The sequence below is a fragment of the Mesoplodon densirostris genome, chromosome 12 (assembly GCF_025265405.1).
Source record: "Mesoplodon densirostris isolate mMesDen1 chromosome 12, mMesDen1 primary haplotype, whole genome shotgun sequence".
Classification (NCBI taxonomy): Eukaryota; Metazoa; Chordata; class Mammalia; order Artiodactyla; family Ziphiidae; genus Mesoplodon; species Mesoplodon densirostris.
In genome coordinates this window covers 25417821-25489909 of record NC_082672.1, presented here as the reverse complement: position 1 = coordinate 25489909, position 72089 = coordinate 25417821, and the positions used below count along the sequence as shown (strand labels likewise).

The 72089-nt window shown below is 41.9% G+C and overlaps 1 protein-coding gene across 1 annotated transcript; it reads left to right on the top strand.

Moving 5' to 3' along the window:
* The first annotated feature begins 17713 nt into the window (after positions 1-17713).
* HECA (hdc homolog, cell cycle regulator) lies at positions 17714-62275 on the top strand. Its single transcript, XM_060115229.1, has 4 exons — positions 17714-18221; positions 47337-48377; positions 55402-55556; positions 58357-62275. The coding sequence occupies exons 1-4, from the start codon at positions 17951-17953 to the stop codon at positions 58519-58521; spliced, it is 1632 nt and encodes a 543-aa protein (XP_059971212.1). The 5' UTR covers positions 17714-17950; the 3' UTR covers positions 58522-62275.
* The last annotated feature ends 9814 nt before the right edge of the window (positions 62276-72089 follow it).

Sequence of the window (72089 nt, the reverse complement as noted above, 5' to 3'; positions counted from 1 at the left end):
GCTGTCTCAGCTCTTCCTTCCTCAGCCTGTTTCCTTATTTGCAAACATGTGTAAAGTACTGCCTCTGGCTTGTTTTTTAAGACTAAACTGGATAAATATTTATGAAAGTAGATGTTATATAGTTTAATGTTTTTTAACAGCTGTAAAATTGTGAGAACTTTCACTGACCTTAAAAAGGTAAAGAGAAAAAGAATTATTTTGCATTTAAATAGGTATTTCTTTATTCTGTCAATTCTAATGATTTTTAAATATCTCAGATTCCCAGCATAATCTGGCTTAATTTGGCCATTTGGTTTAAAAAATGTATCCATTTCTAGAAAGCACTCCTGCTTTCTAGAACTCAGTCTGCTATATTCTTTGAAGCATATGATGGAAATATATGCTCCGTTGTGGTTCAAAAGGAATTCAGCATATTAGTAACCTATGAGAGAACTAATCTACAGTGTTGAAAATATATCCCTTTTGAAATTTGTTTAGAGGAAGAAAAAGTTAATTACTTGAAGTGAACAAATCTCTTTTATGAAGTTATGGTTATAAAAACCCAAAGCAGAGGACATGGTGATTTATCCATCACAAATGAGGAAGGAAAGTTAGAAATGCATAGACTAATGCTGTGTGCGCGCGTGCGTGTGTATGTGTGAGTGCGAGTGTATTTTCCAGATGGTCTTCTTTTAGTTTGAGCCTGGAGGAAAGCAAATATCAAAGCACTTTTCTACTGTGCCCAGGGCAGCCTATCAGAGGAAGAAAAACTACAGAAGATAAGATCTTAACTAGAGTAATGAGGGCAAGCACTTGCTTTTAACCTCAGAAGCAGGGGAAGTGGTAGAGTTTCAAGGTGTTGTTTGCAAAGACTGTAGATTTGCCTGAGTCTGGAGTGATGCAGATGTCTCCCAAGGCCTCTCTGTTTATATGTCACAAATTTTAACATCAAGTTTATTGGGCTAAAAATTAAACAAAAAGAAATGCCATTCCCTAATATTTTCAGGGAAAAAATTCTTGGAAAAATTATTTTCCTATGTCTCTTATTCCCAAAGCCTTCCACCTGCTTGATTTTAGGCTAGGGAGATCACAGAAATTGGAACAATATAAGAAACTGAGGGATGACGGCTGAGTTTAGTTAGAGAAGGTATCACATCGTACTTGGGGGTGACATACCTTTAAATCTTAACTGTATACACTACATATTGTGAATGTAAGTTGGAATAATGAGATATGCTATTTACTTTGATCCAAAGGCATTGTTGGATATATAAGTATGTATCTTATTTCACCTCTCTTAATTCTCTACACTTCAGACCTAGGATATCTTAAATGGTCACTCTATCTACTCAAGGGTTTCTCCACAAATTATAACATAGAATCTTCCAGAGAGCAAAACTATGATCAATCAAGAGAAATTATAAGGAAGCAAGATTCACCTTAACATACAGAGGAACTTTCTGGGAAACAAAAATCTCCAATAATGTAGTAGCCTGCCTTAGCTCACTGTCATGGGAAGAGTTCAAGTTAAGGCTAAATGATGAAGCAAGTTTGGAGTCAGTCTAAGGCTAAATGATCATCTGCTTCAGGACTTGGTAGAAGGAATTCCAGGGCTCAACAGGAGTTCAGATTGCAAGGTCTCTTCCCAATGTAAGATTGTATGACTTTGGATAAAATAAATCTGACACAGAATACTTTGGTTTCTGCCGCTTCTCTGATTTTAGATGATAAGTATTTATGAATGATGATGATCAAGTATTTATGAATAAGGCACAAACTTAAAAGGGACAGAATGGAGAGCATGGCCTATTTGCAAGCTGAGCCCCTCTCGCTATTTGGGGGGTTCCTTAGAGAACTTTGTTAGTAGTTTTAAAAACTGAAATACCACCTATATTGTCTTGTCTCCCTTTTACGAGTATTCCCTTGGTCCTCTTACATATTACCTGCCAATGTGTTCTTCTGTTTCATGTTTTACCTGTTCATTATGTTCAATTATACCCGATTATAGGGTTCTTTCATGGAGGATTGATTTCCATGGCAGACTCGAGTGAAATCACATACATCATTTCACCAATCATTTCACAGCAGACATTAGGGTTTATCATTGGTGCTTTGGGTGAAAAATATATTGCATAAAACAAAATTTATTTATTTTAACTTATTAGAAGCAATTTCAAAACTGATAGCAAAGTTTATTCCTTACCCAAAAAGGGGAGGCTGCAGATAAAATAGAGTCCTCCTCCCCAGGGCCTGGGCATTGCACATGTTAAGACAACAGCTGGCCTGGGGTATATTAATAAACAGCCATTGTCTTTGCACCTGGCTGGGGATCAGTCTGAGACTATAACCAGTGCAGCTGCAGAGGTTCTTGTCAGATTTCTCTGAGCCAGAGAAATGAGAAAAAATAATAATTTTAGAAATATATAACATACTGGCCCTCATGAAATACCTCTGATACTCAGGAAGGATAAATAAAGTATGTAGTAGAATAAAATTATTTAGAACAGCCTCCAAACTTTTGAGTCTATTTTTCTACTATCTTAAGAATAAAGAACATTGATTGTAAAGAAAATCAAAGTAGAAGAGGTATTAGGGTAAGAGGGAAATGTGGGGCTAAACACTGGTATTTGAATATGTATCAATGCTGTGTGAGTCACCTATTCCAAATAAAATAAGGATGCGGTTACGAAAAAAGAAAAAGTACAGAAAAGATTATTTTGAGAAGAGACAAAATTAAACTTGTACGGAAGACCTATTACATACCCCGGATAAAAAGATGCTACTTAATTTCTTCCACTCCCTTCTTTCTCTCCCCTTTCATTTTATTCCATCCCTTTCTACTTCCCTTTTCATTCCCTTTTCCTTCTCTTCCTTTGCTTCCACAAAGATTTCCTAAACGCTATTTGTCAAATCTATAAAGTTGAGGAGAACGCAGCTCTCATATAGCTGCCGGTGTACTCAGAGAGTCAGTGTCTGCGTAAATATCAATAGTTCAAAATATAAGTTAGAACAGATCCAAGGGGGAAGTGAATTACAGAAAAGGGTGGCGGGTCTTGAGGGCTGGGAGAGATTGAGCCCTGCCAGAAGTCAGGGGAGGTCATACAGGGGAAATGGTGGTGGGAATAGAAAGGAAGGAGGTCTACTTGTGAGAGACTGGGGAGGCGGAATCTACAGGATCTGGACACGCAGTGGATGAAGTGGGAAGAGTGATGTGGAGACAAAGATGGCTGCAGGCTTTCAATGATTTTTATTGGCTCGTCACAGAGTTAGGAAAATACACTGGATGGATGTGCCTGTCCTCTCAGGGCCGCCTCTATTCTCGCCCCACTCCAGCTGTGAAGTAGGATCAAACACGACTTTTGGCTCCCCCAAAGAAAATCCATCCCGGAAGCCAGTGGTATTTTACACGAGGTTTTTTATTGTGATATATTTACTGGTATTTTACACAAGGTTTTATATTGTGATATACGCGTATATGGAGACTGGGGCAGTTGGTTACAGGGCAAAACATCTCCTCGAAGAGGCGAGTCTCCTTCCTCAAATCTCTTTTCTCCCCCAGATCTCTCCCTCTCCCTCCCACCAGTTGATGCGTCGCTAGCTCCCTGTGTTTCCTCTTCCCTCCCCTTTCATAACACCTCCAGCTTCCTCCCCTTCTAGGTTCCTTCCCGCCCACCTTTCCCCTCTCTCTGCTTAGAAATAGATCTCACGCCCACGCCTCCTCACCCATCACTTAATACCGTCTCCAAGTGTCTGGAGTACCAAGGATGACTTCATTTGTGCTCAGCAGACAAAAGGTTCTTAAGCTGAATGCTCCACCCTCTTTACAGGGTGGCAGATGGATTTGAAATACTCGGTTTTTATTTCTGTCACGCACAAAATGTTGTCAACCTTAGTATCTAAAGCACGGCTGGGTGCTTTAGATCTTAACTATTGTTTTGTAATCTCAGCAGCTAATCACAGGTACTGGGAGACAGAGAATCAATGCGAATGGTTCTCGGTGCTCTTTGACTGGTGCTGGGCAAGTGGATTTCTCATCTGTGCCAATCATTCTCGTTTTGTGCATTTTTATCTGTGGAGATTTAACATTATCCTTTGTTATCGGGTGTTAATCTCAGTCACCGTGCTATGGAGACCCTTCTGTCACTCACTTGGCTGGTTCACCCAGGCTGCCCTGTACCTGTTGATGAGGAAGCTGGTCGTGGTACAAAGAGCTGGAAAATGCCACTTCCGTTTCACACCTGTTTGAATACTGAAGAATAATACTTCCTTCATAAAACCAACCATAGAAGCATTTACATTCTTTTTGCTTTTCTTTCCCTTCAAGACAAATCTTGTCACCCCTTTTCATTGAATGGATTAGCAATGTAAGACTCTTTGATACCAGATGTGTGAATTATGTCGACAACCTCTTTTTCTGTTTGCTCTTTCTTTTTCTATTATCAGGTAGAAATCTAACTCCTGACCATATCATTTTTTTTAATGCAGTTTAACATGGAATCAGAACTCATCTCCCAAGAACTCCCTTTGTTTTGTGGTCTTGGGTTTGCAGGGGAGCCTACTATAAACTTGATATAACTCTAACCTCTCATCGATTCTATGGGTACCCACCCCTCAGGTTAGTAGACTCTTTTTTTCCCTCAATTTATTATTCATCATATTTAATATTAAAGGTGAGCTGAGATATATACCCTGTAGAGAAAATGAGAATCTTTCAATTGATAGTGTCTTTTAATTTTTTAATGTGAATTTTGCCATGGTGAGAATGCCCTTTTAAAACAATATTGCATCCATAATAAAAATTCGAGTTTTAAGAAGGTTAGGTGTTTGCAGCAAAACTTGCATATTTCCTTTGGAAATTGAATAGAAGTTCCCAGGATCTCTCCTCAATGATGACATCTGCTCCAGCAGTGTTTTTGGTTTTTTTTTATTTGGTTGCACCAGGTCTTAGTTTTGGCAGCCGGACTCCTTAGGAGCGGCATGCGGCCTCCTTAGTTGTGGCGTGAGGGCTCCTTAGTTGTGGCATGCTAACTCTTAGTTGCGGCATGCATGTAGCATCTAGTTTCCTGACCAGGGAGCTAGATGCATTGGGAGCACGGAGTCTTATCCACTGCACCACCAGGGAAGTCCCATGCTCCAACAGTTTGAACAATGAAATTGCAGTTGTGTCCCCTCTGTTCTCCCATAGAACTTTATGCATATTTCTATCACATTATAATGAATTTTTCTGCTTAGGCAAAACCATGTAAAATTGCTTTTACTGAACTGGACTTTGATGATAAGACATCAGCTCACACTGAGATGTGCTATAAGAAATAGCTCCACTCCTTCGCTATAAGGATATTATTGAGGATGCTTTTCAGGATATCAATAGTATTGCATTTATAGGATCCTTGGGGGTTGGTTTGTTTGGCCTTATATCAGGACTAGCTATATTTTTCTTGAGTAGTTGGTCCGCTTTTATCTGGTGGAACCTGTGGATTGTGTAACTGACCATGTTTCTTCTTTTACAGAGATTGCTAAAAAGCTTAGAGGCAAATTCCTAGTGGATCCTTAGCAAATACATGTAGGCCTTCATTGTATTTATTTTGTGTATTAGTCCACCTCTATTGTATGATCCCATCATTGCTTTCCCTTTGCCTTATCTTTCTCATTTCTTCTAATATACTTCATTTTCTTATGTTGCACATCTCTTTGTTCTCTGTAAGTCCTTTTGAAGAAAGACATGAGAATAAGGACATTATCTGTGGCTTTCTCTCACCAGGCTCTGAACTCCATGAGAGTGGACTGGGTTTGTTTCTTCATCACTGCAGTTGGATCTGGCACAGACCTTCATTATATGCTCAGTAAATATTTTGAAAAAAAACCAAATGCAGTTGTCATTATAAAATAGAAAAGAATCAGCTGGTAATCTGATCCATGCCTGTTTTCTCTTCTGTGGTAAGACAAAGGGAAAAGACTGTGAATCAAATTGTCACCTATAGACAAGAAGTCAGAAGATATCCCATACGTGAGTTAAAGGTAAATAGATGGAGCAAATCTAAAGTTCCTTCTGTTTAACCTGTTCATGCTATGGTCATGACACCTTTGTGACTTATAAATGAACGGTGCTTGCTATCCATCTATTACAGAGCTTTGCATAAAATTGGTACCAGAAAAATACATGTTGAGTAGTTAAATCTACTTCTTTGGATACTAGGTTAGGAAATAGAGTCACCTAGAAGGCTGGGCAGGAAATGTCTGGCACTTCTTTCATCTCAGACTGAAACTTAAAATTGTCTTGAGAAACCATTGAACCCAGGATTGTTGGCTTAATCCAGAGTTGGTACAAAAGACATCTAGCTCACTGGGCAACATCTTTAATGGCAAAATGCCCAGTGTTAACTAGAGCTTTCAAATCTTGATTAATAGTAAATTAATTTTGTTCTTTAAAAGCAAACAGACCAATAGGGTAAATATTGGGTTCTTTTTTACCCTTATGGGCTTTCCCAGAATGGAATGTGCTACCAATTTATTTGTGGGTATTGAAATTCATGGTATCCATCTAAACCAAATAAGATATTGATGAGATTGCCTTTCTTTTTTTTTTTTTACATCTTTATTGGAGTATAATTGCTTTATAATGGTGTGTTAGTTTCTGCTTTATAACAAAGTGAATCAGTTATACAGATACATATGTTCCCATATCTCCTCCCTCTTGCATCTCCCTCCCTCCCACCCTCCCTACCCCACCCCTCTAGGTGGTCACAAAGCACCAAGCTGATCTCCCTGTGCTATGCAGCTGCTTCCCACTAGCTATCTATTTTACATTTGGTAGTGTATATATGTCCATGCCACTCTCTCACTTTGTCACAGCTTACCCTTCCCTCTCCCCATATCCTCAAGTCCATTCTCTAGTAGGTCTGTGTCTTTATTCCCGTCTTACCCTTGGGTTCTTCATGACATTTTTTTCTCTTATATTCCATATATATGTGTTAGCATATGGGAGATTGCCTTTCTTTAAGGTCAAAGATTTTTGTCTTTAGGGCCTATGATTTCTTCCTTCAAAATGTCTGTCATGTACATCCCTTCCTCTGGTTCCCCCGTTGACTTCCTACTCCCAAACTCTCACGATCTCATCCCCAAAATGATACAGTAGATTTTCTGCTGGCTTCTGAGTCACCACCTTTTCTATCCTGTCAGTCCTGAATGTTACTGTCAGACCATTCTTCCAAAAATACTGTTTTCATTGCATTATTTTTTAATCTAGTAACTTGCAAAAACTTCTTATACCCACACAAATCAACTTCAAACTCTTGGGCAAAGAAAGCATTGCTTCTTATAATCTTCTCCCATTCTGGCTGCCAGCTGTGTACACCAGAGTGCACTCTGTTGCAATCTTCGCATCTGTGTGTGTCCCTGGTTTTGACTGTCTCTTTAAGGTACCCGTATTTGCACACAACAGGAAGTAGTGTGTGGTTTGTTCTTGGACGAGACTAAAGTTGTCTGCTGAAAACAGTTTATCCTTGACCTAAAACCAGCACTGCTTTTAGAAAAAAAAACTTGTTTACAGTTAAAAAAGTAGAATGTTAAATAGCATTTACAGTAAAAAGGAGGGCCTTTGAGTAGCAACAGTGAATATAAACTTCAAATGCTCCTGCTAATAAAAACAATAGCTATTGTTTATTGAGAGCTTACTATGTGCTAGGCACTACACAAAAATTATCTGTCTTGGGCTTCCCTGGTGGCGCAGTGGTTGAGAGTCTGCCTGCTAATGCAGGGGACACGGGTTTGAGCCCTGGTATGGGAAGATCCCACGTGCTGCGGAGCAACTGGGCCCGTGAGCCACAACTACTGAGCCTGCGCGTCTGGAGCCTGTGCTCCGCAACAGGAGAGGCCGCAATGGTGAGAGGCCCGCGCACCGCGATGAGGAGTGGCCTCCGCTTGCCACAACTAGAGAAAGCCCTCACAAAGAAATGAAGACCCAACACAGACAAGAATAAATAAATAAATTAAAAAAAAAAATTATCTGTCTTAACTCTGAAATAGATACCATTATTATCCCTGTTTCACAAATAAGTTGCCGAAGGTCACACAGCTAGTAAGCCAAGCCTGAAACCCGGGAAGTGTGGCTCTGTGCATAGTCTCCTAACCACACAGCTTTAATAACACTTAATAGAACCTAAATCCAGTGTCCACCCTGAAACCTGATGAATGGGTGCTCTAGGAAATAACAAAGAATGTTTTGGGCTTATGTGCTAGAAGAAATTCCATCTATCTGGAAAAAAAATTTTTTTTCTGGGGAGTTCCCCAGTGGTCCAGTGGTTAGGTCTCTGCTCTTTGACTACCAGGGGCCAGGGTTCGATCCCTGGTCAGGGAACTAAGATCCTGCAAGCCAAGTGGCCAAAAAAAAAATTTTTTTTTTCTGAACAAAAGCATGCCTTAGCATGGGCCCAAAACCGTCCTAGGTGGTTGTCTCCCCACCCCTGCTTCCACTTTAGCCTGGATCCTCTAGTTATTGTTCAGAAGTTACATTTCTCAAAGAAAACCCACAGTTTAGGGAGAGCAATATTTTATTCCAAATCAGACCATTTGCCTCAGGACTTCAGATTTGAGAGTGCTGTGGCATTACTTTGGAGTGGAGTCCATGCTGTGATCCTCTGTGGGAGCCTCTTGACTAAACCCAATTTGACAGTTTTAATGGTGTCAAAAATTGTGCAAGGCAGAAATACTGGAATCAATGTCTCGGCATTTAAAGAAGCTTCTGATAGAAATGTGATCACAGACAGTATATAAGTAGAGACCCCTGACTAGGTGGTCAACGGAACATGGGAAAGCCCCTGCCTAGAATTCAGATATAAAAAGACGTTTTACATATGTTGCCTCAGTTGCCTAGGACAGTATAACCAAGTCCTACTGATTCACAGAGCCAACTGTCACACCTCTTTATAGCCTTGTGTTCTGTGGCTTATGTTGGTAACCTAAACTTGGCCATGGTAGGAGCATTTATACCTTGGGCAGGTGCAAACACTACAAGTCAGGACTCCTTCCCTTCCCCTCCTCAGTGATTAAACAAGAGCAAAGCATTGAAACTATTCTGAGAGCTGCTTAGAACAGCAGCTAGGTACTATTTCTCACAATCCTGTGGCTTGAATGGGCTCATCTGGACAATCTGCTCTATATGGTGAAGCTGTGGTGACTCATATGGCTGCATTCAGCTAGGACAGGATTTCTCAACCTTGGCACTACATTTGGGGCTGGGATAATTCTTTGTTGTGGAGGCTCTCCTGTGCATTGCAGGATTAACCACATCCTTGGCCTCTACCTACCAGATGCTAGAAGTGACAACCAAAAATGCCCCCGGGGGCAAAACTGCTCAGGCTGAGAACCATTGAGCTAGGAGCTTGGCTGAGGCTGGAAGACAGCTTCTTATCTTCCAGCTGTCCAAGATCCTTTGTTAAGGAAAAATGTATTCCTGAAACTTGTTTAAGATGGTTAGGCGGACTTTATTCAGGGGGAGAGAGATTTTTAACAAGGGGAGAGAGATTGGGCTCAACTCCAAACACAACAAGAAACACTAGGAATTTACAGCCGCAGAGCTGGGTGGGGGTCAGTGGATGGAAAAATACTGAGAGAAAACATCAGGGGTAGGGAGAGTCTGGCTAAACCAACTTGATAGGATTCTTGCTGAGGGCAGGCCAGGGCAATAAGATACCAAGGGTGGGATATTTTTGATAAACTGGCCTAATCAACAAGAGGACCCTGAGGAGTCTGATTCAAGTTTGGTCAAAAGCAAAGAGTCTTTTGTCACCTCCTCCACTGGACTCTCTTCATTCCACAGTCTAGCTCAAGCTCCTTCACAGCATAATGTCTGGCTTTAAGAGAGTATGAGTGAACGCTGGGATGGGAACTGGAGCAACGTCAGTTTTGCTACATTTTTAATTGGTCAAAGCAAGTCACAAGGCCAAGTCAGACTCAAGGGGAGGGGAAATAGACTTCACCACTTGAAGAGAGGAGTAGCAAACTTGTGGTTATCTTCAATACATGCAGTACCATATTTACATTCAGGTACTCAGAATGAATATTCTGCAGAAGGAAAGGAAATTTTGAGAGAGAATTCTATTCACTATCAAGCAAAACTAATTCCAGAAACATACATAACAACCCTTATAACTGGATTAAAGGTGAAACTGATTCTTCATGTGAAGGCAAAGAAAAGAACTGTTATCATACTCAGAGGGTACAGGAGATTTATTTTCAGATTCTAGAGTATTTATTATAGCAAAAGTTCTGAACAAAAGTTGGATGCTACTTCTGGTTGTAATATTGGTAAAGATGTCTTCCCATTGGAAAAAAAAGTAGTCCTTAGTAGGTTGTGGACACTAATTTTTTTGTTCTTCAATGGAATAATGATAGCATAAATACGTTTCTGAAAATGGAAGCAGTATCGTGAATGTTCAGCTGTTTTACATAATTTAGAATTAGTACTTAATGCATCCTTATTATAACAGCTGGAGTTTATAGAGTTTTTAAAGATCTTTCTCAAGACATTTTCCAAAGAACTGGTTGCCTACAAGAGGGATCCACTGTCTACCTTTCATTTGAATTTTCACCATTGTATCTATTCACTTGAACACTAATGCTAGAAGTAGTTATTTTTTGCTCAAAGGCACTATTTTCCCAAAAAACTATTTAGCAGAACTCTAGTTTTACAGGATGTTAATGGTATTACATGTAAAGGAATTTATAGGTTGTATAAACTTGGGAAATTCTAAGTTAGGAGTAAGCAGGTTTCTTTACTGCTGGACTTCTTAGGGTCTTTACTATAGTAATGTATATCATGACTCATAAAATATGCAGTGTTTCTTAGACTTATTTAACCATAGAAATAGAGGCACATCTTTTGTAAGCAGTGTTCCTCAGGATACCCTTGGTAGAAATTGTTCTAAGTAGAAATAAAAGAGGAAGAGGAATCTTGAGAGAGAATTCTATTTAAGATCAATCAAAATTAACTCCGGAAAAAGGCACGCAGTAACCTTAGCACTTAAAAAAGTTATGTCCTTGAAGCAGGCATTCGGATCCAATAATGTACTATACTGTGTGTTTGTTCTAAACATCAGTAGTGGACTTTTTTGTTTGTTTGTTTGTTTGTTTGTTTTTGCGGTACGCGGGCCTCTCACTGCTGTGGCCTCTCCCATTGCGGAGCACAGGCTCCGGACGCGCAGGCTCAGTGGCCATGGCTCATGGGCCCAGCCGCTCTGCGGCATGTGAGATCTTCCCGGACTGGGACACGAACCCGTGTCCCCTGCATCGGCAGGCGGACTCTCAACCACTGCGCCACCAGGGAAGCCCCATCAGTAGTGTTTTGAATAAGATGATTGAAAAAGTTTAAGCAAAAGTCATTTTGCAAAAGTTTTAAATGCGTGAAATTTAGTCATCAAAGATTGATTAGTTGAAACAGTAATTTAAAAAGAAAGAACCAGAACAAGTCAGTACCTTTTCTCACTCTTTTTGTCAGATTGCCAATAAAAATTGTTTATATTTACAGTGTACAGAGACCGATGTTTTGATACATGTATACATTATGAAGTGATTACCACAATCTACCCCTCTTGTCTTATAAACTAAACCTGAAGCCCTTAGGAATTAGAATTTGGATTGCAAGCAATATATTAACATACTTGTGGGCAACGTCTCAGATGGTTTTCAATGATCCCCATCTCCTGGTATTCATGTCCTTGTGTGATCCTCTCCCCTGAGTGTGGGCTGAACCAGGGACTTGCTTTTAAGGAACGGAGTGCAGCAAAGATGATGGATGTTACTTGTGAAATTAAGTTGCAAGAGACTGGCTTGTGTCTTGTTTACTCTCTTCTGCTATCTCACTTGCTCACGCCGGTGAAGCTGCTGCCCTCTGTGGGGACTCACATGACAAGGAAATGAGGGAGGCCTCGGGCCAGCGGCCCTGAGGAACTGAATCCTGCCAACAACCTCAGGAGCGATCCTCCCCCCAGATAAGCTTTGACTTGACAGGACTGCATCCCTGCTGACACCTGGACTGGAGCCTTGCGAGACACTCTGAGCCTGAGGACCCAGCTAAGCCATGCCTAGATTCCTGATGCAGAAACTGTGAAATAGTGCATGTTTGTTGTTCTGAGCTGCGAAATTGTGGGGTAATTTGGTAGGCAGCAATAGAACTAGTGCAGTATTAAAAGAGGTATTTAGAGAAGACCAATGCTGTATTATTTAAATCAAACCTTGTAGACAGTTGAAGGAGAGACGAAAGCATAGTGGTGAAATCGTGCTTTAGAGTGGCAATGTAGAAGAATACTGATTTAATTGGAAAGAAACAAAGAAGATCTTGAAGATGAAATCTAGGTGACAAAAGAGTCTTGGAATTTTCAGTGCCAGTTTGGGAGGAGATATAAGGTGTAGAAAGTGATATTAGCATGGTCACTGCAATTGCTGAAGAAGATATGGCTGTCATAGGGCTCCTTGTTATACAAAGCTAGTCTCCTTTGGATTAAATATTACACTGGCTATGGGAGAAGGATGTTATGACTACCAAGAACATAGTAATATGGTTTTAGAGGCTCTTTCTTCCCCCCCCCTTGACCTCTGGTTTGAACTATTCTTTTCTGGTGTTCTTCTATATGTTCTTTTATTCCACAAATATGTGTCGAACACTTACTATCTGCAGGGCACTGTTTTAAGCACCGAGGATTCAACAGAGAAATCCTCACCCTCTTGAAATCTACATTCTAGTGAGGAAAGACAGTAAACAAAGTAAATAAACATTAAAATATATCATATAGTAATAAAAACTATGTAGTATAGTAATTAACTACTATTGGGGAAAAAGAAAGCAAGGAAAGGAAAGAGGGAGGGTGAGTTCTAGCTTTCTTAGCAGTTATCAAGGTTTGGACTGTAACCAGCTGTGTGTCCACTGCTGCACTGGGCCCATTGTGATCTGATTGTTCCAGCTCCACCTGACAAACACTAGAGTGTCTACAGCTTCCTCTCTCCCCTTTGTATGCTCCATACTTATTCTTGCTTTCATGCCTTTTTAAAAGGCTGATCTTCAACGCTTTCCAATGAAGCCTCCTTTGACAATGCTAGCCTCTGCTAACCTATCTCCTGGGGACCTGAGGGGACCACTGTATGAGAAAAGAAGTGTTTCCATTCAGGTTAATAGGTGATTAATTTTTTTGTTTGTTTCATATGTGTTTGTTGTACTTGTAAGCAAAACACTCTTTTTGTGTGTGTGTGTGTGTGGTACGCGGGCCTCTCACTGTTGTGGCCTCTCTCGTTGTGGAGCACAGGCTCCAGACACGCAGGCTCAGCGGCCATGGCTCACAGGCCCAGCCACTCCGCGGCATGTGGGATCCTCCTGGACCGGGGCACGAACCTGTGTCCCCTGCATCGGCAGGCAGACTCTCAACCACTGCGCCACCAGGGAAGCCCAAAGCACTCTTGATGGTAGGCTCATCGGAGGAAATGGTGCTTATCTTCAGAGAATTTAAAATATAATGGGAGAGAGAAAATGCTCTCCCTGTGGTGAGAAGACCTTGGAAAGAAAGCCTGTATAAAATCAGATACTTCATGGTATGGTATAGCAAGTGACTTTCAGACTTTTTTGTTGTCATTGTTCATTTGTCTGCACCCACAATGAGAAATGGACTTTACATCATGACTCAGTATATATATATATATTATATATATTTGTTTGGGTTTGTGTGTGTGTAAAACTAACTTTTACAAAATAATATGTATGTTTTACAAAACAATACTTAATTTCTATATGCAATGCATTCTGATATTTTCTATTCTATTCCAATTTACAAAAAATCCTGAGAGAAACCCTCTGAATTAATTTTAAAACCTGTCAGGAGAATATGACCCATAGTTTGGAAAACATTGGTGGAGCCAGGTGGTAGGCACACAGAGGTGGAAAATGAGAGTATGGGGTGGTATGAGTCCAGGGAAATCTGTCTTGCAAAAGATTATACTTGATCTATTCCTTGAAAGGAGCATCCTGTTTAGATTATTGGGGTCCAAGACAGTGTTAATGCTGAGTTGGGACAACAGTATGAGCAAAGAAGTCACTGACGTGGAGTAAGCAACCAGTACAGGGGCCACTGAGAGCAGAATTCTGATCTTTTATGTGACTGCTTTTGTATATTATGGAAATAATGTAAAAGTCAAACTAAAGGCCTGAACAGAGATTTTGAGGGTACATATTTGAGACAAAATTACTGTTGATAATTGGGAATGATCTAATAGGAGAGCAGATCTATGGCATTTAATAATCCATATTATTATTTATATTAGTATTCCATTTTTGTCAAAGTTCTTTGTCATCACAATTATCATTATTCCTCAAAGTAAACCTGTGGGCAAAGGAGAAGCTATTTCCAGAGGAAGAAACTGGTGCAAAGAGATAATATACATTGTTCAAGGTATATTTACTTAAAGTGATGTTAGCAGATCAAGCTAACTCTGGCCCAGATGAGTTAGTTCACTCTGAGAGTTCAGAAGACAGGGACAAGTTTCAAACGAAAAACCCAAACAGAACAAGGACATTGAAACAATGACCACTTATTCTCATCCAGCCCTGAAGATTAGCTTGTTCCTTTTCTCCAGGGTGTAAATTGTTTACTTTCGGTGACCTTAATTTGTTGCTGTGTTTTATTGAATTTTGCAAAGACCTGGGTGATGGAGCAAGTAATGATGTTTGGAGAAAGGAAACCTTGGGTAGAAGTACGATTTTTCTGAAGTTTATTTCAGAGCACATGAGTTGATCAGGGAAATTAAAGAAAGAGAAGCCAAGTGTGGCTCTCCAGAGCTCAGTGGCTTCCTCAGTTTTCCTAGAGTTCTTCCCCCGGAAGCATCTGAGGGGAGGGCTTTGTGTCATCTCTTCCATCTTGTGCTTTTTAGCCTGGTTCTCTCTTTCTTTTCTTTCTTTCCTTCCTCCGTCCCTCCCTCCCTCCTCCCTCTCTTTCTCCTTCAGAAACGGTGGGGAAAAGGGAAAGATAAAAGGACTAGAACAGTAGGATTCCTGTGAAATTCCACATGTTGTATGTAAAGTAGAAAATGGAATCCTTTAACTGTACCTAAGTTTTGTTTTTAACATCTTGAATTTAGTACATTTTTTGTTGTTGTTGCAATAAAATCAGAACTATTGCCCGTGTGTCAAATTTGACTAAGGCCAAAAATAGACTAGCAAGGTTGGGCATGGAAGAAGTGGCCCGCTTCTCCTTCCTCCTTTTCACTTTGTTTCAGTTTGAATGAGAAGGAGGTGGCTCACACAATGAACAAGAACAGCAACTGGCTGGGTGTCTGTGTGCTTTGAGCCAATTATGATATTTTTGTGGGAAAGTTTCCAACTCTGAAGTCTCAGTTATGTAGAGGTGGGAGGCAGCTGGTGGGAATGTCTGTCTGCAGGGTACATGCACGATTACTCTGATTCAATATGGCATGACAGCAACATGCTTATTCAAGAAAAGAATTATCTCAATTTTCCTGTACTTTAAAGCTTCTTCATCCTCACCATTAAAGAAAAAACCAAAACTCAAAACACTTAAAGAAAAAAAAGTCAAAGCCAAAGTTACCAAAATATTTTGAGATCTCTCAGCCATGTCTAGTGAGGGATATCAGTAATGAAATTAACCTAAGTCCAGTGGCCCACACTAACTCACTACATTCCTCCACAGCACCAATACCCTCCCCTTGAAGTCTTCCTTTCATTAACCTCCATCAACCTTTCCTCCAGTATTCAGAATTTCTTAACGCTCTCCTTCATCCCTCACGTCCAAGTGGCCACCAAATCCTGCTGCATCTACCTTCAAAGCATTTGTCCATTTACTTATTCATGTATTTGTCATGCATTTATTAAATACCTACTGTGTACCATGCACCACATTAGGTACCATGGATACAGTGACGACTAAGACAGACAGCTTCTGCCATCACAGAGCTTATAGTCTAGTGGGGTCCCAGACAAGAGACAAGTAAATAGGCAATTTCAATACTGTGTGTGCAAGCTCTTGTGGTGGGCAAGGTACAGGGAGCACATGGGGATGAATCTAACTTTGGGGTATCAGAGAAGGCTTCCTAGAGAATTGATGATTTAGCTGAGACTTTAAGGTTCAGAAAAATGTATCCAGAAGAAGAATGCTTTAGGCATCCTCCATTCAACAAAATTTTATTGAACACTAACTGTGGGTCAGGTTTTATGCTAGACTCTGCAGAATTAGTTAGAAAGATAGACAATCCCGGCTCTTCTACTGCTTAGGGGAGTTGGGTGGGGGAGAAATAGACATGAAAGTATAGGCACAAAATATCTATTACAACTATGAGGTGGCCCTCTAAAGAGTCACTTTCCTCAAACAAAATTAGGGAATTAAAAGATTCATCACTTCCCTACTGAAAAGTCCAACCACCAATTGCTCCTGAGTATCCAGTGCTCTTTCCTGTAGCTCCAGGCTCTGGAACAGACTCTGCTATAAATGCCCAGAGTTCCCAGTTAGAGTCTCCCCATTAGGTGGGCACAGGGCGGGTACCTCCCTGTCTACCTCTTTATGCTTCAGAACACAGCCTAAGGTTCTTTACTGGAGAGCTGGGTTAATTAAAGAAGATCATACTATATAGGAAGGGAGAACTGTAAATTGTCAGCTAACATAGTTTTCGCTCCATAGTTTATGGGGAAAGTACTTAATTTATACACTCAACATATATATCCTAGCTGTCCGCTGAGGTGCCCAAGACACATAAAATCTCCTACCTATGGAGCTTTCATATGAGAAGCAGATAGACAGGAAATAAGTAAACATATACTTTGACAACATAATTAGAGATGGATGAGGTGATACTTCTGATAGCTCTTCTGGGGAGGTATGTCAGTTATATCATCATGAAGGAAGTGATGTGTTTGAGCTGAGACCTGAGGGTTGGGAAAGAGCTGGTTTTCCATAAAGCAGAAAAAGAGCTGCAGAAAAAGAGGCCATGTGAAACTCTTCCCAGGGTCCCCTGCCCCTCAAGTCACTACCTTATCACAGGTGTCACCTTCTAATCTCCACCTGCTCACAACAGTGGCCACCTATCTTTCAGGACAACTCAGTCCTATCCAAGGGAATTGGGTTTCCCCTCCAGGCACTACCTGCTTCTTGGTCCCAGGCGATGTTCAGTAACATCCCGGAATGGTGGGTCCTGTTTGAGTGAGCGGTTTCACCACTAGCCTGTGACCGCCTTCCATTCACGGACTCTGCTGTGCTTTCCCATTGTCTAGGAACTCAATTCTATTTCTTTAATTTCTGAATCTACTATTGTTTCTGAATGGCAAAGCCTTTCGATGGATGATTAATTAGAAAACCTCTGCTTTCCATTCCTGTTCTGGTCGCCCGCCTATTTTTCCCAGACCATATTGTTCTAAGCCTCAATTGCATGAAGGTCAGGAGAGCCCCGACTAACTCCAGATGCCATTGAATTGGCGTTCGGGGCCATTTCAGGAAGGTCGGTCAGCAGGCACCGGGGTGCAGCAGGGGCCCGGGAGTGAGGGCGCCCCGATGACGTCACTCCAAGGTGGCCGACTCAGCGCGGGGCGTGACGTCACGCGGTGGGGCCGGGCTACCGTGAGGTCACCTGGTGGGCGCGGCCAGGCCGAATCCCCAGTGTCGTCACGGGAGGGGGCGGGGCCAGAGCGTGTCAGAGAAGCCGAATCAAAACAAGCCCGAGACCCGCCTTTTCCCTCAGGCTCGGGAGCGTCTAGCTTGCGCCCCGAGCCCGCGGCGCCCGCGCGGCTGCGAGCCTCGGGTGGCCGCGCGCCGGCCCCAGGAAGCCGGGGAGGGCGCGGCGGCCGGGATGGCGCGGCGCGGGCCGCGCGGCTAGACGGGCGCCAGAGGAGCCGCCGGCCCGCGCCCTCCGTTCTCGGCCTCCCGTACCGGGCGCCGAGCCGCTGGGAGCCGCCTTCGCCGACGCGGGGCACCTGGACACTCGCGAGATGCCCAACCCCAAAAACAGTAAAGGCGGACGCAAAAACAAGCGCGCCAACAGCAGCGGGGACGAGCAGGAAAATGGAGCCGGCGCCCTGGCAGCGGCGGGCGCGGCGGGCGCGGCGGCCGGGGGGGCCCTGGCGGCGGCGGCCGGCTGCGGAGCGGCGGCGGCGGGCGTGCCGGGCACCGGGGGCGCGGCGGGTGCGGGAGGCGCGGGGCCCGGCGCCGCGGCCGCCGCGGCCGCCGCGGGGGCTGCAGCGGCTGGCGACGCCAAGAACGGTAAGACGGGGCCGGAGGGGCGAGCGCCAACTTACTCGCCGACGGGGACGGCGCGTCGGCGGGGCCCTGGGTGGCGCGGGCGATGCGTGGACAATGCGAGAGTCAGGAAGTGCTCACCCCGCCCCTCCGCCCCGCCGCGGCTGCCCCTTCCCGGTCCCCACGCCCGGCGGCGGCGGTCGATCGGCGACCCCGGCTCGGTGTCCGCGCGGCGCACAGATCGCACTCCCCGTGCAGCCTGCGCCCCAGACTCCAAGGGACTCCTGGGTGCCCGGCTGCGGCGGCGCTCCGCTCGGGCCCTGCCCTTCGTGCCCGCGCTGGCAAAGCCGAGCGTGCGCCCCGGACCGGGGAGAGGGAGGAAGGAAGGGAGGAAGAGAGGAAGGAAGGAAGGAAGGGAGGGAGGAAGGAAGGAAGGAAAAAAAGAGCTGCCCAAGTTGAGAAGAATGGTCCGATTGAAAACTTAGGCACCAGTTCCTTCTTGCTTCTGCTCCCCTCACCCACCCGCCTTCCCCTCCCCAGAGTGAAGGAGAGCCTCAAATCCCAGAAAACCGAGGCTTGCTGTGTCGATTGCCACAGGTGAAGAGGCCCCAAGACATTTTTACTGTAGGGTGTTCGTGTTCGTGTGTGTGTGTGTGTGTGTGTGTGTGTGTGTGTGTGTGTCGCTGGGGGTGGGGGTGTGCTCTTTAATTCTCTTGCTCGCTTGAGGAAGGAAGAGAATCTGAACTTGACTTCCGTTCTCAGCCCGGAGTTTAAAAAAAGAAAAAATCATCCTCTATTTAATTCTGCTTCACATTTTTAGAAGGAAGCCTAATAATCTTAGGTAGTGCCTGAATGCACCTTTTGAGGGTGCATTTAAGGAATAGTGAAGATGTGACAGGATTGCCGTTGTCACTGCAGAGACATAATTTTAGTTATAGGGCAAACACTTTTTCGGACTCGGACTGTTCTTTGAATTCTTCTGGTCAGGCAGTTTTTCAGGACGGGGAATATAGGTGTATTTTAATGAAGGGAGATTAGGTTCTTTATATCTGGCTTTTAACTTGTAGGTTTCAGCTTTTGAAGCCATTCTTTATGTAGATCACTCACTTTTTAAACAGGTTACCTGCACTTAGAAGAACCTGACAGTGATCTGAACAGAGGAGATTAAAGGTAGCCTATTAGGAACAGAACCTTAGGCCCCATTGGCTGTGTCTCTGCAATTTTGAAATCGGAACTTGTTTTTGTTTTTTTTTTTCCTCAGAAACATCCCATTTGTGAATGTTTGAAAATACAACTTTTGGCCAGAATGTCTTCTCCATGTTCTTTTGTTTTCCTCGCTCTAAACTTCATTTTGGTATTGATGTAGCAAAAGGAAAAAGACAGACTCCTGGCTCAGCCATTTAGAGTTTTGTCATCTTGGGAAGGACAGCTTTTCTGAGCCTCAATGTCCTCACCTGTAAAGTTGGGGAAAAGAATTATGTGCTGATTGTATTGGCTTCCTCATAAGGTTATTGTGAGGCTCAGAGTGTCCCTTCCCTACCCAGTCCCCAGTACTTGTTTTAAAGGCTTGCTACATTTGTAACAAGCTTAATAAAGTTTCTCAAGAAAAGTAAGTGATCAGTGAATGATAGCTATCATTCATTCATTCAAAAGATATTAAACATTTACTGTGTTATAAGTGCTGTGTTAAGTATTAAAGGAGAGGTGGCAATCAAGAGAGGACATCTGCATGGGTCTGGTATTCCCAGGGTATTTCTGGCTTACCCTGCTGTTTTATTATCCTAGTGGAAGCTTCAGGTTGACGTTTCCTCTTCTTCTTTCTCCAGAAGATTAGGCCACTTTAAGGTGGTGTGAGGAAATGTTTTTCTCAGGACTGGTGGTATCTCCTCATTCGTAAAGATTAAGCTATGGTTATAGTGTCCCTATTACTGCTCTCCTCTGAAGTGGCAATCTAAGGTATATTTAGCAATTCTGTATATATCTGTGTGAAGGTATGTATTTCTGATTTGGAGCTTGTTTTATTAAATGAATGGGGGGGAGGAAGAAATGGGGCAAACACTGCAGTAATTACAGTTAGAGAAGGTACAAACTTGAGTTATGTTAGAGCAGTGAGTTGAATTTTATGTTGCCACATTCTTGGTTCTGACCTGGTGTGAAGTCTCAGTGAACGATGCACCTTAATTTGAAGAACCTCTCACTGCAGTTGATGATAATTGAACATAGATGCTGAGGCCTCCTGTGTGCAAAATTGGTAAATAAGGAAATTATAAATGCTTTTTTTCTGTTGTTTGTTTTTTGCCATTTAAAGCTGTGCTGTGTAATGTAGGGGTGGGAGAGATGCCATTGGTGAATTTTTAAAGGAAGGGGCAACTGATATGTGCAAACTCTCAGAATCAACTGATAAGGCCCAATTATTTTTAAATTTAAAAATGACAGTCAACTATTATGGTATTTCTAAGTATATTTCAATATTTTATTTAGCTGTGACATTAGATTTTGTGATTATAAATATTACCAATCAAACAGTTATTCCAAGGGTGTAGTAAATCTACATTCTATTAATCTTTTAAACAGTTTGTTCTCACTGTTCGAGTCAGTTGTGATCTACATCTGCAAACGTGCAAACTTAATGACTTCACCTAAAGTTAATAGTGTTTGTTTGTAGTTGTATGGAGTTTATAGAATGGTTTTATGTCTTGTGGTTCTTGGGCAGCATGGACACCAGGGTAGGATAATATTAGTTCTTAGTTTTTCACTGTTAGTCAGTAGTTATAAATAACTACTGATTCTATAAAAAAAGATTTGCTAGTTAGGGAAAGCTTGGGGAAGCCAGGGTGGGGTTGTAATTGAAGGAGTTGAACTAGTTGCAGTTGTGCTTCTTGGGTAAGTTGCATGTCAATTGTAGGGACTTTATAGCCCTAAAAAGAAATTTATTAGTATTTTTAGAAATGAAGCTTTATTTTAGATATGAAGGTGTATGAAGATTTCTGTGGGGACTGGAGTAAAAGCACTGTCCTCTTCCTATATAGTAAACATCTGTCTGCACATATTGCAACATTTTGGTTGTAGGTGGACAAGATTTGCCAGTCATTATTTTTAGGATCTAGTAATCATGCAGTGGGTTATACCCACGTAGTTTCATTCTGGAATTCTTTTTTTTTTGCGGTACGCGGGCCTCTCACCGTTGTGGCCTCTCCCGTTGTGGAGCACAGTCTCCGGACGCGCAGGCTCAGCGGCCATGGCTCACGGGCCTAGCCGCTCCGCAGCATGTGGTATCTTCCTGGACCGGGGCACGAACCCGTGTCCTCTGCATTGGCAGGTGGACTCTCAGCCACTGCGCCACCAGGGAAGCCCTCATTCTGGAATTCTGGTTCCATTAGGCCACTGGTTTTTTGCTTGAGGCCTAAAAATATATGAACCTTGGTCATAGTATCTACTTTTTAATGGGCCTGGATCCCAAGTCCTTTTATAAATTCCTGTTTTATGGATGACCATGGTTCACCACTCCACTCATTCCTGACTGCCACCAGAACCCCTGGGCTGCTGAGTTTGCCTTCATTCATTCAACAGTTCTTTGAAGTAGATGGAGTCAGTTTACCTGGTGATTGACCTTGCATTCAGTAGACCTGGCTCCTCAAATCACTCGCTCTGTAATCTGGGGCAAGTCATTTGACTTCTCTGATCCTCAGTTTCTGCATATTTAAAATGGGATTATAGTACCTACCCATACATATATAATAAGATATCTATATCTATTATGTATTATTTATTTATACATATATATACACACACACACATATATGCACACACACATATATATACATATATATACACATATATACACACACACACACACACACACACACACAGTGACTGACTTATACGATATGAGCTTGCTAAGGGTTAGCCACTTGTCTTAGATTCTGGAAATAGTGTTTGAGACAAAGATTCACCTGCCAGAGGTTTACTGAACATGCTCTTGGAATCGTTACTGGTGGGGGAGTGAGGGAAGCAGGGCCGGGCAGAGGGAGGAGCTGAACTGTGATGCAGTGATTACAGGTAGCTCTGGAGCTAGGATGGTCCTGCTGGAGTTATCTTACCTTGAGGCATGAGGGCGGGACCTCCTCCCCCTCCCCCCCCCCCATGGACTGGTGAGTGACCTGGGGGTTGGCATCTCTTAGCTGGAGAAGAGGGAGTGACCTGGGGGTTGGCGTCTCTTAGCTGGAGAGCCTCCGTGCAGAGGGAGCTGAGAGCCTTCAGCGGTGAGTGAAGGAGAGCTGCTGGTCATGTTAGATTCTTCACTCAGACCGCTAGTGCCATTCACCTAAAATGCAGGCATGGGATAAATAGTTCTCAGGAACGACTAAATCTTCGCAGAACAGGACAGGAGGTAACCATCATAATACAGTAACATTGTTTTGATGGAAAATGTGTTCTGAATTTCATACATCTGCTTACAAATAGATTTTTGGAGTGCCACCTCTTCCCCGTAAACACGAATTGTATTTTTCTCATACTTAGGCCACCAAAAACACTTTTATAGTCCTAGGTTTGTATTATATTTTAAATGAATTTATTTATTTATTTTTGGCTGTGTTGGGTCTTCATTTCTGTGCGAGGGCTTTCTCTAGTTGTGGTGAGTGGGGGCCACTCTTCATCGCGGTGCGCGGGCCTCTCACTGTCGCAGCCTTCTCTTGTTGCGGAGCACAGGCTCCAGACGCACAGGCTCAGTAGCTGTGGTGCACGGGCTTAGTTGCTCCGCAGCATGTGGGATTTCTCCAGACCAGGTCTCGAACCCGTGTCCCCTGCACCGGCAGGCAGACTCTCAACCACTGCGCCACCAGGGAAGCCCCTGTATTATATTTTAAATAGTTTCTTTTTTTAGGTGTTTACTTAAATGTTTACTACATTTATTTATTTATTTTTAAAGTTTATTTATTTTATTTATTTACTTATGGGTGCGTCGGGTCTTCGTTGCCGTGGGCTTTCTCTGGTTGCTGGGGCTACTCTTCGCTGCGGTGCATGGGCTTCTCATTGCCGTGGCTTCTCTTGTTGCAGAGCACGGGTTCTAGGCACGAGGGTTTTAGTAGTTGTGGCGCGCCCGCTCAGTAGTTGTGGCGCACGGGCTTAGGTGCTCCGCGGCATGTGGGATCATCCTGGACCAGGGCTCAAACCCGTGTCCCCTGCATTGGCAGGCGGATTCTTAACCAGGGAAGTCCCTCTTTACTACCTTTAAATGACCTATATCCATCAGAAGGAAACTGCAGAATGTTTGCCTGCTGTTTACTTTAAACTCAAGGAATATTTGTTTGAGGGTCTAAGGTATATAGAGCACCATTGTCCTCTTGGAATTTTCTTACCTTTTCTAAAGGTGAATGTTTTATGTCTTTAAAAATATCTGCTGGTTTTAGACCTTGTCTTTTGAAATCCACCTTTGTAATGGAGATTGGTAGAAAATATTCCCTCATCCGTCAAAGCTTCATGGTGTGTACTTTGTATATTATAGTAAGAACCATTCCATGCTCTGCTAATGGTGTCTTACGCACAGTCCTTACTCTTTCTCTTTTTACTTGTTACAGGACCTGAGCCTTAAATTCTAGAACCCAAACCTTCAATGTCAGCTTTCTTAGAAGTCCAAGAATATATATCATTCCATAGAGAATTGAAAACAGGAGATAAAGTGGGAAATATCTTGCAGCTTAATCCTCCTATGAACTTACTCCAGGCTGTTAGCTATGTACAATTTAAAGAGTTTGAAGGTATCAAAAGGAAGACTTTAGGAAAAAAGATCTGTCTTGATTGATTTTGATCACCAGCTCCTCGGAATTTTTAAGGAGTTGATTTAATTAAAAATATTTCGTTATTTTATTTTTTTGCCAGTAATAGAATGGGTGTAATGGAAAAAAAATTTTTTTAAATAGAGAAGGTAGGCAAAGTTCTCTTTGACTTTCTAGTCAAGCATGTAATCCTACCACTTAGATCACCATTGTGATGCATATTCTTATAGCCTTTAACATTTTTTTCTTACAGACTTTTAAAAGTACACATAGGGTTTTCAGGGAAAAAAAAGAATATCAGATCATATATTTTATAATGTGCTTTTAACATGTATAATATTTTGCAGAGCGGTAAATACAGGTGCATCACTATTTTTAATGATTGCCTAATATGCCATCTTATGTCTGCATCTTGGATAAACTGCTCATTCTGCTGTTGTTTGATCTTTAAGTTCTTATTTGTACATCTCTGGGCATTATTCAGTTACTTCTTTAAGATAAGTTCTTACCTGTAGACTTGCTATGTCAAAGAATGTGCACGTTTTTATGACTTTTAATACATACATGCTTACAGATTGCCCTATGGAAAGGCTGTGGCTAGAGTGCCCTTTCCCCACAGCCTCTTCAGTTCCTAGTTCTTACTGTTTTAAAGGCATGCTGGAGAATTGCTGATAACCCCCAAGTGTAGCAGCAGTAGGAAGGCCCCATTTGGATCAAGGGCCTGGAGCAGATGCTGCCACGCTTTTCTAAGGCCGCATTTATTTCCCCTGTGCTCCTTAGTGATTTGCTGGCTCACAAGGATTCAACAAAATACCTAATGATGGTGAATGACATTTTAGCAACTGGTGATAGTGAAGATGAAAGCATAAGCCTTTGAAATTCTGTCTGCACCATTATTCTAATCTTAAGAAGTAAGGCCTAAAAAAGAAACGAAACTGAGCTATTTGTAATGAGGTGGATAGACCTAGAGTCTGTCATACAGAGTGAAGTAAGTCAGAAAGAGAAAGACAAATACCGTATGCTAACACATATATATGGCATCTAAGAAATAAAAAAAGGTCATGAAGAACCTAGGGGCAAGACGGGAATAAAGACACAGACCTACTTGAGAATGGACTTGAGGATATGGGGAGTGGGAAGGGTAAGCTGTGACAAAGCGAAAGAGTGGCGTGGACATATATACAGTACCAAACGTAAGGTAGATAGGGAAGCAGCCGCATAGCACAGGGAGATCAGCTCGGTGCTTTGTGACCGCCTGGAGGGGTGGGATAGGGAGGGTGGGAGGGAGGGAGATGCATGAGGGAAGGGATGTGGGAACAGATGTATATGTATGACTGATTCACTTTGTTATAAAGCAGAAACTAATAAAAAAAAAAAGAAGTAAGGCCTAGAATTTTTAAAGTTTTAGTCAAAAAGCATGCTGTTTGAATAGACCTAGGTGTAACCCAAGGTGTCACAATTACTGGCAGAGTGACTTTGGGGCAAGTGACTTAACCTCTCTCAGCCTTCATTTTCTAAATGCAACCCTTTGGAATGTTTTTGCAGATTAAGAAAAACAGTGTATATGAAAGATCTTGGCATAGGGTCTGGCAGATATGGACACTATCAACAATATCTTTTATAAGTTTTGTGATTTGTTCAGCCTTATCCAATTACAAAGCTTGTTAAACTATTGTGTTGAAAACAGACACTGAGAGACAGTAAGATGGTTTCTGTATTAATATAGAAAAAGACTGTGGTATTATACAGGTTCTTATTCAGGCATTGATTTGACTATGCAGTGTTTTTTCTTCTTCCCTCATCATCTCTCTCTGATCAGAGTTTACCTTGAAAAATCAGATGATTTAGCCAAAAGAAAAAAGTTAAAAACATAGTGTGAGAACAGTTTCCTCTTCCTTTCTTCATTCATTTATTTATCCATCTCATATGTTTTGAGCGCCTGCTATTTGTCAGGCACTGTGTCAGGCTCTGGCATTACAAGGACAGAAGAATTGGGCCTGGGGGCTTACGGTCTAGTTGGGAGTCTTTATGGAAATAAGTGCAAGTAGGTTATTGCATGTACTACACAAGGGCAGCTGTGGAATAAAGAGCAGGAGCTTGTGAACTGGTCACATACTCTTTGTTTGTTTGGTTTTTTTTTTGCGGTACGCGGGCCTCTCACTGTTGGGGCCTCTCCCGTTGCGGAGCACAGGCTACGGACACGCAGGCTCAGCGGCCATGGCTCACGGGCCCAGCCGCTCCACGGCATGTGGGATCTTCCCGGACCGGGGCACGGACCCCTGTCCCCTGCATCGGCAGGTGGACTCTCAACCACCGCGCCACTAGGGAAGCCCACTGGTCATATATTGGATTAAAGCTGGAGATTGTGTCTGAGGACAGGGGCAAGTGAACTGAGCATATGGAAGTGAAGGGTAGCTCAGAGGAGGCGAGGCACTGAGGGTGTTCTTTCTGGGATGAGCCAGGGCTTAATATTATTGAGAAGTAAACAAAAGACCCTCCTCTCTCCCCAGGTAACAACTTGAAAGTTCATTCATTAGCTTTCGTTTGCTCATTCACTATGTTGTTCATCTATGCACTCATGCATTTACTAAACATTATGTGCCTACTGTCTTCTATGACTGGAAGTGTAATGTCGAATTATACTTGGAGGCCTCAGAATCTGCACCCCCCTGGGCTTATGGTGGAGCTGGGACAGAGACATAATCGGGAGACGTGATCATGTGCTATGGGTGCCCAGTGGAAGAAAGGATTCGTTTCCTGGAAGAGGGGACATTTGAGCTGAGTGCTGCAGGAAGAGATGCAGTTAGCTCTGAAAGCAGAGGAAGGATGTTTCAGCAGGAGGGGGTGGGAAAGAGCCTTGAGTTCTGGTTGCTGCCAGGAATCTGTGGCTGGTTTGAGGTACGGTGGTAGGACACGGGACTGGAAAGGGAGTGGGGCCAGACGGTCAAATCTGGATGTTTCATCACCAGTGCAGAACCATCCCTGAGGTTTATAAGCAAAGGCATGGTCAGCTGAGCCTGCAAAGGGGGATAATCATACGTTGTTGGCAAGCTTGTAAAGTTATTGTATATTTTAACAGAATGGGTATCTTTTGACAATCTTCCCTTTAATACAGCTAATCAAGGTTTGGTGGTACAGCCTGTTGCGGACTGTTGATTGTGATTTTTCAGTACAGTCGTGGGCACACTGCACACACTGCCTTTCTGCCCAAGATGAAAGTGTCACAGCACCCAAGGCTGCTGTTTGGAAAGTCTGTCTTAATTTGTGGGCAGCAGCATCCTGATGCTTTGCGAGCCATGGGAGGTTAGCTAATTGAGGTGAGCTTCAGAGAACCTAACGCCGAGGGAGGGCTTGGGGCCATCTGAACAGAAGGCCTTTCTCTGGAGGGAGGGGTTTATTTTTCATATCTTGGTAGAAAAATGTCTGTCTCTGTGACAGGTTCGACTAATTATCTTTGTCATTTTATTTTTAACCTCATCGGATCACTTTTAAAACGATAAACTCTGGTGAGGGGGGATGTCATTGTTTTCTACAAAGTGACTATGTGTTTTAAATATGTGTGTTTCAGAAGGCTTCCAGTTCTCAGTGGTTGGTGAAATAGTAGCTTGCTTTATTTAATCAACAGGATGCTTTAGCTTGATTGTATTTGAGAGGTTTTTATAAACTGGCAAAAAATAAGTAGCATTTCTAATACTTAATAATTATATGTTCTGATTTATCAGAAGTAGAAAGCAAAAACAAATTATTTCTGCTAAATTAGGAGGATAATAACTTAGGAGGATAATACTTGAAAACAATCTAAGAGTTAGAGATGAAAGATATTAAGAGGAAATGTAAAGAAAAGTAGAGGAAAACTTAAAAAGGAAGTGTTAACTGTTAATCTCATAACTGTTTAGAATAATTAATAAGAACGTTAGCATGGTTCTCATATGCACATATAGTACAGTGTATTTCACAGATTTAAATTGTCAGGGAGGAAAAACTTCTCCTCTACCCTCTTAGGTTTATGGATTTGGGGCCTGCAAATTAAACTGACAAAAGACAGACGAGCCAGAGAAAAGACAGATTTACTCACAGAAGAAACGTGACTCAAAGGGGTGGTTATAATTTGTGGCTTATATACCATCTTAATAGGTGAAGGGGAGGGGAGAAGGGCACTTCTAGGAAAATGAGTGACTTCTTAGTAAGAGTAGGAGAGGGGGAGAAAGGACACCTATAGGAAACAAATGACTTTTTGAAAAGATAAATGGGCCCTAAGAGAATAGATGGGTGATGATAGTTTTGTGACAATGTCTGTTTAGGTGTGGTGTGGAGAGTTATCTCTGGTGGTAAAAGTCAGTCTTCCCAGGTTGCTTTTTGGGAAGGGATTTATGACAATTGAGTTCTTTTGAGAGGCTCTGGTTTTAGGCAGATAAGAGATTTCAGGGACTCAAATGCCTTAAGCTCAAAATAATTTTTAGGCCACACTGGCATATTCTGGACCCCTTCAAAATTTGTTGCAGTTCAGTATCACCCCTGTAATAGCAGTTACAGATAGATAGCAAAAGATAGTGTCATAAATCTTGACTTCTATTTTTCATTTTATTGGAAATTTATTAGAAATAGATGGCCTTAAGGCATATGCCTTTATAAAACTGATAGAATGACTGTAGGCAAAAGTTAGCAGGGTACGGGCTTCCCTGGTGGCGCAGTGGTTGAGAGTCCGCCTGCCGATGCAGGGGACGCGGGTTTGTGCCCCGGTCCAGGAAGATCCCACATGCCACGGAGCGGCTGGGCCCGTGAGCCATGGCCGCTGAGCCTGTGTGTCCGGAGCCTGTGCTCCGCAATGGGAGAGGCCACAGCAGTGAGAGGCCCGCGTACAGCAAAAAAAAAAAAAAAAAAAAAAAGTTAGCAGGGTATCAAGTTGCCCCTATAAGTGAGGGAGATATTTGTCTCCCTCACTTAAAAAATGGATGTTTTTCCCAAGGGTTAGCATAGGTTTGATATCTTAGATCATGTCCCTTCAAGTTATAAAAGCATCTCAGGAGAGTCTTTTGACGCTAGTGTTGAAACTAAATCACACACTGTTTTAGGTTTCTAAATGAGCACTCCTGTGTGATGATTACGTCAATATAATATTTAGTAGAACTGTAGTATTACAACATAACTTCTTATTAAAGTGACACATTACTTGTTACACCTGACAGACCTCAGTGTCTGGGCAGAAATGGAGACTGGGGAATGGGGAGAATCAAGGTCTGGCTATTTTTGATTGGCAGCAGGTGCGGCCTGTAATCTGAGAGGCTGAGCCTGGGATGCTTGGTGACTGTTGTTAACGAACAGACACAGTGCTTCCAGAAGCCATGGAGAGAGCCTGGCACTGGGAAACGGGAAGCATCCTTCCGAGGTAGAGGCAGAAACGAGCACATCTGATACCCAGGGCAGCTCCAAGAATTCTTCTGTTTCCAGCTCCTCAGATCTGTTCTTATTGGGCAGTGCTTACATGTTGGGGTTAACGTTAGCCCTATAATGATATGGTTCCACTGTATTAGGCATTTAGTTTTATAAATGCCGACGATGTGTTGCAGTTCAGTAGGAAATTAGGTAAGATACCTGGATGGTAGGTGTGTTGGGGCTACAGAACCCCTGGACCTATAAGAAGGAGGAGAAGCTCTTGCCAGCGACAGCAACAGTGATGATGCTATGACTCCCTTTATGGAGTGCTGACTGGAAGCCAGGCGGGACACCTAGCCGTCTGCGGTCTGCATTGGAGGATGGGGGCGTTCAGCTCCAGGGACAGCCTCCTTCCCTTTTTGCAGAAAAGGCACACTCGTGTCAGAGAGATGTGCCTGACCCTGCTGTGGCAGTTGGATCCTAAGTGATACTGGCTCCATCTTGACTGATACGCAGACATGTGTATGAATAATGAACAAGTTTTTAAGTCGAGGGCTTAAATTTAGTATAAAACCATTAAGGAGGCAATAGGGCTATTTAAGTTACTTTTAGAAGGCCTCATGCTTATCATTCTGGTACTTGAACTGAAATTAAATTCGTGAAACAAGAAAACACTTGACCAAGGAAGCACTGAGCTGACACGTCGTTCTCTCCTGTTAATCTGATCCTTCTCATTATGACACGAGGACTTCCTGGTCTTGGGATTGTGGCGATAGTCAACATTTGAACTGACGCTTCCTGTTCTTAATGGATCACAGTTCATAGCGAGGATGCGATTATCTTCTTTAGGCTACAGTCCTAGAACTGAGATCACTGGTCAGCAGGCATGTGACTTTCAAGGCTTTGATACATGTTGCCAAACTGCTTTCCAGAAAGGGTTTCCCTGTTTCCACTAATGCTGGCCCTGCATGGAGTGCTTTTTCTTCACACCCTTCCACAGGGATTTTGATAGCCATTTTCACCTTTGCCAATCAGATAGATGAAAAATCACATCTCACTGTAATTTTTAACTGCATTTATTGGATTGCCAGCCAAATGAATGTCTTTTTATATGTATAGGGTTCATTTGTATTTTTTCTGTTTGTGATTTTTGTCCATTTTACTAATGGGATAGTTGTATTCTCATTGATCTAAACAAGGTCTTTTTATATTCAGGATACTTTTTGACATATGTTTCCCCTGGCTTATTGTTTATCTTTTTGCCTTGTTTAAGGTGTTGCTGGTTAGACATGTTACAATTTTGTATGATCACAGAACATCCACATAGAGATAGAACCTCAAGGGAAAGGGGATAGTGGAGAAACTTGTCTGTGAAATTACCTGTAGGAAAAGCAGTTTGGGCCTGGCATCAGGGTAGTGACTGAGTTCATTTGGGTATCAGTGCACAGTAATGCTGTTACATTTGTGAGGGTCTGTTTCCTTTTTGTATTTAATTTGCAAAGCTCTGTTTCTCCCGCCCTCCTTGACCTCCTCCCTGACCACTGCTGTCTGGTTGACAGCTGAAGCTCCTGTGCTCAACACCTGTCATTTCCTGCGCATTCCTAAAATCCCCTGTGGTTTTTATTCGACCCAGTTCCAAGGACTTTGAAACTTGTAGATAAAGGCTTCTTATTTACTTATCGCCTCTGTTACAAACGGAGGCCTCTTAAGGCTAAATTACCCATAACTTCCTTGTGATAATGAACTTAAATCCTGAATCATAGGAAAGTTCTCATTTTTGTCTTTCTGGCACTTGCGCTGAAATTACCTTTCTGTGTTAGTAAAATGAGAACGTAGTACTGAATTGAACCAAGAGTTTATTTGCACCCTGCGTGTCACGCTGATCCAGTCTGCCCTGTGCTTCTCAAATGTCTGTGGCTTGGAAGAGGTTCCCAAACGCATTGCTTGTTTAAAGAGTGTGAGATTTGAGAGACACAGATCATAGCTTGAGGTCTGCCATTTTGCAAGGCTGATGAACCTTTCTGACCCCAACTATTCTTATCTGTGGAAAAAGAGGATAACATGTTATTGTTTGTGACTAACTCTTTGCAAAAAAACCATAGATCTGTTTGAAAAAGCAAATGGTTGTGTCATGATTTGGGATTTTTTAGTGTTTTCTAGTTGGGTGTTTGGTTTTTTGTTTGTCATGTGGTGGTGTGGCTGCTTCCCTTAGTGATGAATGCATACTCCCGATTCGTTGAAAGAACCCAGGGCCAACCTGGGCTTTGCCCCACAAGAGTTTGCAGTGAATGTTACTCTTCCAAAATCCTTATTCTGCTTCCTTGGGGGAGCCTTTAGTTTCTCTACAAGTTCAGGTCTGGGAGCTCTCGCTATGTGGATTTTCCCAGAGAATATGCAGTGCTCACCTGCTGGTCTCAGGGCAAGCCCAACTCCTTGAGTGAGCTCCTTCTAGAGTTTCTGACCCCACTGTGGGGAAGGACTGTGGAGGCTGAAGCCCTGGGGAGGATGCTTTCACCAGCCTGAGGATAGCTGACTTGGGTATGGTTTTGTCGTGACCTGTGAATCATCTGTCCCCAGGTTTCATTATAACCGCAGACTGTACTGTGATTTTAACCATTTGATTAACAGAGCCTTACTTTTGGCCTGTTGTACTTCATGATTTACACTGGTGTGCCTGTATCTGTAATTACACTTTCTTTAGTTTGTATCTCCATTCACTTCAGGCCTTTCTGCTTTCTGCTCTTTATCTGCCTCTAGGGTCCTGTGGAGTGGGAGTTTGTGTTGTAAAAGCATGTGGAATACTTACTTACGACTTTCAGTTGCTTCCTTACCTCCCTTTCACATTTTGCATTTTAAATAAGTTTAAAGAATTGTGAATGTACCAAACCGTATTATGGATTTTATCAAAATAACTTCTACTGGCACATGATACTGGATATGTATCTGTATCAGTGTGTTTATGTAAATGTATGGATGTGTTTTTTAAAACCATTGTTTTTCTTGGGAATTGATTGATTAAAAACAAGCCTCCTCTTTGAGATAGTCAGATTTGAAAATTTTGACTTTGGAATATATCAGTTTTCCTCATAATTTATTTTTTAATGTTCCATGAGGTATGTGATCTAAAGATGACTTGGAAGAATTTTTCAAGAATTAATTTGAAATGTTTTTCTCTTGACAGATTTGGAAATACTGTTTAGAATTCATATGGAATATAATCATATATACATTTGTATATATTTATATATTTTAATAGAACTATATTTAACTGGACAAATTCTCTTATGGCAAAAGACAAATTTCTGGATATTTTTGGCTGTGTTTGGTCTTCGTTTCTGTGTGAGGGCTCTCTCTAGTTGCGGCGAGCTGGGGCCACTCTTCATCACAGTGCGTGGGCCTCTCACTATCGCGGCCTCTCTTGTTGCGGAGCACAGGCTCCAGATGCGCAGGCTCAGTAGTTGTGGCTCACGGGCCCAGTTGCTCCGCGGCATGTGGGACCTTCCCAGACCAGGGCTCGGACCCGTGTCCCCGGCATTGGCAGGCTGATTCTCAACCACTGTGCCACCAGGGAAGCCCTTCTGGATATTTTTGGTAACTCTTTCATAAATGAGTTTAGAAATGAATAGTTTTTAAAATAAATTTATTTATTTTATTTTATTTTTGGCTGCGTTGGGTCTTTGTTGCTGCGCGCAGGCTTTCTTTAGTTGCGGCGAGCTGGGGCTACTCTTTGTTGAGGTGCGCGGGCTTCTCATTGAGGTGGCTTCTCTTGTTGTGGAGCACGGGCTCTAGGCGTGTGGGCTCAGTAGTTGTGGCTCGCAGGCTCTAGAGTGCAGGCTCAGTAGTTGTGGTGCATGGGCTTAGTTGCTCCGTGGCATGTGGGATCTTCCCGGACCAGGGCTCGAACCCATGTCCCCTGCATTGGCAGGCGGATTCTTAACCACTGTGCCACCAGGGAAGCCTAGAAATGAATAGTTTTGAGTCTTTGAAAATAGTCATACTATGAAATTATATCTGTGTTCCACAAAAGTTAGTAATTGGAAAAGGAATGAATGTCTAGTTATAATGACATCATTGGCTTAATGTATCACTGGGCTCTAAACTTCGAGCTTCCTCTGCAGTAGGAACTTTTATGCCATGCTCTCCTGAAAACAAGTCATATTATAACAGCTGTGTTGAGTGTGTATATATGGTGAACTACTGGGCTTAGACATAGACATAATTTATTTCTGAGTCTCATTTTCACTTTAACTGAGGTCTGTATAAGACTTAGACATGCCCTCCCCTTTGACAAGTCTTTCCTTGTTGCAACAGATTCTATAAGTTGCTTGTTGGTTGCTGATGCATCATTTTAGAAATAGGCTGAGTGGTGTGGCCCACAGGCAAAAGCTTTGTCTTTTCTCCCTAGATCACAGCAGAGGGACGGCCAGGGTGGGAAGGATTGCTGTAAAGCAGGGGTCCCCAACCCCCGGGCCGCGGAGGACTGGTATTGGTCCCGGCCTGTTAGGAACCGGGCCGTGCAGCAGGAGGTGAGTGGTGGATGAGTGAACGAAGCTTCACCTGCCGCTCCCCATCGCTCCCCATCACTCGCATTATCGCCTGAACCATCCCCCCCCACCACCGTCTGTGGAAAAATTGTCTTCCAGGAAACTGGTCCCTGGTGCCAAAAAGGTTGGGGACCACTGCTATGAAGTATTTTCCCAGGTTTATTTTGATGGCAAGGCAGGGGAGCTGAAAGAGTGTATTTTTCAGGGAGTTCAGCAGGACAGAAAAGGCACGTGGAAAACAAAGGAGTGTAAGGATTTAGTTTAGTTTAGGTACAGATAGAGTGCGGAAATGCATTTAACCACGTTGTGCTGGGGGTTTATTGATTTAAATACAGTAGTAACCCTAAAGATCTTCTTGAGGGTTGGCATGTTGACCCAAACAGGGATCGGGAGAAGCAGGTTGAGCTTCTGTTTCTCAACATCAGTGCTCTTTCTGCCGCCCTATTAGACGGTCTCCATACTGATGGAGTGCCGTTTCTTTACATTCTTTCCAAGAAAAGTTGCTTTATTCTCATTAAGAAGCGAGTAAGCCTTTGCTCATGGCTTTTTTTTTTTTTTTTTTTGAAATTAGCAGTTCTGTTAGCTAGAGTAGATTTACTTCATTGTCTATCTTTGTTTTTAAGGAGTGCAAAGATTGGGAAACCTTTATATTGTAATTGGGTTTAAACACTTGCTTTTTTAAATAAATGTATTTATTTCATTTATTTTATTTTTGGCTGTGTTGGGTCTTCATTGCTGCATGTGGGCTTTCTCTAGTTGCAGCGAGCGGGGGCTACTCTTCATTGCAGTGCACGGGCTTCTCATTGCAGTGGCTTCTCTTGTTGCAGAGCATGGGCTCTAGGCGCGCGGGCTTCAGTAGTTGTGGCTCGTGGGCTCCAGAGCACAGGCTCAGTAGTTGTGGCGCATGGGCTTAGCTGTTCCACGGCATGTGGGATCTTCCCGGACCAGGGCCCGAACCCACGTACCCTGCACTGGCAGGCTGATTCTTAACCACTCCATCACCAGGGAAGCCCTAAACACTTGCTTCTTTAACTTGACTTTGTGTAGACCTAGTTTTTAAATATTTCTGAGGATTAATATGGACATGGACCATACTGAATAAACTTTTGTGTAAACAGATCATAGTAAGCAGTTCTATAATTTTGACTGAGACACTATTCCAAATTATAGAACTGCTTACTATGATCTGGTTACACAAAGCTGTTGGTCACTGCCTCCTCTCCTTATAAACTGGCTCTGTGTTCTTTATTGATCTGTGTGCAGTGTGGGTGGGAATGGAAGAGGGAAGGCCCCTTACCAGCTGAATGACTTGGGAAGATCACTAAAGGATCCTCTTGTGGGCTCAGGACGTGTTTGTAGAATCTGAACCAAGGGATTGTCTTATTTCTATTCTGGTATTTTGGTATTTTTAAGAGACATTCAGGGAAAACTATGAAACCATTATCTTCATCCTGATATTCAGCCTAAACCAGACATATTTTGGGTCCATGTCCTTTTAGGTCTTGACATGGCCTTTGGTAGACAAGAAAAAATATGAATTTTCTACTTTAAAGTCATTATTTATACAGATTTCTTACTGATGTCAGAGTGTTAGAGCCAGAATGGAAATTAAAAAATGGGTAAAATAAAAGCCTGTAGCTTTCTGTTTAGTTTGAACTTGAGGCTGGGTAGGCTTGTGAGTTTTAATTGAACATAAGAAAAGAGTGAATCTAGGAGAATAAATCCAATATATTAAGAGAATGTTAAAACCCGAAGTTGTTAAATATAGTTGAAGAGCACATTGTTGTTTTGTTTTTTGGTTGAGGGAGAATGTGAGGCTTCCATGTTTATTTGGATAGATTTGTCTGAGTTTGTCTGAGTGAAAAGCCTTGTGTTTAAATCCTACTCAAAGCATAAAAACATGTTTAAGTGAATGTAATCTCCACGTACTCAATTTGCTACCCTCTTTGGAACAGTCTCACACACTAAAATAACATAAGGGAGGATAAACTAAATCAGAGGTTAAGACAGATGTGCTTAAGTGAGCTTTACTATAGCTCCTATACTAATTAAAACAAGTTGACAAAATGTTTTGAAAGTATTAGCTTCCCTTTTGTACAGGACTTAGTGTCTTTTAAAAATTTTGAATAGAGAAAGATCTCAAAATATTTGAGAGCATTTATTTTAAGACTTTTTTAGTTTTCATTTCAAATACTCACCAGTTAGTCAAGAAATGATTTTTAACCCCCTGGTGAGTTTGAGGTATGGTGTGGGCACAGTGGTCCGGGTGCACTCCTTCCCTTTCTGATCTGCGCTCTGCACTGCCCCACAGGGAGGGATGGCAGCTGAAGCAGAGGCTAGGGGGGAGGGCCTGATGGGTGACCAGGTGGGAGATCTAGCCTGGGGGCCTAGTTTTGGAGCTCCTTGATCATAGCCAAAGGACATGGGGCTTCAGTTTGGGAGTTTCCAAGGTTCCTGAATGTGTGTATGATGTCGTCAAAGTGTAATTTTTAGAAGGCTGACTTGAAGGTGGTGATAAAACTTTTTTGCTTGTGTATCCTCAAAGAATTTGAGAAAACAAAGTTTCTTTTGCATATTAATACTGCCACACCCAGTTTTTTTTTAAAGGTTTAAGTAAATGCAGAGGATACAGTCTCCGATTTATTGTAAATGGTGTCATTTTAATGTATTTAAACAGAATCCAAATATCATAGCAACTTGCTAACCATTATCAGCCATTTAAAAGGTAATGGTCAGAAATTTTACATTTTTTCTTTATTTTTAAGTTCTTACCCAGAATCTGTCTGATCCGAAGAAAGAGTATTGTCCTGCCTGAAACTCTCTTATTGATCATCTTATCATTTTCCTGTAACAAAATATGTATTTAAACTTAAATCTATATTAAGAAGCACTTCTGGAATGACAGAAGAAGAACATCTAGAAATCTGCCTTTCCATAGAAACAATGAGAACACTGGCAAAAATGATCAAAATCAACTTTTCAAAATTCTAGAAATTAACTAAAGGCTTGCAATAATCCTAGGAGTGTTTATTCGGGGAAATGATTGAATTGTAGTAAGAACAGTGAATTTTGTTTTCTTTTAACTTGCTTTATTCCCATTCCTTCTCCCTAGCTCTGTGGTAGCTTTGTTTTTTAAAATTTATATATATATTTGAAGTATAGTTGATTTACAATGTTGTGTTAGTTGCAGGTATACAGCAGAGTGATACCTGAATCACTCTGCTGTATATATGTGTGTGTGTGTGTGTGTGTGTGTGTGTCTGTGTGTGTGTATATATATATACACACACACACATACATATGTATGTGTATATATGTATATACTTTTCAGATTCTTTTCCATTATAGGTTGTTACAAGATAGTGAATATAGTTCCCTGTACTATTCAGTAGGACCTTGTTGTTTATTTTTTATATAGTAGTATGCGTGGTAGCTTTAAAACAAGCAAACTCGTAGTCACTAGAGGGAGAAGGACAGGTTTGGAGCTTCCCCAGAAGCCCTAGCTCTAGGGAACTCTCACCATTTGACCTGGCTCAGAGGTCAGTGTTCGAAGCCCTCTTAGGATGTCTGCTGAAAACACTCGGCAGCAATTATTTATCATTGCAACTGCCTGCAGCAGTGATACCAGTTGGAACAAACGAGAAATGGGTCAAAAAACTTAAAAAGAATGTCTTGGAAGTAGGAGGTCCATAAGGGGCTTTGAGAAGCTCTGATGTATTCCTGGTGCTCTAGAAGACTGTGCACATGGCAGCGCTCTAAGCATGTCCAGGAAAGACCTGAGGAGACCCTCATCTCACCTCTGGCTGACCTTGAGGCTCTGAGTAAGCAGAGAGTAAAGGCTAAGTAAGGTTGTAAACTGTTGAAGCATTGAAGGCTTGCCCAACACACATACACAGCCCCTTGGCGAAGGATGGGACACTTATTGGTTTAGGGCATTTAAGGAAGTCTCTGTCCATTTATTAGCTGACCACTAAGCTAACTGAGCAGAAACTTCAGTGGCTACATGTGACGAAAAAATAGAGACTTTACAGAATTAAACACAAACAGCAGTAACAACAACAGAAGCATATCCTGCAAGGAGAGAGAATCTGATTTTGAGTTGCCACTTTATTTTATTTAAAGTGTCCAGTTTTCAACAAAAAAGTATAAGATACTCAAAGATTTACGAAAGTATGGCTTACAAATTTATTCAACACTCGCAGCCTCTATGTTAGGCTCTGAACTGGGCACATAACAGGTGTTCAAAAACGTTATTTGAATTGACTTGTAATTAGCTGATTTTCAGAGACCCCATGTATTTTCTTTCTTCTGTAGTTAAGTGTTTAACCCTAAGACAAACGCTGGTGTTTTTATTACGTCTTCTAAAACAGGGTCTTTATTAAATGATAGCTATTAAAAGAAGCCATACATTTGCCCAAATGAGTGTTTATTAGTATCCTGGAAAATTTGAAGGCTCTTTCTTTAGATAATTATGTATAATAAACCTGCTAAGAAAACTGACTTATTCAGAGACCAGATCACTTAGAAATATTTCCTATATGAAGTTTATCTGTATAGTTTGAGTTTTTACAGCATTTTGAGAATATAACTATTGTACTGTTTTGCAGATGTCCAGATCTCTAGAGACCTGTAGTCAAGTGCTCATATTATCCTGTATTTGACTTCTTTATAGTAAAGATTCAGAAGATTTTAGTGTGTCAGACCTAGTAAACTGGTGTTAAGTCTACTTATCAGGATATGTTGATTTAAAAAACCTGGCCTCAAATCCATAATATTTGCAGATGATAAACCTTTACCATTTTCATGATCAATTGCGATGATGGAAGAAATTCAGGGTTGTCACACACTGTATTGATGTTCCCTGATTCATTCCAGGAGCAGAAGGAGGAAAGCGGAAACGCTGATGGCATCACATCTGTGCACAGAGTGGAACAATATATCCTGGTTCCAAATACTTATTTGTGTATATTTTTCTATATTTTTCATCATTCTTTTTTATTCCAGTGTCTGTAAAAAAGATGAAGCAAACCTGCTGGCCCCGCAAGCTTCAAAACCCCGTGTCACTGCAAGGAGAAGATGCTCACTGAATTTGCTTTGATGCCAAGCAGGGGGGCAAGGGATGATTAATATCCTAGAGAATGTGGTCAGGATTCCAAAAGGTGTTGACAGATTCCTGCCGTGGCTAATGCTGAGCTGGCCAGTATTCAAAGAGTGACATGAGAAAGGGCAACCCATAAAGCAAGCAGTTGTTTACTGGCAATTGTAATTGCCAAAAGGATGGGTTTAAAGTGGATCTCGAGGTTCAAATTTAACTGTTAAAGAACTTGGTTAGCAAAAGCAAGGGTCTTTTGTTGTTCACTGTGGAAATAATATTGCATCTAGAGTAGGTGTGTGTGTGTGTACACGTGCATGTGTATGAAATTACATTGATAAGGTGATACCTAATTATTCATAGATACGCTCATGTACATATATATATGACCGCATGTGCCTTATTTCACTTGGCACCTGTTATAAACTTATTTTTTCTTATATTCTTATATATGAGTACATGTATCTATGATTAGTTTACCAATGAATATGACTTTTATTGTTAAAACAAGTTGTCATTATAATTGCTAACGCCATTAATAAAAGCGAGATGACTACAGTGATCTGCTATTCTTGCTATTAAGTTTTTACATTGGCGTTTTTTCAGTAGCCATCCTAGGAAGATGGAGTTGGTTGGATTCTTGTAGTTGTCAGTGGTGATGTGACCCTGCAGCAGGTTCAGATTGTGTGGCCACGTCTGTAATACTTGCAGTTTCTCAGTTCATTGCTCTTTTTTCTGCCTCTCCCCTTAGAGCTAGTCTCTGCAGTGAACACGGGATTCTCCTTTTCATATTTTCCAGAAATGAATTCCTGGGTTTGCTAGGTGAGCGGGGAGAAGGGGAAAAGGGGAGGTAAAGAGGCTGCTGTTGGGAAGAGCTAAGCAGAGGCAAGACTGGGCCCACATGAGGATGACAATGCCCGGAAGAGTCTAGGCTTTGTGGGTTAGAGCCCAGGAGAGAGACCCCCCCTCCATACGCACCCAGAAGAAGACAAGGCAGGGTGGAGTTGGGGGGAGTCTGAGCCCACTTCACCATGTCTAATTTCACCAGTGAGGCTGGGAGCAGGTGATGGGGGAGGCACCTGCACGGTCCAGGTGGGGCAAGGAGGCCAGAGGGGCCAGGTTGGCTGGCAGAGCCAGCCCGAGGTGTGTCTGAGAGAAGCCAGGTGGGCTGGGAACAGTAGAGGCCTGGGTATGAATAGCAGAGTGGGAAGCTGGGCCCAGGGGAAGTGGGTGAGAGGCGTGGGCTGTGGGATGGGGGAGAGGCACGGAGCGGGTGAGCAGAGCGGCTCCAGGACCCACCGCTTGTGCCGCAGGCAAGGCACAGGGGGCAGCCTTTCCTGAAGGTGCTGTGTCTGTGGGGCTCCTGGGGTCCTGGGTCAGCACCGGCCTCCCCTCTCACTTTGCACCCTGCTCTGGCCAACTTTGGAAAGTGAGAAGGGAGGGGAGCACCTGGGCCCCCGTCAAGTCCAAGTTTTGACACGTATTAGGCAAAGCTGATTTGAAAGTTATGAGGAGAGGTGGGGAATGGATTTTTGTTTTGATCATTTATAGCCTCCTTCTTCTAAAAATAAAGTGGCTTTCAAAAATACATGTAATAGGGGCTTCCCTGGTGGCGCAGTGGTTGGGGGTCCGCCTGCCGATGCAGGGGACGTGGGTTCGTGCCCCGGTCCGGGAGGATCCCACATGCCGCGGAGCGGCTGGGCCCGTAAGCCATGGCCGCTGAGCCTGCGCGTCCGGCGCCTGTGCTCCGCAACGGGAGAGGTCACAACAGTGAGAGGCCTGTGTACCGCAAAAAAAAAAAAAAAAAAAGAAAAATACATGTAATAATATAAGAAATAATAAATAAGTGAGAATATTAGTAATAGAGATGATACTGTTGGGAAAAATAATGGACGTCTTGAGGCATTACAAGAGGTAGGTCACAAATGTGGCTTTCAGATTTCTAGCACACAGGAAAGAGGCAAACAGAAGCAGTGGCCTGCGCTACAGTGTCCATCACATTAACAAATGAAGCAAAACAAAACCAGCGACTTATAAGATGTTATAAAATACTGAGCAATGTCCATGACAATGTCGTTTCATAAATAAAACAAATTTATTAGGCCTGCTCACGTCATTCAAAACAGCCTGTCCAGGGAATAAAACAATGTGGTCCAAGTAACCAACTCTGGGACACCTGGCTTAACTAAGGGATAGCTTTTATCTAGCGCAGGGCTCATGCACCCAAATGAATCCAGGGTCCTGGCATATGAGTAAGTATATGAACGGGGCTGGAGTGGAGGCCTGGATGACCCAGAGAGGGCATGCTACATCTAAAAGGCATTTACACTTCATAACAAAAAACCCTGTACTGGTTTAATAAGACACTGCAGGCCAGACCACCCCACTGGAACTCTGATCTAGAGGAATGTGTGGACATCATCTATGGACTCTTTCTTAAAAATTGTTTCTCTCAGTTGAGCTTTTGGAAGATACTGAACAGCAGTGAGTTATGGATCATATTCTTTGACAGGTACCTGGTCTGCAGATAACCCATGTTGCCAGTTAATCATGCAGCCATATGTTTTACCCATTGGACAGACGGCGGGGAGGTGAAGCCATTTGTCTTTTAAGCTGAGGGCTTTGGGAATCCAGAGGCAAGGGGAGGGGCCAACTCCACTGTGGCCTTTGGTCTCCAGGCACCATTCTGGGTGCATCAAGAGAGAAGTAGGTCAACGTTTTGGGCACGCTGTGCTTATAACTTAGGTGGTAAAATGGGAATTATGTATAAAAAATATGATTTAGGAGTTTTGCTTATGGCCATATTTTGAATATTTATGCAGGTAAAGGGGAGGCCATTGACGAGGATAATCAAAATCAGGTTCTAGAGTGTTTCAGAGAAGCAAGGAAAAGGCTTTAAATTTGGATTATAGTACTTGAGGATGACGTGAAGTCTTTTCTGGAGTCTTTAACAGTGGGATAGTTTAACAACTGGGCAGTCTCTTTGCAGTTATATACATGCACACATACAGGCACACATGCACACACTAGTGCACATACACATATACTTAATCTGGAGTTCTGTTCCCATCCTATGGTATTGTGGTTTGGTTCCGAGAGCTCTTGGACCGACCTCTCCTTCAGGGTGAATGCATGCAGTACATGAAATGCTAGGGTGCCGTGTAGTTCTCCGTGATACAGCGCCCTCAAGATCTAAATCTCCAAGCAGGAGAAAAGGCAGCCTGCTAATTTATTTCCTAGTACAGTGTGATCCCATTATATGCGAATTGAATTATGCAAATTTCAACTAATGACACATAAATCATAATAAAAGCTTCACATTATATGGAAAATTTCAACAGACACATGCCTCCAAGTTATGCATCAAGCCATCTCATATTTTCAAAGCCAGCAGGTCAACTGAATTATAAAAATGCTTTGTTACCCAATGTCATTACCTTTTCTTTTAAAGAGAAATACCTACTAACCCTTGGCAATATTATGTGAACTCTTGTTGTTTATAGAACTTTTTCATGGATTTTGGTGACATTTGTGTTATTATTTTAAAATTAACATAATTTAAACGTTTATTATAGCTTTCAAAATATCCAAGTATGCTAATACTGGTACTGAAAAACATCCTGAAAATCTGTAACTTTGAAACAGAAATGTGATAAAACACTATGATATGGCATTCTGTCAATTTATGAGGTACAACTGAGAAATATTAGAAGTGATGCTGATATTTAAAAGCACCAGTAAAGCAAAAATACAGCACAACGGCTGCAGATTTATACATTCTGAGGATGCATTTCCCCATACTCTACCCCCAGACTAGGGGATAATCAGTCTTGAATTATGTAAGTTCTTTAGGAGCACATCTCAATAATCAATACATCCATGCCTTTTATGAATCCCTGTTATCCAGGCTTGGAAAAGATTGTTTAGGTTGAAAAATACACATAGCAAGATACTTATTTGTCTGACACTGAGTAGAAAATCTTTAAGGGGTTAGAAGAAGTAAATTTTCCTTCTTCTTTAAAACTTGTCAGTAGATATTTAGTGAAATTATTTTATGCACACCACCCTGCTTTGTTTGTTGTAGGGAAGCAGAACGTTTCTTGCACTTATTTACAGATGGAGAAAGGAGGACGGTCACTTCCTGGTTGTAGCTTTGCTCTAAACACATTCAAAGTCCTTTGGTTTTTACATCAGGTAATATAAAGTGATAAAGCTTTTAATAATAATCGCAGGCTTCCCTGGTGGTGCCGTGGTTGAGAGTCCGCCTGCCGATGCAGGGGACGCGGGTTCGTGCCCTGGTCCAGGAGGATCCCACATGCCATGGAGCGGCTGGGCCCGTGAGCCATGGCCGCTGAGCCTGTGCGTCCGGAGCCTGTGCTCCGCAACGGGAGAGGCCACAACGGTGAGAGGCTCGCGTACCGCAAAAAAAAGATAATAATAATAATCGGTTATATTTAAATGGTGCTCATTATGTTCTGGACACTGTTCAAACTGCCTTAATAACTCCTTTGATTTTCATGGCAACCCTTTCAGGTAGGTGCTCACTCTTACTTCTGCCATTTTACAGCTGAGAAGATAGAAGCACAGGGAGGTTAAGTGACTAGTCAAACGTCTTAAAACTAATAAGTTTAGAGCTGAGAGGCAATGCAGGCTGGCTGGCTGGCTCCAGAGTCCGTATCCTCAGTCACCATGCTCTGGCCTCTCAGAAAGCTCAGCGATGAGGAAGGATCCTCTGGTCAGAGCCGTCATACCTGGAGGGGAAGTTGCTCTGCAAACAAGGGGATGTGTTCCCATGTAAGAAGAATTACTGTATGGAACAGATCCCTGTCGTAAAATAGTTGTTCAGAAACCCTAAAGTTTGCACTTGGTAGCTGGATGCTGAAGGAGGGTAGAATAGATTATGGCAAGTCTGAGGCAGTGAGGGTGAGGGCCAGGCTCTGCCCCAGAGAGAATCCTGTGCTGAGTCCAGAAGGCCTGCTGCGACTCAGGGGCGGGGCCGTGGGCTGTGCTCCCCAGTGGCCACCTTCCTCCCCTCTCCCTCCGCCAGCACCCAGTCACTGGGGAGTCCGAAATCCAACCGGGCCGAACTTGCCTTCAACAAGACGTTTGTTAGGCACGATACAGTCTTCACGGTAGTGGGTTTACAATGATGAAAACGACCGAGTCCCTACCTCAGGCTTTGTCTAGAAAGCCTCACGTGACTTCAGAAGCCCCTCCTCGCCCCTCCACCCCGCCGAGCTCCCCATCTTCTTGTGACGCCTGAAACTATTTTAAGAGTGGTGAAAACAGTCAATTTCACAGCTAAGAAGATGAAAATGGTGGTGTCTGGTTTGGGAGCTTCCTGTTAGCGTGAATGAGTTTGTCAAGAGCTTTGGGTTTGTTGGACAGCCAGCGTAAATGACTACAGTCAGGTCCTTCCCTTTTACTAGGTGGGGGAGGACCGAGGCCTGAGTGGGGAGGAAGGATACAGGATGAGAAGGAGAGTGACGGGCTTTGCCCAGGTGACGTCAGCCTCATTATCTTACTGTCCAGACTTGAAACTACTTGAGATTTGTGCCCAGAATGAGGTGAGCCCTGATTATTTTCACTTGGGCAGGGAGAAATAGAAGCTGAGTACAGAATATTTGACGGTGAAGCCATAGAAACAGGTCCTGGAGTGTTCCTATACTTTTTTTTTTTTTTTTTTTTTTTTTTGCGGTACATGGGCCTCTCACTGTTGTGGCCTCTCCCGTTGCGGAGCACAGGCTCCGGATGCGCAGGCTCAGCAGCCATGGCTCACGGGCCCAGCCACTCCGCGGCACGTGAGATCCTCCTGGACCGGGGCACGAACCTGTGTCCCTTGCATTGGCAGGCGGACTCTCAACCACTGCACTACCAGGGAAGCCCTCCTATACATTTTTAAAAACCAGGCTGACTTTGTATAAAGGAACCTTTTCTCATTTTGCTTGTTAGTCAAGCTGTCACAGCTCAGACTAATGTCCCAGGGGAGGTGTGTAACACAGGCCCTCCCTGAATGTGGGATTCCCTGCTTTACACTTCCCCCTTAAAGTTTGGTTGCATCAGGTGTTTGTATTCCATTTATAACTTTGTGGGACTGCTATTCTTAAGAGCTAGGAATTTTGTAAATTTAGAAACAGCTTTCAGGAAACAAATACATTTCTATAATATGGCTAATTTGTTATAGGTGTGATTTTTGAAGGCCACCAGTCCTGTTTTTTACAGTTAAAAAAATGTTTCCTATATGTTTCAGTAAATTGTAAGACTTAGGAATTTGAAAAAGAGGCATGACATTATTCATTTACTTACTTTCTAAATACCTAGTGTGTGAAATGTGAAAATACTTTTTAAAAGAAATATCAAGTCCGTCTCAGCATTTAAAAATTAAAATTTTGGATATCATGAATGCAAGGGTACTGCTAGGTCATTCTTTAAATTTGATTTCCTTAGTCCTGGGTTAATATCACTTTGGTTATTGCCATTACATTACAGAGTCACTGCCTTTGAGGCTGTTCCTCTGAAGGAGTAAAGATAAAAGCAAATGAACTTTGTTTAATTGACTAATTAACATTTTAAGATACTAAAGGTGTCTACATTTCAGGTGACTACAGTTAATTTACCCAGTATACACACCACTCTTCTACTGCTTTTCAGCGTGCTTCCCTACACTAGTCTTTCTGGCCAGGATTACAGCCCTCTCTCTTCCTTCTGCTCTGCTTGTCATGTGTGGGTTTCATGTGCCAGTGTCTTTTCAATGCACCTTTATTCAGCACTGGATGTGTGCAAGTGGTGCCAGGAGTACAAAACTGAGTAATAGGCGTCCTTTCCTGAGTCATCACCTGGTGGGGACCAACCACAGTGGGGACTCAAGTAAGGTTCAGTCCAGAACCTTCCTGGGGGTGGGGAGATCAGGATGCAAGGGAAGAGGGGAGTCCTGGCATCTAGAGATGGGCCTTGAAGAATGGGAGGAAGGGGAAGAGGTTTCCTACGTGCCAGTCCCTGCTCTAAGCACCACCTGTGTATCAGTGTATTTTATCCTTTTAAGAGCCATATAAGGTACATTCAGTTGTTATCTGCATTTTATACAGAGGACGCTGACACAAAGAGAAGTAAAGTAACTTGTTCACGAGCACACAGCTCATCAGTGGTACTGCTGGGGTTCTAACCGAGGTAGTCTGGTTGCAGAGTCCATGCTGTGAATGGCTACACTGGACGGTTGGGGTTTGGAGAAGTGACGATTAAGCATTGTGACACCCGGGAGGTAGATGGGGAAGCCACGGTGATCACGGGGGTAGACAGGTCAGTTTGGGCCATTTTGCTAAGTTCCTGGAATCCGACACTGAAGGGGATGATTGTAACATAGCCATAGGCTTTGTGGGTCCCATCATCTCTGCCGCTTCGTTTGGTGGCATATTGTATTATATGAGGCAAGTCTGTCTTCTTTTCTCTGTGGTATTCAGGATAACCTAAATCCCGTGATAGTGTTTCAAGGGCCCTTTTGGAGCTACCACCTGAACTTGTTGGTTCAGTGGCTCCGTCATATTTCCTAGTTCACTGGAGTGATTCATTTTGTTTGTTTGTTTTTATAAAGTGAATGGTGTGGGTTTTTTTTAAAATTTCATTTTATTTTTGGCTGCACTGGGTCTTTGTTGCTGTGCATGGGCTTTACTCTAGTTGTGGCAAGCGGGGGCTACTCTTCATTGCGGTGCTCGGGCTTCTCATTGCAGTGGCTTCTCTTGTTGTGGAGCGCGGGCTCTAGGCGCACGGGCTCAGTAGTTGCGGCGCACGGGCTCAGTAGTTGCGGCTCACGGGCTCTAGGGCGCAGGCTCAGTAGTTGTGGCGCACGGGCTTAGTTGCTCCACAGCATGTGGGGTCTTCCTGGACCAGGGCTCGAACCCGTGTCCCCTGCATTGGCGGCAGAATCTTAACCGCTGTGCCACCAGGGAAGCCCCAGGAGTGATTCATTTTTAAAAGAACCCTGAAACTGCCTTTCATTACACCCACGTCTCAGGAAGACCTCATACTACGCTGTTACAAGTACTGACATACGGCTAATTGCACTGTGAAGGATTTGGACTTTTTGAAGCTTACTGGTATGTTTTTCAGCAGATAACGGATAATCAGAAAATAAATTCCCTTGGTACAACATCACACCAGAAGAAAATGGTGAATGTTTTTGAACCCTGTCTGGTGTTATTACAGTAGTAGAAATCTCCACACCAGAAAAATCGTACCTCTGGTGTGAATGGGCTAAGGTGGGATGGTAGCTTTGATCTCACACTTGGCCGTGGGTTGGAATCCCACAGCCCGCTAGCTGACTTTCTCTCTCTCGCTCGCTCTCTCTGTTTCTCCCCAGAAGCCCCTTGTGCCACGCCGCTGATCTGCAGCTTCGGGAGGCCGGTTGACCTGGAGAAGGACGACTACCAGAAGGTGGTGTGCAACAACGAGCACTGCCCTCACAGCACCTGGATGCACCTGCAGTGCTTCTACGAGTGGGAGAGCAGCATCCTGGTCCAGTTCAACTGCATCGGCCGGGCCCGCAGCTGGAACGAGAAGCAGTGCCGCCAGAACATGTGGACCAAGAAGGGCTACGACCTGGCCTTCCGCTTCTGCTCCTGCCGCTGTGGCCAGGGTCACCTGAAGAAGGACACGGACTGGTACCAGGTGAAGCGGATGCAGGATGAGAAAAAGAAGAAGTCGGGGTCGGAGAGGAACACCGGGAGGCCCCCCGGTGAGGCGGTGGAGGAGGCCAAGAAGTGCCGGCCGCCCACCAAACCCCAGAAGGGCCTGAGCCACGACCTGCCCCGCCGGCATTCCATGGACCGGCAGAACTCCCAGGAGAAGAGCGGCGGGGCCGCAGCCTACGGGGCACGCTCCCCCTGCGGCTCCCCGGGCCAGTCCCCGCCCACCGGCTACTCCATCCTCTCCCCCGCCCACTTCAGCGGCCCCCGCTCCTCCAGGTACCTCGGGGAGTTCCTAAAGAACGCCATCCACCTGGAGCCTCACAAAAAGGCTCTGGCGGGGGGCCACGTGTTCCGAAACGCCCACTTTGACTACAGTCCGGCCGGGTTGTCAGTTCACAGGGGGGGCCACTTCGACGCGCCCGTGCAGTTCCTGCGGCGCCTGGACCTGTCCGAGCTTCTCACCCACATCCCCCGGCACAAGCTGAACACTTTCCACGTGCGGGTGGAGGACGATGCCCAGATGGGCCAGGGCGAGGATCTGCGGAAGTTCATCCTCGCGGCCCTCAGCGCCAGCCACAGGAACGTGGTGAACTGTGCCCTGTGCCACCGGGCGCTCCCGGTGTTCGAGCAGTTCCCGCTGGTGGACGGAACTCTGTTCTTAAGCCCCTCAAGACACGATGAGATCGAGTACGATGTTCCCTGTCACCTTCAAGGTACAGGTGTTCGCTCACCTTGCCTGTTTTCTGTTTGTGAGAAGTGAAAAGCCAACAAGAAGGGATGGCTCTGTTGGGGCTTAATTTTAACTGCTGACGTGTTTTTATTCTAGTCAGGAGCTAGCTAACTTTTGAATATTTCAGCTCTGCCCAGTGAGGTGGTGTCCTTGCCTCTGATGTCACACTATACCAAGTACAGTGGTCCTGGTGGGTAATTTTATGTTTCTGTCTTGCTGTAATTTGAAGAGAGGATTCAGGTGTATAACTTTTCGTAATTGGGAGGAACTTTAGAGAAGGAATTGCATAAAATGTTTCACTTTCTATAAAAATAGGTGCCTTTGAAACCTGTGTTACTGTGCCCAGCAAGCTGTGTATTCTCTCTGATCCTTGTAAACATAACACAGCGAGGGAAGGGTCAGTGTGTTTTTAGATTAGTTGAATTAATCTTGAAATGTATGAAAGGTGAGACTTTCTTGATATCAGCAAAAGGAAAATGAAAGCTCAGGTATTACCCTGGTGGTGAGGCGTGGGGAGCTGCTTCTTATTATTATTAGTGCTGTGATGACATACAAAGACTGGGACATTTCAGCCAGAAAATGGATAACAGGGGGTGGGTCAGTTGTCAGAGAAATCTGTCAATTCATGTAAAACTACTGGATTTATATAAATATGGGATCCATGACATATAACCCATTTATAACTTTAAAAGTGTGCTTAAAAAAATCTATAGTAAAAATGATATATCCCCACCTATCTTCTTCCCACCCACCCCTGGTGTCTCACTTCTCAGAGTGAGACACTTTCAAATCTTAACTGATTCTTCAGGTTTTTACCATCATAATTTTAAAGCTGCTATCTTCATTCTCCGATTTTAGATATTACCTCTGGATTTACTTTTTTTTTTTTTTTTTTTCTTTTTGCGGTATGCGGGCCTCTCACTGTTGTGGCCTCTCCCGTTGCGGAGCACAGGCTCTGGATGCGCAGGCCCAGCAGCCATGGCTCACGGGCCCAGCCGCTCCGCGGCATATGGGATCCTCCCAGATCGGGGCACGAACCCGTATCCCCTGCATCGGCAGGCGGACTCTCAACCACTGCGCCACCAGGGAGGCCCTGGATTTACTTTTAAGGTGGATGATGGTTCATGCTTTCTTGCATCTTCCTCTTTCTCTCAGGATAATCCATCACAATTCTTAGTTAAATCCTTAATGATTTTGTTATTATGAGTATATAAATATTTAGTGCTGAGCCAAGAAGTATAGATGTATTTCCTATTTAGAGAACTGTATGTTCTGGGACTGTTTTTGTTTTTGTTTTGCAGTACGCGAGCCTCTCACTGTTGTGGCCTCTCCCGTTGCGGAGCACAGTCTCCGGACGCGCAGGCTCAGCGGCCATGGCTCACAGGCCCAGCCGCTCCGTGGCACGTGGGATCTTCCCGGACCGGGGCACAAACCCATGTCCCCTGCATCGGCAGGCGAACTCTCAACCACTGTGCCACCAGGGAAGCCCTCCTTTTGTTTTTATCAAAGTTAATAATTGCTTCACATTTTCATTTGCGTAGCCTTTTTTTTGAAGCTTTGGGCTAGTGGTTCTAACTCTCCAGCAGCTCTACAAACCACCTTTCAAAAACATGTCCACATACCTGTCAAACATTTTTATGAATTTTTTTCTAGAAATTTCCTTCATGGAGCCTTTCATCTTCCTGCTCCTGTCTGTCCTGCTGCACTTAATGCCTGCTGTACTACATAGCTGTCCTTCTAGGAATTCTTTAATCTCTTTCCTGTTTTTTATCTTCTGTTGCCTAGATCCCATACTTTCTTTTTTCTTGGTAAATTTCCTCAGTTTGTTAAGAAGCATCCCCTAGGAGCTTTCTGAGAAAGGAAGCATGGGAATAGATGTTTTGAGATTTTGAAAGTCTGGTAGTATCTTAATTCTATCTTCACACTTCCAAGTTATAATTATTTTCCCTTTGGAATAGTTTTCCATTTGGAATATTTTCCCATAGTCTTCCAAGTTATAATTATTTTCCCTTTGGAATTTTGAAGGCATTACTTCACTGTCTCCTGTCTTCCAATGTTGCTACTGAGAAATCTAATATTATTCTTATTCCTGGCCCTTTATTTCCCCTTTCCATCCTCCAAAGGTTTTTAGATTTTCTCTAATATTCTGAAGTTTCATCATGATGTCTTTTTTTCCATTTGTTGGGCAGGATGCTTTCTTGGCTTTTTGATTTTGTAAACTTATAGTCTTCAATTTGGGGAAATTTTCTTTTATTTCTTTGATGATTTCCTCCCATTTTCATTTTCTTTCTTTCTTCCTTCCTTCCTTCCTTCCCTCCCTCCCTCCCTCCCTCCCTCCTTTCTTTCTTTCTTTTTTTCTTTCTTTCTTTCTTTCTTTCTTTCTTCTCTGTAGAACAGTTAATCAGATGTTGGACCTCTTAGATTGATCCTTTTTTTTTTTTGAGGAGGGGGGAGATCCTTTATTATGTATATTTTTGGCCCTGTTCATCTCTTTATCTTTATTCTGCTTTCTGGAAGATTTCTCTGATTTTATATTCCAGTATTTTTACTGAGTTTAAGATTTTCTATTATCTATTATATTTGTAATTTCCGAAAGTTCTTTTTAATAGCATCCTGTTCTTGTTTCATGCATGCTATTTCTGTTTCATCTTTCTCAGCAGGGAAAGGGAGCTGAATTTGCGAGGAGTGGTCTCATTCATTTTCTAGAGTTTTGCCTACTGTCCTGTGTCTTTTAGCCTTTGTCATAGGGCAAGCCACTCTAAAGCTTAGTGGTGTAAAACAGTGATGATTTATAATTTCTCACAATTCTATGAGTTGGTTGGTTAGGATGGCCTCTCACACATGTCTAGCAGTTGGCAGTCTGGTTGTCCTTGGGAGCCTCAGCTAGAATGGCTTATCCCTGTTTATATATCCTTTCATCTGCCGGTAGACTAGCCTGGGCTTTTTCACATGGTGTTCTCAGGATAGCATTAAAGATGGTGAGAATGGAGCTGCATGGCCTCTCTCTCTTGAGGCTTAAGCTTGGGACTGAGTAACATCACTTCCATCACATTCTATTCTTCAAAAAAATAAGTTGTAAGGCTATCCCAGATTCAGGGGATGATTCAACAGACTCTGCTTCTTGATGAAAACAGTTGTATAGAATGTGTGGTTATTTAGTAATTTGTTATACCCCACTCTTTCTCTTTCAGCACCTCATCTCAACCTCCCCTGTGCTTGTTTTCCAGTTTCAGAGCTAAACCATTTATTACTTCTCCATCTAATTTCTGATCTCATATTCAGGGTTGCAAGTACCTCATAGTTTCATGGAAGATAGAATTTGTATTTTGTTACTTGTACTTTATACTGTGTGGGAATAATTTTAGAGAGAAGTAGATGGAAACATCTTCACTTCACCATTTTATGACTGGAAGTATTCTTTATGAAGATGAATGAGGGTACAAGGGTACAGGGTACATGAGAGGAGAGTTGTCCTTTTTCTATTCATGATGGACAAATCCTTTTCATTTAATCTGTTCACCAACCAATCAAACTTATGAATTGCATACTTGTACTGGGTACTATCAGTCCTTGCCACTCATCAGTCTATAATCCTAGGATATAAGATGCATTTGCAAAAGTGTAACTAACTTTACCAGACCTAAGGCACTAGTACCACCTTTGGAACTGGTATCGCCTGGATATTATGTACGTGAAGCAACCTATCATTTCCAAAGAGGAAGGGGACACTTTGTCCTGGGTAGTCAAAGGAGGTAATGTGAAGGCAGATGTCAAGAGGGGCACTGGACTTTGATAAGTACATGGTCTAACTACACTGGGGGGTTGTTGATAAGGAGTAATGCAAGCAAAGGAATAGTTGTTCATAAAAAGGTCAGGAGACAGTGAGAGAACCGAAGAGCACCATCTGGTTGGAGCAGAGGTTCTAGAGTAGGAAATGAGTAAGGTAGGTGGAGAACAGATTGTGGGTGCCCTTTCAAGCCATAACAAAGAGCTTTGCCATATTGATGAATTGAAGGGTTTAACAATTTTTTTTTTTTTAAAGCCAGTGGTTGCCTGGGGGAAAAGTTGTTTGAAAGGGGTGGAAGCTACACAGTTGAAATTTAAATCTGTATTCTAGATGCAAGGAGAAGAGAGACAGCTGGGTGGTGATGGTGGGGATTGAAAGGTGGGAACAGCTCTAAGAGATTATATTAAAGCAAAGATCACAGCTTTGGAGACGGCTTTACTGTACGGGATAAAGATGTGTCCTTGTTGGCTCACTTTGGCTCTAGACCAGGTAAACGGTATTGTCACGAACAGTAGAGAAAGTTGGGGAAGGGACCTGATCTTAGAGGAAAGAAGATGGGGTACTTGTGTGTATTGGGTTTGAAGAGATGTTGGGACTTTTGTTTGGAGGTGTCTTTCACAAGCGCTATTAGAAATAAACATTTAGGATGAACACTGAAGCTTATTTTATAAAATTAGTGGCTAAAAGAGTGGAAGAGGCCTTGAATGGGAAGAAAAGAGAAAGAAAAGGAGGAGTATATGACAGACCCCAGGACTAGATCTTAAGGGTACCCATCAGAGTGGATGGAGAACGGTAAAAATTAGACAGGCCTAAGAATTTTGTGTACGTGTGTGTGTGTGTACACACCTAAGTACATACACACATTATCCAAATAGATAATGGATGTGTTAGATGTGCACTACAGAAGTCTTGAGAGGTTTAACTGTTGATGATAAAATCTGAGGATCTGGTGGTTTTATCAGCACCAGACAAGTCAATGCCATAAGTGGGGCCTTGTCATATGTCCGTGTTTTTATTGCCACATCTCGAAGTCCATGCCATCTTTTTTTATAACAAGCCAGTGTCAATAATTTCTTCCATCACAGAGTTTCAACCATGTATTCCTTAAAGCATTTTCAGTTCCAGGAGGAAGGCATGTTCCAGGCCACAAGATTCCAGGCTGCAGTTGATTATATGCTGCTGAAATAATGTGTAATTTCCAGTGGTGGACCGTGGGGATTGTCATTCCCTTGCCCTGGGCCCTTTCCCCCTCAGTGCCCTCCCCACCCTCCAGCTCCAGCCTCTTTTCCCTGATTTTTCCAGAAGAAGATGTTTTTGTTCGGTTTTAATAATTTATTAAGGTTGATCGAGTTAGGAATTTCTTTTGGTACAATAGTTCTTTACCACTTAAAACCATAGGTAATTATTCTCTCAGAAATCTGCTTTCTGTTTGAACTCACAACCCTAGAATTTAGCAATTTTAAATTCTTAGTATTTAGGACAATATATAACAGTAACTGAAACAAATTCCCAGCCAGGAATTCCCGTGATGTAGCCTGGAGGTTAAGAGTCAGACAAGTCTGGACTTTGCTATTTATTATCTTTTTGAACTCGGGCAAGCTATTCCAGCTCTCTAAGCTTCAGTTCCTCCTATCTGAAGTAGGAATAACAGTAACGCCTACTTTAGAGGTTTGTTGTGAGGGTTAAATGAAATGATTCATGTAGCCTCCTAGCACAGTGTCAGATCCTTGGTAAGCACTCAGTGAAAGTTCCCTGTCAGCTTCATCATCATGGTCATTGCTACCAACATGTGACTTCTCCGTCTGTCCCTGTCCCCACCCTTCCTAGCAGCCACCTTGATGTCTTTGAATGTTTGAGATCTGCAGTGTTTGAGAACTCCATCTAGGATGGAGATTGGAAATGAAGCCTTTTCCAGTGGCTGCTAGATATTGAACTGACATCCTGAAATGCCCCAGGACACTCTGAGTGTGAGATGGTTTTATTTTCAGTGCCCTACAGCAGAGGTGGGCAGTATTGCAAGAAGCTCTTGTCACCCTTCCCATTTTTTGGCATAGAGGCCCCCAAGGTTATAACGTCTTCGGCTGTTAATATATCCCATCCATTCATGTAACATACAATTATGGAGTGCTTCCCGTGTTCCAGATATTGTGCAAGACACTGAGCCTTCAAGGAGGGCATAGTTCCTGCCCTCAGGGAGGGGGAGAGAGAGTCTCGTAAATGAGTGAAATGAAAGATTTCCCTGTAAGTACTGTATACCCCTTTCTAATGGGTAAGGAGCAGGCTGGTCCTTAACCGCTGAAAATATGAAGGGCATGGTCTGGCTGATGGCAGCAAGCAGCACACTCTGAATAAGACACTTAGGGGTATGTGTTCTGCTGCTGGTAGTTTTCTAGCTCAGTGGAACCCCCTACCCCCACATAGAGAGCAGTGTTGTTGTTGTTCATTACACATTGCCCAGACAGATGCTGGACATTCCATTTCTTCCCCGATTTGAACCTGAACCCTTCCATATAAACTAGGGTGACATCTTTCCTTTATGAGCATTATATATTGATAAATAGAGGAGGAATGGGCTTATGACTTTCAAGAGCCCAGTAAATAACAAGACATTGAACTCCTTTGAAAAAAAAGAAAACACACAAGTAAGATATAATTCTGGTTCCTAAATTGGATGTGGTGATGGATGGGCAATTTTGGAGACAAGAACAGTTAACATAGTAATTTTGACTATGGTGTAATTCTGGGCTACCAATACCAAGACAGACTTTGGACTTTTTCATGATGGGACTTGTTGATGGATGAGAGCCCGTGAACACAGACCAACATTGCTGGTTCAGCCTCCATAATCCACAGTAGATCTCTGAGCAGAAAGTCCTGCATGATCACAGGCTGCTTTTGAGCATCTGTAGCTTAGTCATTTTGAGTTTGGATGTCCGTATTAGAAACCTGGCAGCACTTTTCGGAAAAATGAATTGAAGCCGGTATTTAATAAGATTGAACTTAAAGTATGTGTCCCACTGACAATAGTTAGTAATCCATCCTTATTGTAAAAGGGCAACTTGGGGATACATGATAAATATCATCTATTTTGCTTTATATATTTATTCAAATGATAAAGTTTTGCTTATAACTGATAGATGAGCCATTGTTTTAATCCCCTTTGGTGACAAAAGGTGATTTCTTGGCCAGCCACTCTCAGCATCGTGTCTTCTGTGTACAGGGAGGCTCATGCATCTGTACGCAGTGTGTGTGGACTGCCTGGAAGGGGTTCACAAGATCATCTGCATCAAGTGTAAGTCGCGGTGGGATGGCAGCTGGCACCAGCTGGGCACCATGTACACCTATGACATCCTGGCCGCCTCTCCATGTTGTCAGGTTGGTATTTACCCCAGAGTGAGTAGTGGGTGCTATCAGGCTTCTGTCCCCAAGGGAATGCAGAGGAGTTAGAGGCATCACTGTGGTTATGTTGGAGGAGGTGGGAGGGTGTGGAGAATGTGCTTCAGGAGTGAGCAGCCATGGGACCCCCCAAAGTCCAGCAGTGATGGTTGATTTACTGCAGCATGGTGCTGCTGTTACTGAAATACTAGGCAGTCATTAAAAGGGATCTTGTAATTATGTGGGAAATATTTTCAGTATTTTAAGTCAAAAAAGCCACCTTTAAATGGCAGAATAATATGCTTCCATTTGTAAAAAGTGAACATGAAAAGGAACCTGCTAGCCTATTACCAGAGGTTGTCTCTGGGTTGTGGGATGCTGAGTGGTTCCTTTAGTTTTCTTTTTGCTTACTTATATTTTTTAATGTTTTATATGATTAACATAGTTTCTAGTAAGAAAAAGTTGTCATTTAAAAGGAAAGAAGAAAGTTTCACTTTCTTTAATAGTCAGGGTTTTCTTTTTGTTTCCTTTCTGTGGGACAGTGCAGTTATCCAGGAACTGCCTGCCCTGTCAGGTGCTTGAGGTTGACTTGAAAGATTTGTAGTCCTTAAAGCTCTGCTAAGGGGGGGGCATCTTCTGATGCTAAGAAAGCATCTGAACTTTAGCTGTCATGAGGAAAAGAGGGAAGTATTAACATTGGAAAATGCCTTACATAAGTCCATAGAAACACAGGAGACAAAACAAAATCCTTGGAAGTATCTTGATTTATTTCTAAGTGCTTTAGAAAAGAAAACACTTGTTATATAATTCTTTGAAATTCATGGATTGGAGAGACATTTTCCTTCCCTCTTAAGTGGCTAAGTCTTTAATATAAATACTTGATAAACATTTCATTAGTTTTATTACATAGTTTTATATCTTTAGCATTATGGTTTGACTTTTATAAAGAGAATATCCTTACCATTATTGGTTTATTCAGAAGATAAGCTGTGTAGGTTGAATTAAAAGGTTGGCACAGTTGGTATTTCAGGTATGCTGTGTCCGTACTAGTGATCTTAGAAGAGAAATATGGTAGTGAGAGACCTGGATGGCCATCTGTAGCCTGTCGTTTGATTCCAGATAAGATTGACTCCTTTACGCTCTTCTCATACATGGACCACATTTCCATTTAAAACTTAGCCTTGGAAGTGAGATATCATTGTCTTTTAGTTATTCACTGTAGCACTTTATAATACCCACTTTTCCTTGATGCCAGCTCTTGAAATGAGAGGAACAAAAGGAAGGGACGCCTCTCTCCCACACACACCAGACAGGGTTATCTTTTAAAGAAATAAGGAAGTGAAAGAATGTGTGGGCCTATAACTCATAGAGTGTTAGCACTGGAAAAGACTCGTATTTTCCACATACAGTGGAGGCCTAAACAATTAGAATGTTTTTCCCAGGTCTCCCCACACGTGTCACAGCCGTGACCACAACCTCTGTCACTCCCAGTCTTGTGCTCTTTGTACGCCACCACTGAAAGGCACTGGGGTTATTTCCTCACCTTCAGGGAGAAAAGCAGAATGGAGTCCTGCCACACCCAGCCTGCTATTCCTCACTATGTATTTCTTCCTTAAAACAATTTAAGCCCAAACACTTCTTTTCTGGCCCCTTACTGAAATGGAAAACAGGTTTGATTACTTTTGGCTTAAAAAAAATCAATTAACTATATTCACTGAGAAGGTACAAGGGTTAGACACTATTAAGGCATCAAGGAGTGTCTTCCAATAAGACTTCGAGGCCAAGATAAGCAGGAATTCATTATTAGAAAGGAATAATAGGTTAAACAGAGTGGTTAAAGAGAGAGGTTTGCTTAGAATCTCACTTTTAATATTGTTCAGAGAGATTAGTCAGTTAAAAGGGAGTTTATCTCAGGTTACAGAAAGGTAGTCCATGTAATGGCTAAGAGGGTAGGCTCTGGAGTAAGCTACCGTGGTTCAGATCTCAGCCTTTCTGCTTTATCACCATGTGCCTCAGTTCCATCATCTAAAATTCATGTACTACTATCTACCTACAGGAGCGTTTTGAGGACAAAATGAGATTATACTTCTCTATTACCTTTTTAGAATGAGTCTGAATTGAGAGTCTTATAATTTCTAGTTATTCACTGAAGTCCTTGGACCTATTGCCAAAAGCTTGGGTCTTGTACTGTTAGAGGGAGGCTGGAGCATGTATAAAGGTACAGTGTGCTCGCAGGTTCCAGAAGCATCAGGGTAAAGGTGGCCCTTATTCCTGGATCCTCAATTTTACTAGAGTATTTTAGGGAAATTTTATTTTTACTCCAAAGAAAACAGAAATGTAGTAACGAGTAGAATGAAAAATGTATATGGATTTTCAATATAAACAAAAAAAATCTTCAAAGAAATTTCATGCAGGTTTGGATGAGGGAAGTTGGTTTCAGTCACTTTTTAAAATCCAGGAGGCAGAGATTTCCAGTTGTTCGGGGAACTTTACCGGAGAAGTTTAGGCGGCACAAGTTGAGAATTTTCTTGCCACCAGTAGGAGTAATTACTAGCAGAGCTGCACATCGCGAGAGAAGAGTCATTAATCTTTCAGGCTGATGGGTGAATATTTGAGTGTGTATCTCATGCTTATCTGATGCTCTGCGTACCCTGTTTTGGGTAATAAAAGGGATGCTTTACTAAACTCTTGGTGAGTTTCCCAGGTAGAGCAGTCTCACGTTTTCGTTGGTTTGACGTTGGCAGGGCTGTGAGGTAGAGGGGTACTGTGGCTCACGGCATCTTGTGTTCCCCCCCACCAGGCCCGCCTGAACTGTAAGCACTGCGGGAAGCCAGTGATCGACGTGCGGATTGGGATGCAGTACTTCTCCGAGTACAGCAACGTCCAGCAGTGTCCACACTGTGGCAACCTGGACTACCATTTCGTGAAGCCATTTTCCTCCTTCAAAGTTCTCGAAGCTTATTGATGAAAGCTTTGCTTTAGTAATAGCTATTTTATTGATATTATTACTTTATTACATATCTTTTCTAGGGAAGCCTTCTGTGACATTCATTTCTTTTCTAATTGAAAGGAGAGTTCCTTTGTGTATGTGTGCCACTAAAAGGGGGCCTGCGCCTTGCCTTCTCTTGACTCCCGAGTGTTAGTCTGTGGTCACGACCAGAGCCCAGCCGGTACTCCTGTGAGCTTGGGGGAGCGGTTAACTATCACTAAGGGTCTCTCGGGCAGCTTTTAGGGTGGTGGGGAGGATGGGGTGAATTCAGGAAAGGGATTATGTGGTCATAAGCTGAGAGCACGGTAGGAGTTGGGAAGAAACTCTTACTAAAATGTTAACTGTCTAAAGACCCACTTTTAGATCTTCTCTGGGCCTTGGGAGAAACATGTGACAAGTGAATGTAATCTGTGCCTGGAGAGCTGATGGTGTGTTTGTCCACCTTGGTTTGGCGTTCCGCAGCGCACGCTGGCCTGCAGTTTCCCCTCACTGACAGATCTTTGGAAGGTGGACATGAGCCCTGATTCTATCCCTGTTGTAGTTTAGCAGCCAGTTTTCATACCGAAAATAATATCCAAATTATAAGGTATATGAAAATATATATTTTTAGGTAAGCTGACCTATAACAAAGAGAATATGCTAAATGAATTTGGAAATGATGCAGACTGACTCAAGAGGGCAAAAAGGCAGAACGCTGTCATCTGAACTGTGTCTTTGAAGTTGGTCAAACAAGCTCTTAAGGAGAATCCAAGAGAATAACAAGATTTGAGCGGTACTGATTTATATAGGTTGCACTGTCAAAGTGCCATTTGATGTCAGATCCTTCTCACAGGTAAATCTCACAGCCACAGACCCTAACTGGTGAGTTTCAGAACCAATTGCCACACTTGTCTTTCCCCCAGATTGCTTATGGCTGCATTTTACCCCTTTAATGCTGCGTTTCCCAAATCAAAGATTTTGCCCTAAGAAGGAAAGGAAAAAATTATTTGTGAACCTTTGAGGAAAAGAATCATTTTAGTATTTCTTTTTAAAGTGTTTCATTTTGGAAAATCACTGATTATAATGCATAACAATATGTTTGAAAATAGATTATTCTGAAGATCTCCATGATACCTTACCATTGGTGAAGAAGATGACAATTTACGGAACTTGATTGGTCAGAGCATTGAGCTTTCCAAAATCCCAGCCTTCTGTTTATTAGAACTTTCTGATTTAAGTAGACTGACACCCCATACCTTTAGAGAACTGGAATTGGAATATGATTTCTCAAAAATGAATTTGATAATTTCAACTATAATACACATACATGCTAAAAGAATGTTGAAAATATGATCCTTTTATGGGTAGCTAAATTTGGGGTTATGTGAATATTTTCTATTATTTCGTTTATACCATGTTTTTTTCCTCAGAAAAACAGTTGTTTTTCCTCTCAGAAGTGTTTAGGCATCATTGCAAGTGAGTTTCAGTTCTGCTACATGGAATATTTGATGTTTTGTTTGAAAGAACACAGCTGACTGTGAGAGGTTGACTAATATTCTTTATCTTTCGGTTTGCATGATTGTAATTCAGCTGACAACATCCAGTTTGATGTTTGATGATCTGAAGAATATCACAGTGAGGGGAAATGCTGAATGTCTGTAAGAAGCAGCAAATTGTCATTGGTCTCACAGTATTTGATGCAAGGAAAAGAGGTCTATAGGACACATCCCTTGCAAATTTGTCTTTAATACACAAAGCTGTAACTGAACTAGCTGTTTTGCTATTGATTCTCTCGTGTACCCAGTTATAAAAATAGGTGAGTTTCTCTTGTCTCAGAGTACCATTGGATTTTATTTCTGAATTTAAAATGAATAGTAAAATATTTGTTCTTTAACCCACCTCAATTTCTGAAAAGAAACCTGCTTGTATTGTTGTTCTGAAGCTTCAAGTTTACATAGAGATCACATTCAGCAAGCTCCTCAGCCTAAAACTTCTGCAAGTGAAGTGTCTGATGCATTCACTACTTTCTCCTCATATTGTTGTCTACTCTGAGAAAATAAGTATGAGGAAGTTTCACTGTAAGTGAGTAACATTTGATTTCGGCGTTTATTTTGATGATTAAGTTAGGATTCTATGGATGCCAAATTGATATAAAAGGAGAGGCATAGGTATCATATCTGAGAGTATCTTTTGCCTTTAAGGCATTGCGTTCTTGTCTAAAATGGAAAATTTGGCTGATTTGAGAATAAAATGTAATTGAATATACAACCATGTGAAGAATAAATTTTATTTTGGAATCTGCTGACTTTAATATGTTCTCCACACTTTCTCAAAGTACTTTGCTCTGAGTACCTTGATAGGAATTGGAATATATCAGAAAGGATGATTATTTTTGTTGTGGTTTGGATATTAAAGGGTATTAGTCACCCAAGAGATCCACTTTCTGTTTTTCTGATAGTGTTCAATAACATGAACCTACTCATGAGTGACTAATAAGTGATTTTTATCTACTTTAACTTGTTTTAGTTTTAAGAGTTATACCTTGAACAAATAAAATTACCTGCTTTAGTTTAATGGGAAGACTGTTTCTGATCATCTCATCTTCTTCTCTGCAGGCCATCTCAGTTCTTCACTCTCTTCTGGTTGCGCTTGAAGCAGTTGATGTACTGGGTTTACACCTTAAAAGATAGACATGTGCTGTGAAGTTAGGGAGTGGGGTGAATTATCCCATTGTAATTAAGAAAGAGCTTTCCCCAAACAGTCTTTAATTCCCAGTTTTTGTAGAAGAAGCTCATTCATTTTCTGAGTAAAAAGTATTTTCGTATCTGTCTGGGGGGAAATTAACTCATCAGGAAAATATTATTAGGTGTTTAAATCCTAAAACTAACAGATAAACTGATACGTAACTTATTAGATCACCCAAACTAACTTGCTGAAATCTTTTGTTTTGTCCTGTAAGATCAATGCTTAACATGCAGTCTCTCCTCCCATGCCCAGGTCAGTAACTCCAGTTTGCTCTTCTCTTTAGTCTCATGGTAGCAGCTGTTGGGTAATTGTAGTCGGAAGCTGGGGAGGAGGTGAGGAGAAAGTGCTCTTGTTCAGTGTTTTGTTTCCTATAAAAGGATGCTGCCTAACCCAGCTCATCTCTGTGTCCTGTTGACTTTATTGTTATTCCAAGTAATTGCAAGAAAATATAATGAATGGGCATCATTAACACCAGCTCAAAAACATATTCTTATCAGTGAAGATTTCTTGTCAAATGTCTTGGATTGCACTTTTGTTGAGGGAAGACAGTGTAAATAGTTAAAGAATGTTGATAAAATTGAAACATTTGGTTATGGAATTGTGTGGTGTTAGAAGGTTTCTGTTTGTGAAATGTATGTATTAAAAATAATAAAATTTCAGAAACTAACATTGTATTCACTCTTTAGTGTGTCACTTTATTTTTTGTTGGGATTCCAGGTTTTTGAACTTGGGATTGTTTGATAAGAAAAGATAGTAGAGAAGACATTCTGAGGGTTTGGTCACTATTCAGGTAGCCACTTCAAAATCAGTACTGCAGCTAATAAAAGCTACGAACTTTTTATGCTGTTTGAAAGTGATGTACCACATGTAAATTCCCTTTGCAACAAAATAAGCATTCTGTATAACAAAGCCGGTTCCATGTGGATAATCCACAATTATTGTTCTGGTTATAGGGAATTCTATTGACTAAGTAGATAATCCTATTCTACAATTTGTTGTTGTTGCTTCTAGGCCTGTAACAATTTTCATAATAAAAAGACTGGATTATATCCTTCTTCATTATAAGAAAATGAGAACTGAGTTGCTGTTAAACTTCTTGCTGACTTGCACTGTGATCTAGTTTACCTTATCTTTCAAATTTCCTCGTCCCTTTCATTTCAGATATTATACTCAGCCAATGGATTGAAATCCACAAAGTCATAAGAACACAGGAAACGTGGGTGAAGAAAGCGTCTCCAGTGGATTCACAGCCTGTCTTACCATTATTTACTACAGATATCTGAGGCATAAATTTTATTTCATTTAAAGCCCTAACGACTTAGGATATTACACTTGTTATAGTGTAATTTATATCAACAAAATTCCTTTGCAATTCAAAAGAAAATAGTTTTTACTATAATAGAAAAAAACCAAAGTTAAACAGTGATTATTAAGAATTAAGTTTAATGGAAGAAAATCTTATTTGTTCTTAGTGGTTTCCATTTCTTTAAACCTTGCTTATATTGTTTAGACTTCAATTTAGCAGCAATTAGATTGCTAATTATATAGGCTGTTTCTCTAGTAAAGAGGTAAATTTTGGAAGGAAAAGAGCTTTTCTGGAGCTTTTGTTCTTTTCATGTTCTTTCAGCTCTCTATACACAGGATAAATGTTAGCTACTGAATGTGAAATATCTTTTTTTTTTTTTTTTTTTTTTTTGCAGTACGCGGGCCTCTCACTGTTGTGGCCTCTCCCATTGCGGAGCACAGGCTCCGGACACGCAGGCTCAGCGGCCATGGCTCACGGGCCCAGCCGCTCCGCGGCATGTGGGATCTTCCCGGATCGGGGCACGAAACCGTGTCCCCTGCATCGGCAGGCGGACTCTCAACCACCGCGCCACCAGGGAAGCCCCAATGTGAAATATCTTTGAAGATAGTAAAGTGTTGTATAGATGTACTAGAAATAATGTATTTTTAAAGAATACTTTTCTTCTAATGGCAGCCTTTAGCATTGTGATAATCACTTTATTTAAGCTCAATTTGGTATTGCTAAGCCTCAGGGACAGCAAAAACATTGTAAAAATAAGCAAAGTACTTTGTCTCATGGTGTTCAGTAAAAACACTGATTACATTTGTCAGTGTCCAAATGGAATCTGCCCTTATAGCACTGTTTCCTGGTGATGGACACCATGCCAAGTGGTTCTGATACACTTGTTTGAAAGTTTAGATCATATCTTAAATTCAAGTTTGGAACTATCTAATTGCATTTCTCACAAGCCTTAAAGTATTATAGTAAACTCATAGCCATAAAGTCATAGAATTAGAGATACCAGAATTTAGAGCAGGGACTGTGTTTTTTGTTGTATTCACATTGTGTGTGTGTGTGTGTGTATTTTTTTTAATTGAAGTATAGTTGATTTATAGCATTATATTTCAGGTGTGCAACAGTGATTCTATATTTTTTAGATTATACTCCATTTAAAATTATTGTAAAATATTGGCTATATTCCCTGTGCTATACCATATATCCTTGTAGTTTATATATTTTATACATAGTAGTTTGTACCTCTTAATCCCTTCCCCCATCTTGCCCCTCGCCCCTCCCTCTCCCCGATGGTAACCACTAGTTTGTTCTCTGTTTTGTTACATTCATTTGTGTGTTTAAATCGTATTGACTATTGTACTCATTGTAGAGTTAAACTGAGGCCCAGAGAACTTAAATCTACATAAATAAGTCTGTGTAGTTCACGGCTGACTGGGAATTAAGTCTGGATTCCTTCTCCTAGTCCTCAAAATGACACCAGTGGGTAGGTACTTTGTTTTTGGTTGAGAACTTTGGGTTTGTTTTTACAGGGCGCTGGATGTAAAAGGTACAGTAGCCCTTGCTTCAGCAGCCCAGGTGGAAGTAATTCTGAGAGGCCTTGCTGAGACCCTTGCATGAGGGTGAGCACATTTGAAAGCATCCCCTGTTTTTAGAAAGAAGAAAACAAATGGAGCACTTCTAACTTCTAAAAGGGAGAAATAATATTTGAAATCAATAGTTGTGTCTTTTACCTCATTTTTTGTGCATTCATTTGTTGACTTCTGTTCTCTTTTGTTAAGATCAATCATTGCTTGAGGAGAACTGCGTCTGAGTGTAAGGTGACATTTTAACAGTCTACACTAAGAATCCATCATTCTGTTCACTTTGGGATCTGACTTTGAGATGTTTCTGGATTCAACCCTGTCAGGCTGTCGGATCTGACAGCTTTGGTCTACCCAACTGGGGCGGAGTTTTCCTTTTCAAACTTTTCAAACAGTTGCCCTTGGTGTGTTTCACTTTGAGTTTCTCTTCAGTACTCTTCTGTCTGAAGCTCTGGTATTTCAGACTTTTTTGAGTTGCTAAACCTGATCACTATTTATTTGTAGCGCTGGTTACATGTCTGAAACAATTAAAAATTTTCATGGTGTAGGGGTTATCTCTTGAGCTAATAATTAGTGATATTCCTAGTTATTGCAAAACCATGGGTTGACAATCAGTGCCTTACACTTTCTTGTTATTTGCATCACATTAATGAATCACGTATTTTTCTGAAACTCTGATGACACAGCAAGTGGTTGATGAAGAAAGTAAAGCCAGGGGAAGCCCCTAGGCTAGGGTTTGTCTGAAGCTCCAGAGCCTCATGGCTCTAAGAAGAAAGTAGTTGGGGCTGAGAGTGAGATGGTGGCAGTCCCGGGGGCTATTGTGAATAATTCAGAAAGCTTAATGGAGATCAGAACATTGCCTGCCACAAGGCTGCACAGAATATCTAAAAGGTCAGTTTATTTTTGACAGGAGTTGTAGCAACCTTGGTTATCTCATACTGCTCAGAAACACTGGCAGTAGTATATGCCTTTGATGAATAATATATGAGAACATAAATGAATTAATACCTAATATTTTTTTATTTTACAGACATAACCTTTCAAAACAAGATAGAGTTATATTAGGTGGGGGTGGTATTTGGTGATGGCAGAGTTGGGAAAAAGCCATTTTTTAAAAGTGTCTGCTTTTCCTAATCATTTTCCTCTTACCTAATCATTTTCCTTTTACCTGTTGTGATATCTCTGTTTTATCTTTTTTGTACCTGCCCATCTCTCTTTCCTATCTTGTCCTTTCTCCTACCTCTCCTGTTGTATCAAGTTTCTTAACCATTGGAATACAGTAAAAGCCACCTGACAAATCTAGACATGAGTTGGTCGGTAAATCAAAAAAGTTAGTTAGGGACTTCCCTGGCAATCCAGTGGTTAAGGCTTCACCTTCCAATGCAGGGGGTGCAGGTTCTATCACTGGTTGGGGAGCTAAGATCCCACATGCCTTGGGGCCAAAAAAAACAAAACATAAAACAGAAGCAATATTGTAACAAATTCAATAAAGACTTTAAAAATGGTCCACATCAAAAAAAAACTTAAAAAAAAAAATTAAAAAGAGTAGATTCCTCCAGTTGGCACAGACATAGACAAGTTGATCAATGGAAGGATAGAGTCCAGAAGTAAACCACACTTACCTATACGGGTTAATTTTTGACAAAGGTGTAAAGAGAATTCGGTGAAGAGAGGATAAGGTAACAAACAGAGCTGGAAAATTGGATAACCATATGTGAAAAACAAAACAACCAAACCTGAATCCATACTCATACCTTATTAAAAAAAATTAAAAGTGGATCATAGATCTAAATGTAAAATCTAAAAAAATGGATAAATTGAATTTTATTAAAATTAAGAGCTTCTCAAAAGACATTGTTAGGAAAATAAAAAGACAAGCCACAGACTGGAAGAAAAGGACTTGTATCCAGAAAATAATGAAAAACTCCCAAAATGTAGTAACAAAACAAATGACCCATTTTTTAAAAAGTGCAACATATTTGAACACTTTGCCAAAAGAATGAAGGTGACAAACACATGACAAACGTACTCAACATCATTAGTTATTAGGGAAATGCAAGTTAAAACCACAATGAAATACCACTACACACCCATTGGAATGACTTAAAGAAAAGAATACCAATTGCTGGTAAAGATGTAAGCAAAGTAAGAAACACTCATACACTGCTGATGAAAACAGTTTGGCAGTTTCTTAAAAAGTTAAACACCTCAGCCATAAAAAGAAATAAAATTGAGCTATTCGTAATGAGGTGGATGGACCTAGAGTGTGTCATACAGAGTGAAGTAAGTCAGAGAGAGACAAATACCATATGCTAACACATATATATGGAATTTAAGAAAAAAAATGTCATGAAGAACCTAGGGGCAAGACGGGAATAAAGACACAGACCTACTAGAGGATGGACTTGAGGATATGGGGAGAGGGAAGGGTAAGCTGTGACAAAGTGAGAGAGTGGCATGGACATAGATACACTACCAGACGTAAAATAGATAGCTAGTGGGAAGCAGCCGCATAGCACAGGGAGATCAGCTCGGTGCTTTGTGACCACCTAGAGGGGTGGGATAGGGAGGGTGGGAGGGAGGGAGACGCAAGAGGGAAGAGATATGGGAACATATGTATATGTATGACTGATTCACTTTGTTATAAAGCAGAAACTAACACACCATTGTAAAGCAGTTATACTCCAATAAAGATGTAAAAAAAAAAAAAGTTAAACATATACCTATTTTGTGTCCCAGCTATTCCACTTCTCTGTATTTACCCAAGAGAAATGAAAGCATGGCCACAAAAAGACTTGTTTATGAATGTTTCTGGCAGCTTTATTTGTAATAGCCCCAAACAGAAACAACACAAATGTCTATCAACAGGAGAATGGATGAACAAAATATGGGATATCTGTGCTGTAGAATACTACTCAGCAATAAAAGGGAACAAACTGTTGATACAAGCAAAAGGGATGAGTCACAAAATAATTACACTAAAGAGGAAGAAGCCAGGATGGGGGTGGGAAGTATATACCACATGATTCCATTTATGTGGAACTTTAGGAAAGGCAAATGAACCTGTATTGGCAGATCAATTTCGCCTGGGGACGGGCGGAGGAATATAAATGGGGGGGGGGGGGCGTGTAGAGAAAATGATTACAAAGGGGCATGAGGAAATTTTGGGGGTGACAAATGTGTTCATAATCTTGATTATGATGATGGTTTCTTATATATATGTCAAAACTTACTGTATACTTCAAATATGTGTAGTTTATTACATTAATTATACCCCTCCATAAAGAAGTCCCACCCCCAATGACCTATGTACCATAAACATTTTATTTAAATCAGGAATACACATTCATTGGACAGATTTGGTTCTTTCGTTAGTTTTCATGTGTGATTCCTGCACTTGTAGGGCCATGCTGCCTTTCTTGCAAAATCTCCTTTTGTGATGCATTATCTAAGAAACCCCCCATCTCGTTCTCTTCAAAATGGAATAAGAACTTTAAAGACATGAGAAACAATATAAAGTTACCAACTCTCTAGACTTCGGGGATTTCTGTCCCCTAATCTTTTTTTTTTTTTTTTTTTTTGCAGTATGCGGGCCTCTCACTGTTGTGGCCTCTCCTGTTGCAGAGCACAGGCTCTGGACGCACAGGCTCAGCGACCGTGGCTCACGGGCCCAGCCGCTCTGCGGCATGTGGGATCTTCCTGGACCGGGGCACGAACCCGTGTCCCCTGCATCGGCAGGCGGACTCTCAACCACTGCACCACCAGGGAAGCCCAACCCCTAATCTTTTACTGTAGTATCTCCTATGTTTAACTCAACAATGTTTTTGTGTGTGTATGATTTGTCCTAACATTCCAAAGCATCCTACTAAGTTACTGAAATAGTATTTTCTTTATATAATTATATGTCAGTGGTTTATGTACTATTTTTATTAAATTACATTATTGCAGTGCCAAGTATAACTGGCATAAACAAGGTTGGGAACAAACATGACTAACTTTTGGTAAGCACACAGCTTTGCAGGGGGAAACTATGCAGACCCTGCCTAATAGTAGCTACCAGCCGCTAGCATCCACTGTACTGAAGGCATTCATCACAGTGCAGTTTTACAAAATGAATTGGAGTCAGTGCATTTGCTGGATTGGCTAAGGAAAAGTTGGCTGAGAAAGATTCTACTGCTCAAGCACGCTAATGCTGACTTTCCTCAGCTGTAAATATTAAGAGTCTCTGCCTGGGGATAGGGGTATTATTAAGGTTTAAGTGAAGTAATGTAAATAAAGTGCTTAGTGCAATAAAGTGCTTTAGCCCTTATCCTGGCATGTGGTAAGTGCTAAAAATGTGCCTAACTTTGATCATGTATGTTATTTCAGAAAACATCTTTATAACATTAGGGCAGGAAGGACCTTAGAGATTGACTCAACCCGTTTATTTTACAGATGAGAAAAGTGGCTCAATAACACACACATTGGCAAGTAGGGCTGAAGGTCGCGCAATCGCCAACAAGTTGATAATCTCAGGAGGCTTCCTCCTAAGGGGCTCCTGAAAATCTAGAGAGTTCTTTAATACCAGGGGAGGAATTGCACACTTTATGCCAGACTCATAAAAGAGCTTCTTTTGAGAGCAGCCTTACTTGTTCAGAAGGCAGATCATCTTCAATAGCTGTGAACATCTTCTAAAAACATTTGCTGAATTCTGCTTTTGAAGTGTTGGTATTCCTTCACACAGCTGAAATCAGTGGGTGTGTGAAGCAAGCTAAAACCAGGCCTCAGTGAGCCGCGAAGGGAGTCAGGAGGTTGTGGGACTAATAAACAGATGAAATCTGATTTAATAAGGTGGGTTAAAAATTTTATGAAAGCCACGTTTGGTTTTTCCCACTTGGGTGTAGCTCCAAACTAAGACCTACGCTTTCTTGGGCTGGAAAATGATGCATTTTTTCCCCTTCATGGTGAAAACAAACCTACCAGTTGTGCTATAGGGATTGTAGTTTTCATCTGAAGTTTGCCCATGGAGGCTGGCATCCACGCTCCAGACTTGGTGCAGTGAACATCGCTTGCAAATGCTAACACCTGCAATGTGATGGAAACAGCTCATGGTCACCCTGTGCTGGCCAGGATGATGCCCTTCGGTACTGGTGTTTGCCTCTACTGGCCCGATGCAGCTTGAGGGATCAAAGTTCCAATGCACCTGCTGACATGCTGCAGGGTCGTTAACCCCTGACAGGCATCTGAACTCACTCAGCCGACCAGGGCCAGTGACCTGGCTTCGGAGGCAGGAAGCCTGGGTTTAAATTGTGCCTCTTACACACTCAGACCCATCACTTAACCTTTCGAATTGTGCTTTCTGTTACAACAGGAAAATGTAAGTACCAGCTTTCTAACATTCTTAGAGTGAGGTTTAATGAATTAATAGCTTCATGAATTTATAAACTCTTTAATGAGAAATAGACACAAGAGGTTATTAAAGTGAGCAAGTCAGTAATGACTCCATTTGCTTCTACTTTAAAAAAATATGAAATTAGAACACTCCCTAACACCATACACAAAAATAAACTCAAAATGGATTAAAGACTAAATGTAAGGCCAGACACTATAAAACTCTTAGAGGAAAACATAGGCAGAACACTCTATGACATAAATCACAGCAAGATCCTTTTGGACCCACCTCCTAGAGAAATGGAAATAAAAACAAAAATAAACACATGGGACCTAATGAAACTTAAAACCTTTTGCACAGCAAAGGAAACCATAAACAAGACCAAAAGACAGCCCTCAGAATGGGTGAAAATATTTGTAAATGATGCAACTGATAATGGATTAATCTCCAAAATTTACAAGCAGCTCATGCAGCTCAATATCAAAAAAACAAACAGCCCAATCCAAAAATGGGCAGAAGACCTAAATAGGTATTTCTCCAAAGAAGATATACAGATTGCCAACAAACACATGAAAGGATGCTCAACATCACTAATCATTAGAGAAATGCAAATCAAAACTATAATGAGGTATCACCTCACACCGGTCAGAATGGCCATCTTCAAAAAATCTACAAATAATAAATGCTTGAGAGGGTGTGGAGAAAAGGGAACCCTCTTGCACTGTTAGTGGGAATGTAAGTTGATACAGCCACTATGGAGAACAGTATGGAGGTTCCTTAAAAAACTAAAAATAGAACTACCATATGACCCAGCAGTCCCACTACTGGGCATATACCCTGAGAAAATCATCATTCAAAAAGAGTCATGTACCACAGTGTTCATTGCAGCTCTATTTACAATAGCCAGGACATGGAAGCAACCTAAGTGTTCATCAACAGATGACTAGATAAAGAAGATGTGGCACATATATACAATGGAATATTACTCAGCCATAAAAAGAAATGAAATTGCGTTATTTGTAGTGAGGTGGATGGACCTAGAGTCTGTCATACAGAGTGACGTAAGAAAGTGAAAAACAAATACCATATGCTAACACATATGTATGGAATCCAAAAAAAAAAAAAGGTTATGAAGAACCTAGGGACAGGACAGGAATAAAGACACAGACGTAGAGCATGGACTTGAGGACATGGGGAGGGGGAAGGGTAAGCTGGGACGAAGTGAGAGAGTGGCATGGACTTATATATACTACCAAAGGTAAAATAGATAGCTAGTGGGAAGCAGCCACATAGCACAGGGAGATCAGCTCAGTGCTTTGTGTCCACCTAGAGGGGTGGGATAGGGAGGGTGGGGGGAGATGCAAGAGGGAGGAGATATGGGAACATATGTATATGTATAGCTGATTCACTTTGTTATAAAGCAGAAACTAACACACCATTGTAAAGCAATTATACTCCAATAAAGATGTTAAAAAAATAGCATCTGGGACTTTTCTGGTTGTCCAGTGGTTAAGACTCCATGCTTCCACTTCAGGGGCACAGGTTTGATCCCTGGTCAGGGAACTAAGATTTTGGATGCCGTGTGGCAAAAAAAAAAAAAAAGCATCTATCCCTGCCTTTAACTTTTGGTGTTAAACATCTGTGACTTTCTCACTAAAATAAATCTTTCACATGTCATTCTTGACATGCTAAATGCTAGTCAATTCAGCATTTATTGAGCACATACTATGTGCAGGAGTAGGAGCCAAAAGGAGTCATGATTATTTGTTCAGAAGGCTGCTCACCTTCAATAGCTGTGAACATCTTTTAAAAACTCTGCTGAATTCTACTTTTGAAGTGGTGGCATTCCGTGAGAGGTGATAAGACTCCTCGAGGTATGTACAACTAAAATACTTCTTGCTCAAAATTACTGTGTTCATCTGTGATTACCCTAACAGCGAAATGAAATTGTAAATGTAGATCCTTTTTAAAATAACGAATTGAAGTTCTAACAAAGCGTTTGACTTACAAGGTTTGCGTTTTTCAATTAAGAAGAATTTTATTAGATTGAAAAAAACTCTGAAAGAGAAATTTCATTCCTGGCATGTCTCTCGTTTACATTTTTGTCAGGTTTATTAATGCATATGTAGCACTTTGTGTGCAGGGAAGCAAGAGCTTTTTGAAGAATTGTGTTGGAATCGCAGTCATTTTCCAGATGTCTTTAATCTGGTGTCTGTGTAGGCGGGATATAGGCTCTGGTTCTTACTCTTTTGAAATTGGGATTTTAACTTTAAGCATTTATATGATGTTTAGTGTAAGAAGTACTAATGTTTTATTATAGCTTTCGAGGTAAAAACATTGCAAAGGAGGTGACAGGCATATTGTTTCTGTTGCTAAAAAGTTTATAATTTCTCTTAAAGCTGATGTGCATATTTGGATTTGCATTAGTTGAAAGTTTTAAGAAAATATCTCTAGCAAATCATCTAAGCTATGGAAGAAAGTGTATTCAAAATTGCTAAAATTCAAAAGAGAGGATTTTATCTAAGAAGAATGATGTTTAAGATAGTCAAGTTGAAGTTTTTTTCTTTTA

What these genes read in the sequence shown, in the direction of transcription:
- HECA (XM_060115229.1), top strand. Translation starts at nt 17,951, where the DNA reads ATGCCCAACCCCAAAAACAGTAAAGGCGGACGCAAAAACAAGCGCGCC. An exon ending in GGCTGGCGACGCCAAGAACG is followed by an intron (nt 18,222 to 47,336) that starts GTAAGACGGGGC and finishes GTTTCTCCCCAG; the next exon opens with AAGCCCCTTGTGCCACGCCG. An exon ending in TGTTCCCTGTCACCTTCAAG is followed by an intron (nt 48,378 to 55,401) that starts GTACAGGTGTTC and finishes TTCTGTGTACAG; the next exon opens with GGAGGCTCATGCATCTGTAC.